Below are 71832 nucleotides of genomic sequence, written 5' to 3'. Positions count from 1 at the left end.
TCATTTTTTATTAATTGCAATTTTTTATTTATCTAAATGTCAGTGAATACTTATAATCGCCAAACCCCTCCCCGAAGCAGCAATTGTCCAATCATAGCTTAGGAACTGTAGCTAGGCAATGAAGGTCTATATAGTTTGACAAAGGTTGCGTTCCAAATCGCATACTCTTTCTATTCTACATACTACATCCGACGATAAAAATAATCTAGTTAGGATGCAGTAGGCATACCATTGTGACATACTTTACTCTCTTATTTCATCATAACATTGCGCCTTGATCTTGCCTCTTGCTTATATATCCGTCGCATCCCTGTTTGTTTTCGTATGGAGGCTTCGTCGATGTGACGTCACTTCACGTGCGCAATGGATTGTGGGTCAGTATCGCCCAAATAGGATGCAGTTTTCAACACTAACAATCTTGGCCGCATGAAGTAGGACATCCGGGTAGCCTACTTCTAACCATCCTAAATCTGGCCACAAGAATCGGGACATCCTAAATCTTTTTTCTACATACTATATAGTAGAAAGTATGCGATTTGGAACGCAACCAAAGTATCTCCAAATGTTGTTTGTATGCAGTACAAGCGATACGTCTATTTATTACTACCACTGCTAATAAGTGTTAAGACTGGATTGAACAGTGTAAAGGACCACAAGATAAAAGTAAATTATGTTTAAAATAAATGTTACATATATTTTTGAAAATTTAAAAAAATCAGCATACCAACAAAATATTCCTATTGTGAAAGATTGACATTACATGATGCCCATAGGACTGTAGAACAGAGACTTAAACAATATACTTTAAAGAAAAGTGCAGCATGTGAAAACTACTGAACAATAAACTGCTATGTAATCCATTGGCATCTGTATATGGAGACAGCGTTCAGTTTCCAAGAAACAGTCCAGCAAACACACACACACACACACAGCACTTTGTTAATCCTGATTCCATATATACTGAAAGGATTATAATCAGCTGCCATGAGCCAACATCCCGGATCGCAGTGTCGTAAATAAAATCAGCATCAGGGACTTCAAAGTCCTGACTCAGCAAAAGAAGGATCCTGCACATTTTAACAATCCAACCTACCCATAAAAAAAAATAAGAATTGGGCCCTATACATTTATAGACTCTGCAAATGTAATTATGTTACATAGGGAAAGATTGTCACAGCATTTCCTAAGGTAGTGTCCTATCCTTTGAACAATGCACTGAGATGTCCAAATGACATATCCAGCAGCCGATGTATTTTCATATACTAATTACTCCCATCACAGCTCCTCAGAGCCCAAGGTGACATCTTCAAATTGCTAGGTCAACAGGATAAAAGCATTTTAGAGAATGAATCCTTTATAGATTTGTTAAATGTATCAATTCTTAATCAATTTCAGTCAAACGACTAGTATCAGACTCAATTTGGGACTTGTGGTTCTGGAAAACTAGGCTTCAATATCATTTATATTCCTATGATTCAGGTTAAATTAGTGAAAGCACAAAGAGTTCACAGCTTTTTATTGTTTAAGTCATAAACTAGCAGTGTTGCTCTATAGACTGCAATTTGGGTTCTCTGCTTTGGTGACTTTGAGATCAAAGCTGTGGCGTCACTAATAAGTGTTACTATGCAAGTGACCGACCTTCACACCGGTCTGTGCCACTGCTGAACAAGATGAAGACAATTGAATGTCCAACACAAACACGGACCAGACAGGAGGGATTTTGTAGATTAAATTAAGGAGTCATTGTTGTTGAACTGTGAACCGAGCACTTAAGACACGTGTTCACAAACGGCAGAGGCATTTATCTATGTAAACATTTTTCCCTTAACACAAACCACAAATCATGCAAATGTGCAAACAGGGACCCAGTACCAAAGAGCGGCAGCATCACATGGTGCTGCAATTTGTCTATGTTTAGTCTGTAGGCCTTAGACTAATGTATGCTGGAAACTGCATTCCTGCCTTAAAACCACAGCTTAGCATTGTCTGCAGCTATTATCCTAATCAGACCAAGGGGGCCCTGCAGTCTTATGGGGGAAAATGCACATATCCAACATGACTCCCTCTCAGTAGCCAAGGAAAAGCTCAGCAAAATCATCTACGGTAACAAAACTAATTGTTTGGCAGTAGTTACTTGAAGTTTGTTTTAAGATGGGCATAACTTGGCGGAACTTTCCATAGAAGATCCCACTTAGAGTTTTGAATAGTTCACACATGTAAAGGGAAAAAAACTGAATGAATACTGCTAAAAAAAAGTGGATAATGATGATGTTCCTCCCCTGCTGGACATAAATGCTTACACATTATTATTTTAATAAAGAAGCAAAGAGCCCTGATCCATCAACACAACAACAGCATCACAGTCTGTGACCCTGACAGTGCCCTTTCAAATGGGTGTGTGTGTGTGTGTGTGTGTGTGTGTGTGTGTGTGTGTGTGTGTGTGTGTGTGTGTGTGTGTGTGTGTGTGTGTGTGTGTGTGTGTGTCTATTTAAGTCTACTTGTGATAGAGAGGGTTGGACAAAGGGGAGCAGGAGATAAATATTCTGCTGCGCTCTGCTCTCCATCACTTTGCGTCCATCTGCATCCACACAGCATCAACAGAAAGGTAAGGCCATGAATCTCTGCTACGCTAACTCAATTTAACTGACAGTTATTACTACTGGGTCATTTTTCTCTCCCCCCCGATCAGTGTTAAAGGTTGCAGTGGTCTGATTTGAAAACGGAATTTCACCTTTGGAGATGATAAATTAGTTTGGAGAATAATACAATTTTGGCATTTGGAATCATTCAAAGTATATATAATGAATTAAGCAAGAGTAATATGACATTAACAGCTGCAACGGACAACAATGCTTTCTATAATAGATTCATCTCCTGAGTATTTTCTCAATAATATGGTCAACATAATGTCAGAAAACTAAAATCACTGTGACAAATCCTGAAAGCCTGTCTTAAGATGTCTTATTTTGGTCCAAAACCCAAAGATCCTAATTTGTCTATTACAGAGGACGAATAAAAGCATATATTAAGTAATTTAACTGTAGAGCAATGAATGAGAACTATTATGGATACAATAGTCCATCAAAGATTTGGGGGAATTAAGTTAAAGTTAAAACAACCAGATACACTTGCGTTCTTCTCCAGCTCATTGATTTGCAACATTTTCCACAATGACTTAACATTTTCTGTTATGTGTTTTAGGGTATGCTGCTTATGTGGAAGCTCTAAATAATCTCAAATTATTTACATGTCTGTAGCCTTAAGGTATATGTTACCCACGTCTGTGTAGAACATGTAAAATATGTCTAAATGGGTCAGCTGCTTGGTTGAGTCACCTGTGCATTAGTAAGGAGTGAAGGGGTCAGTAACGTTCTTGGAATCGGGGCCCTGTCTATATCTGTGTCTTTATCCAGTGGAAACGATGGGGGGAAAAGCAGGAAATGTTATCTGCCTGGAATAGCTGCCATGTTGGGGACTCGGAGCAATGTTCTCCTCGACTGCCATCACTTTGTGTGCTATCAGCAGGGGGAGGTGATTAGACTGATTTAGTTCCAGCAGACCTTTTTAAGAGTAACACTTAACAATGCCTGATAAACAAAAGTTTAAAAAAAAAGAGAAGTTGGCCCTGAGAAACGTCACACATGTCACATCTCTAAAGATCGATACATCTATATACCCACACACACAGTATGTTTTCATCCTTGTAACACTATACAGTTGACTATGTAGTGGAAAGTATCTATAGTGGAGCTTAAAGGGAAACCATGGTGTGTAGGCCCATTGGGGAATTGGACCAAATTGGTCCCCACTGTTGAGCACTTCAGAGTTAAAACGGTTTTATTTTTGTCTTGCAGGGGAGAATCAAAATAGCCAAGATGCCTGAGAAAGTGTAAGTGTATTGTGTTTCTGTTATTGTTTCCATTTCCAAATCCGAGTATCAGTTTCACTCCGCAAACGAAAATCATCTATAAAAAACACAAGTTTATTATAATATGGCAACACAATCACAACAATTCATTGATGTTGTTTCCATCTGCAACCGAATGCTAATGCTACATTTCTGTGTCCATTGTGTGTCTGTTCTTTGTTTTACAGACCGGAGGTAAGATTTCACAACTCGCTGAGAAATCTAACAATTCAACATATAAAATAAATTTACGATGATCACAGTTCAACTAAAATATTCCACTAAACCTAAAAATGTGCATTATTCTTGCAGAGAAAATCTAAAATCTCAGCCTCTCGCAAGCTCATGCTGAAGGTGAGTCTTCTGTCTAATTTGCACCGACTTTGCATCTAGTAAGGGACGTCACTCAATCAAACAGTTACACATGCTTTGCGCTTGCTAAATCCAGAGCTTGTTGGTCGCCAAAGCCAAGGAGCAGCTGGAGCAGGAGATGGAAGAAAAGGAGGAGCAGAAGGAACAATACCTGGGAGAAAAATCTCCTCCTCTACAGACCAGTGGCATGTCCTACGCAGAGCTACAGGTCCAGATTTACATTAACTTGATATTTGCTAACTAAAATGAATGTATGCACTCTGAAATGATGGTAATTCAGATTGCATTAAGGTGAGAAAATCAACATCCAATTCCTCTTATTTTTCATCCAGACGTTATGTGCAGTGCTGCATGCCAAAGTAGCCACGGTGGACGAGGAGCGGTATGATATTGAATCCAAAGTTATGCACAACAGCAGAGAGGTAACTGAACATGTAGTTAAGAAACCTAACAATGAACGTCATCTAATACAAACGGACGCTCAATGTTACAGAAAACTAGCCGTCAAAGTACCTCCATTGACTTCCTGTCGCTACATCCATAGATCAAAGACCTAAACATCAAGGTGCTGGACCTGAGAGGGAAGTTTAAGAGACCCAGCCTGAGGAGGGTGAGGGTCTCTGCCGACGCCATCCTATGCTCCCTACTGGGCTCCAAACACAAAGTCTCTCTGGATCTGCGAGCTAATCTGAAATCAGTCAAGAAGGATGACACAGAAAAGGTAAAAAGAGGCTAAAAAGAGATGCTCTTGGCCAACAGATTTATTGTGTGGTGAAGATGTTCTCTCTATGGTGATAATTTATGTTCGCACTCAAAAGTCTCTTGCCAGGTCGTCCAGGCCAATGGTGGCATACACATTGTGAGACGGATTAATGAGCTTTGTTAGCTTGCCCAAAGGAAAAGGGAAAAGCACTGATATCAAATGATATTCAAGGAGCTTCTATTTCCCAAGAGCGCTTCTGTTTGAAACAGAGAGGCTCAAGCTGGAGACCAATGTAATTATTTTATGTCACGTCTAAATGTGCAGAACATCTTCAGTCCAATAGCAAACTGTACCTTCCTGTGATTGTCCCTGTGCAGGAGAAAACAGTGGAGGTGAGTGACTGGAGGAAGAATGTGGAAGCCATGTCGGGGATGGAGGGCCGCAAGAAGATGTTTGATGCAGCAAAGGGCCCCAACCAGTGAAAGGGTTTTATTAAAGAAACAGCTGGCTCTATGTCCCGTGTTTAATAACATACCATGTAAAACCAATGAGTGTGATGCATTAGCTACAGTATGTATTAGAATTTCATGTTTCATATTCAGTTCATATTTCTCATTATGAAATAAACACACAATTTAGTCCCGCTTTTGGTCTCTTTGTTGTGTGGTGGAAAGTAGAAAAGCCTTTAATTCACACACTTTCTTTTGTATGGATATACTCATTGACATAATGCATTCCCTACTAGTGCCCTGAAACCCTAACTATCAAAACTAAATGCCTAACCCCTACCGTGACACTAACCTTTAACCGATTCTAACCTGAACCTTTCAACCAAGTTTTAACCTTCAAACAGCCATTGAAGTAGTGAGGATCAGGCAAAAAGTCTTAATAGAAAATGTCCTCACTCGACTCAAATTGGTCCTCACAAAAATAGAAGTAGCCTAGTTCAACATAGACACACACTCACCATCTCACACGCTCGCGCACACACACACACACACAAAATGTGATCAAAGTCAGATAACAAAAAAAAAACATATCAAATCAGTAAATAACAAGGACCTGGGCCTATTCATAGTCAGAACGACAGCAACAATTGAGGCCAACATACACCATGTAGGCCTAGTATTGTATTGGTTGTTGGTAGTAATGAATCACAATCTCAACCAATATTAATAAACAGTCCATCAGGAGAGCCACTCAGAATATCAATAAACTGTTGTCCTACATACCTGCAGCAGCTGGGTGAAGCTCAGCGGTGATTCGTGTCATCTCGGCGGGGGAATAAATCTGCGAACAGTATAGAGTGACAGCAGGAGAGGAAACTCCAGCAGGATGCTTTCTTTGAGGCGTAGTCATTTTCTATATGGCAGTCAGATTTCTGTTTTTACCTCCACGAATCCAAATGTGTTCTGAAACAGCATGACTGGACGCCATTGAACGCTGAACAACCAGTGCGTGCGGCTTGAACAGTTTAAATAACCCGCCTCAATGTGGGTGCGTTTGACATGCTCCTTCAAGTATCCTAGTATCCTACCCTGTCTTGTGCCATTTAAAAGAGTTTTAAGCCCGAAATAATGAGATGCTTTTTTCTAGCTGCATCACCATTTATTAAACGATGAATAGCTTAAATTAACTTAAAAAAAAATTAAATGGAAAGGTAGGCTAAATTAAGACGGAAATACCCTTTATTGATTGTGTGTCACGTCAGAATGAAGCCGGGTGAGGAGGACAACAACAGTCCAATGATACCGGATCCTCACATTTGAAAAGCTGGAACCAGCAATTTAAAACAATTATTCAACTATTTTAAAAAATATAGATATAAATTATGTTCTGTTTATCTAGTTGTTTCCCAGATATGGCAGAGGCTGGCCTATAGAGAAGTAACAACAGATGCTTTGGGTTCATCCTTTGTAATTTATGTGTTTCTGCCACCAGGTGGCAGTATCAGCTAAGAGTCAGTTTACTGAGCAAGCGACAAAGATTTTCCAACCAGCAGGTTCCGGCCTTTACATTTAAGATTACAGCATGGATCAACATATATAAAGGGTATATTAATAAATCATTAATATAACAGTTAGAGCTTGGATCCCTGTCAGAACAAGTCCGTTGTCAGTAGGCTATTAGGCCTAAGTGCTTTCTGGTGTTTGCTCTAGCTGACTCTGGTGCCAGATGGGTGGGGTTTGCAACAATAGGGGTAAGTCTATTTAATCAGACGAAAGTACTTCAACTCAATACTGTGATTGAATGTCTTCGTAATGCTACCATACAGCGTCTGTTGAACCAGTGTCAACAGATGTTAGGAGAGTATCAAGAAGTGAAAACTTTCAAACACATTTTTTTTTAATTGAGGTGTTTTATTAAGTGATCGTCCAACGCATATCGATAATATAAACCTTCCTTTCTTATGTATGACTTGTCTGTGGAGTAATTTATATGTTCATGTCACTGTTCATGTCAGAGATAGTTTTTGTTTAATTTTTTTCTAAAAGAAAAGAAGTGTCAAAATGTTGATTGATTGGACTAAAAAAGAAACAAGTTAATCTGGATATCAGTGTGTAGCTTCATATTCACTTTATATGCATAACAAACCTATACACACACAGCAAATGGTTAATTTGACTGCTGATGTTCAAACCTTAAAAAACTTTCTTATGCAACCACAGGACAAAACACAGTTCAATAATTTGAAAGAAAATGTGTTTAAAAAGAGAAATTCCCCCCCAGAGGCAACGCAGCTTTAATATTTATAATTATGGTTCACATACAAAATAATGTTCTGACTTATACAAGAGAAAGAAGTGTAATCAATGTGTTAATTGTATATGATGCAAAACCCATGTATTGCTTCCTGTGTGTTCTCACATATCAGTGTAAAGTTTAGCTCAGACAATATTTATCTCAAAGACTGGATACTTCAGTCAGGTACAGATAAGAGAAACAAGATTTAGTTGGCATAGTATTAGTAGATATATGATCTGTATCCTGAAATAATTATTTGATTTTAGGCACATCATACAAGATATAAAACTAGCACATACCCAATGCCTGCAGGTACACTCTGTTGCATCACATATACGTGAAAACAAAAGCAAACGTCACATGGACTACAATGTATAGGGTAGTACCTAATAAACAAAACTAGGGTTTCACAGATCATAATGCGTGCACATGGGTAACACATCAACAACATATTTCAACGGGCTAAAAAACCTGATTCCCTCAAACGTTGACTTGATTGGAAAAAAAATTACAAATCTCGTTTGACGTGATTTAATATTCCAATATCAAAGAAAAAGTAAAATACACACTTTAAATAATTAATATCTATAATAGGATGGTTAAATGGATGTAATCTCAAATGTAAAAAAAAAATACATGTAACCTTTGCTTTGAATGGATAATGTTCAGATTGGTAGCCTTAACAGACCTGGAACACTTGCTACTCAATTGTGTTTCTGCAACAATGTGATGTGGCTTTGATCAACCCATAAACACTAACTTGTTTTGACAAGATTCAAGACTTGATAAGAACAGGTCTTCACTGACCTCAAATCTGAACATTCCCCAGGCTTCAAAACCACACAAACAATATGTAAACAAGGCCAGTGTTAGGGTAGAGGAGGGGGGGGGGGCTTTGGCTCACCAGATTCAATTGCAGAGTTATGATCTGGACTGTGGGGTTAGTTACACTATTAACAGCAAACACTGGGAGTATCAAAAGACTTGGCATGGGCACACAGGGTGTTGTTGAACATGTTATTGCATGTGTGGACCACAGGGAGACATTCAAGAATAAGGGTGAGGTGTGCCAGTGAAGGGAGTGATGCGTTACATTTTACTCATCACATTGGCAACCTGCTGTGGGAATAAAATTCCATGATCGGATTGCATAACACGTTCAGTTTAGGGAATAAATGATTGCTGTAATATAATGCTGAAAAGTAAAAGGCTGTGTGGCAAACGTGGTTTTGATCAGCAGAATCAGAATAAGTAGTGATGGTAAAATAATGTGAGCTTGAGCCGTCCCTTTGTGTGTGTTTTGTGTGCACACACAGGAGCAGGTTTACAAGGATTAGCTCTAACCTTCCTCACGTCTGCCAGACCTGAGATACTGAAACCTTTTGAGGGCAATAATCCTGTGCTGTTCAGGCTCAAGTTTTGCCTCGTAAAAATAGACAATGCATGTCCATGGAGAATGCATGTTTTCCCATTCTAGTTGATGCCATCTGTTTGCAGGTATGTGCCCACCCATTGACATCGGCAGCTTGCCGCCATGTGATCCACTACTGGGTTTAAAAGCTTATGGCCCAAAAGAGAAGGGCACAGTGTACAATTCCCCATCGAACCCAGTTTGTAGTAGGCATCGAACTCTCCGGGTAAGTCTCTCTGCTCTTCTCCTAGTATATGTGTTTAAACAGTAAATGCAGATTGTTGTATTGTATATCAGTTCCATCACCCCTCATTGCAAGCCTTCTTTGGGCATGTGGCTTCAATTTGGCATCATTATATCACCTCAGGCTGTTGTTGGCATGATATAATTCTCTTCACTCGTCTGTACTGGACTTACTTGTGCAGGTGCTGCATTCTAAACATGTCGGACACAGAGGAGGCCACATATGAGTAAGTTATTGAATCGTTTCTGTGAAACAGAGAGAGATGATAACAGAGTGATGCCATTGCAGAAGGATTTATTTGTAGAAAAATCTTTTTTTGTTGTGTTTTTTCTTCTTTTAGGGAACAACGTAAGTCTGTTTGGCAGTTGACCTAACCCTTGGGCAGTTGACCTAACATATGGGCTGTCACAGTGTGTATCTGAAGTGTAGTTACATGGCTGCAGATTCATGCATCACATCTGCTCGTTGTCAGTAAGAAATTCTGATGGCTGGATGGCTGCACAGCTGCTCCATGAGACCAAATGCATGACTATTGTGATTATGCTACATGTATGTAAATATATAAGAAATGCATTTTAGTCCAGGCCCATGTTTTTTATACTTGTGAAGTACATTGCCATAGTTGACCTCTGCTCTTTACCCCTCTCTGTACGTATACGCTGTGAAGAAGAGGAGGATATTGTTGGTATGTACTTTGATACAAACAATATCTCTGTAAAACCTTTTGCTTCTAAATGCATCAACCTTGACCGGCTGCCTGTACTTGGTCTGCCACTCTGTTACCTGCTTTACACACTTGAGCCTTGCATTTTAAAATTCCCAGTTACTTAACACTCTGCATCTGCTAAGCTGCTGGCTTCACCACACAGCATACTGTATTTTTGGCAAGCTGGTGCCACTCCACAGAGGCAGCTGCTTGTCTTTCATGCTGACCTTTGTCCTCTCAGTCGGTCCTGTCTGCTTGAGACTGGAGACGGTTCACCCTCTAAGACCATCCCAGTGGATCTGTCATTTCCATTCAAACGGTGCAATGGGTCGCCATCAAAGAGATAAAGGGTCCTACAGTACCTCTATTTCTGTCTCCTTTGTGAGGCTTTCCATGTGGGCCCACTTTATAGCCCTGCTCTGTCCCTGAAACATAGAGGCACCTGTCCCCCTCTATGTTGAGTAGAGAGCAATATAGGTCAGCTTATGTTCTCAATAGAGCACCTTAGGGACGATAGCCAACAAAACTACAATACCGACTTTGATTTGTACGCCTGTTAGTGGTCCTCTAAATGCAGTTTGGCCTACCTTCTTTTCAGTGGGAAGAGGTTAAGTTACACTCTGTGGGGTTTGGTGTCACCTTTTCCCACAGAGGCCCAGTGGATTAATACGTGAATGAGTACATGAATGAATGGGAACAAAAATCACACTATGGGAAGAAAGCACTTAGACTACTTTGCAAATGGCGCAAAACCTAAATGCAGATGTGGGAAATCTGGTGGCAAAATGGCCAATATCATTTCAAAATGAACAGTTTGGCAGCACAAGGAAAATATAAGTTAGTAAGTATCAGTAAGAATACAACAAAATACTTTGCATTAATGTTTTTTAATTAAATATTGGCCTGGTTTTGAAGGCATTGCCAAAAATAAACGTGCATAGCAGAAATAATATTGATCTAGATGCTGTTTGACATTGTCACGCTGTTTGCTTGCTAACTCTACATGCTGGCTTTGCACAGAAGAGGAGGAGGAAGAAGTAGAGGAGGAGGACGAGGAGGAGGAAGAGGAGGTGGTGGAGGAGGAGGTAGAAGGTAGTACTGCTTACGCTAATATCTGCTTGCATGCCACAATACATAGATTCAGCTTCATTCTAAACCCACATTCCGCAACCATAATGAAACAGTCAATGTGTTCATGTACAGAAGGAATATTTTTTCGCTGTTCTAGGAAAATCATGTTTTTCAAAATCTCAACTTTTCCTGAAGCAAGAACCACTGATTCACAATGCATTTCTTCTGATAAACCAGTAGGTTTTTTTAAATGGTATATTTAGCCTAATAATTAGTTAATCTAAAAAATTATCCAATCAACAGGAAATACATGGTTTTCACTGGACAGTGATGATGTCTTAAGTATGGAAATGTAGTGTGATACTATTTGTAATACCTTAACCTCCTGAAAATGCAGCTATTATTAGAAGTTCCATTTCAAGTCATAAAGTTGGGTTTTAATTTGGTACATTTTGCACCTAAATATGAATCTAATATTGTGTAGATATAGATATATAAAAGTGAAGTTTAGTCGCAGGAGCTGAAAAATAACGTTATCGTTCTTTCGTTTAATGGACTAAGAATAATTGAATTAATCATGAACACAACATTTTCTATTACGGGCTGCTGGAAAATGTTACTCCTCCCTGCGTCTCAGTCACTGGGCAGGGGCAGGAGTGGTGATCATCTGTGGTGATAATCTAAAGCACTCTACTCTAAACTCTGTGAGAGGAACATGACCTGTCAGGCTTAGTCCATCATCACTAGACGACAGGACGGTCAGCTATGTCGCCTCATTTGACGGCTATGTGTCAGAGGTCACTCCAACTCAACTGTTATTGACAGCTACTCCCTCCTTTAAAATGACAGAGAACAAAGACTCATTATGACAATGTGCAAAACCAGAAAGGCTTGCAAAAATGTGTCCATAGAAAGTGTTAAGAGTGAACGCTTTATCTTATTTTCAGAGAACCCCCAAACAACGTTAATAAATATGTTTTAAGTCCTAAAAGTATACAACTTATTTTCTTTTTAGATGAGATTCCGACTATAATGCCAATACGAGCCAACAATATTCACTCAAATCAAATTCAAACCCTATCTTTCTTACCATATGTACTTCTTAAGGGATCAATCTCTCTGAGAGTCACCTGTAAATGGTTATGTCAGTGTGAGCTCCCTGTTGCATCTGTTCTGCATCGCTCAATGTTGACTCTGTTTTGACTCTCTCATCTCTCTGCAGATGACGCAGAGGAAAATGAAGGAGGTATTGGCTATAGGCTGCGTGTATGACAGTAATACAATGTGATGCTCTGTGGGTTTTTTCCATGCATAAATTGATTTCTTTTTCACAAGCTGACACATAAACTAGGACATTTTACCTTTTCTTTTTCTTTTATGGATGCACAGAAGACGCAAAGCCCAGGTCAAAGTAAGAAGAACACAGTCGTTTAAAAATGTATGTCTATACTATAGATTACATTGAGTGATTCCGATATAAATAGTTCTTCCTCACTCCTCAGGCCTGGTTTTGTTCCCGGCTTGGCACCTCTCAAAATCCCAGATGGAGAAAAAGTGGACTTTGATGTGAGTTCATTTAGGAACTGATCAAACACTTTCAATCTGCCCCATTGGGCTAATACTGCTGGATATCAGTTTCATCGCAAATTTCAATTCCTTCCTGTAATTTTAGGACATACATAGGAAACGAATGGAGAAGGACCTGAATGAGCTCGGCACTCTGATAGAAGCTCACTTTGAGAAGCGTAAGAAGGAGGAAGAAGAGCTTATTTTCCTCACGGATCGCATCGTATGTTCACATCTCATTCTTCTACTCCAATGTCACATTTTTAGTCTCCAAAGATAGTTATATTAAAGGGCTGCCTCTTCTTTTCAGTTTTGGTCAGTAATACATACTTTTTTTCTTTCCTTTTTCAGGACAAACGCAGGTCTGAGCGTGCAGAGCAGATGAAGATCAGGGCAGAAAGAGAAAGAGAACGGCAGAACAAACTTAATGTAGGTACACATAGACAAATAACATTTACAGATCCTTACTGTGAGATAGACAAGCTTTGTAAACACTGCAAGGTGTCAAAGAAGCTGTCAACCAAAGAAACGATTCCGAAACTTGCTTTTTAAATGTTTCTAAGTGCAATCATACACCGGATCAATCTGTATGAATTAAGCTTTGCATGCAATTAAACCGAGTTCGGACAAAATACTTCATGAAGGTTTAAATCTGCCATATTGTTTTTTTTCCAAACCAGGAAGAGAAGGCGAGAAAAGAGGAGGAAGAGGCGAGGAAAAAATCCGATGATGACGCCAGGAAGAAGTTGATTCTGTCCAACTTGAGTTTCACTGGATACAAGGTGAAGATTTTTCTTTCTCTTTCAAATGTCACAGTTTAAAACAAAAAGACATAGGCTACATACTGTAGGCCTATTAAAACATTACCTCTTTCTTCTGGGCAGACACAACCTGGGCAGAAAAAGCAAACGGAAAGAGAGAAGAAGAAGAAGATCCTGAGCGATCGACACAAAGAGCTAAATGTTGATAACATGAAGGATGACAAACTCAGGTAAAATCAAATCACAAAGGACTATGTTCTGCTGTTGTGAAATTATTCATTCCAAGTTGTCAATACACAATAGCAATCTCCAGTAAAATAATCAATCCTACAGACATCATTTGAGATGCTTTCACTTTCTCATCCATGACTGTATACAGGGAAAAGGCAAACGAGCTGTGGGAGTGGGTGCGCCAGCTGGAGGCAGAGAAATTTGAACTCCAGTTCAAGCACACAAAGCAGAAGTATGAGGTAAAATATCACAAATACATTCCTTGCAGTGCCATTATACTCGTGTGCACATCACTCAACTTGTCAATCGACACTGGATGAAACAGACCATGACAGATAAAAACATTGCTTGCATTCACATAATATCTGAAAACAAATCTCTTAGTTATTGTGACTGGAACTAAGCCAAACATTACCTGCGTATCGGAAATAGATGAAATAGTAGAAGAAAAAAGAAACTCGATATTAATTTACCTTAGGCCTATACTGCTAAAAAAAATCAGAGAGAAGTAACTACAGAAACAGTCATGGGAAAAAAAGAGATGCATATATTGATTGTACTACCTTGATGATTCATCCCACATGAAAATTGTAATAGACTTTGTACCACTGCAAATGGCCTGGTTTCTGCACTGTTCATGAACTGGTGAAATTAATTCAAAATAAAAGGTCTAAGGAATCTTAATATGTGATTAAAATGTACAATTATTAGGCAAGTGCCATATCATAATTTGTATGCATATTTTCCAACTTCAAGCTGTATAAACTTGAGTGGATTCAAGCATACCAGGTGATGTGTATTTGCGTAATGAGTGAGGGTGTGGCCTAAGGAGATCAACACTCTATATCAAGGTGTGCATAATTATTAGGCAGCTTCTCTTCCTGAGGCAAAATGGGCAAAAAAAGAGATTTACCAGACTCTGAAAAGTCAAAAATTGTAAAAAGTCTTTCAGAGGGATGCAGCACTATTGAAATTGCTAAGATATTGGAGCGGGACCACAGAACCATCAAACGTTTTGTTGCAAATAGCCAACAGGGTCGCAAGAAACGTATTGAGATAAAAAGATGCAAATTAACTGCCAAAGATTTGAGAAGAATCAAACGTGAAGCTACCAGGAACCCATTATCCTCCAGTGCTACCATATTCCAGAACTGCAACCTACCTGGAGTGCTCAGAAGTACAAGGTGTTCAGTGCTTAGAGACATGGCCAAGGTTAGGAAGGCTGAAACCCGACCACTACTGAACAAAAAACACAAGTTGAAACGTCAAGACTGGGCCAAGAAATATCTGAAGACAGATTTTTCAAAGGTTTTATGGACTGATGAGATGAGAGTGACTCTTGATGGACCAGATGGATGGGCCCGTGGCTGGATCAGTAACGGGCACAGAGCTCCACTTCGACTCAGACGCCAGCAAGGTGGAGGTGGGGTACTGGTATGGGCTGGTATTATCAAAGATGAGCTAGTTGGACCTTTTCGGGTTGAAAATGGCCTCAAAATCAACTCCCAAACCTACTGCCAGTTTTTAGAAGATACTTTCTTCAAGCAGTGGTACAGGAAAAAGTCTGCATCTTTCAAGAAGACCATGATTTTTATGCAGGACAATGCTCCATCGCATGCATCGAAGTACTCAACTGCATGGCTAGCCAGTAAAGGCCTTAAGGATGAAAAAATAATGACATGGCCCCCTCCCTCACCTGACCTAAACCCGATTGAGAACCTGTGGGCCCTGCTTGAACGGGAGATTTACAGTGAAGGAAATCAGTACACCTCTAGGAACAGTGTCTGGGAGGCTGTGGTTGCTGCTGCACAAAAAGTTGATCGTCAACAGATCAAGAAACTGACAGACTCCATGAATGTAAGGCTTGTTACAGTTATTGAAAAGAAGGGTGGCCATATTGGTAACTGATTATTTTCTTTGACATTTCAGAAATGTTTATTTGTAAATTGAGTTGTTTTATTATTCTCACTTTAACAGATGAAAATAAACAAGTGAGATGGGATTTTTTTTTTTTTTTTTTTTTTAGTTGCATAATAATTCTGCATACTAATAGTTGCCTAATAATTGTGCACATATATATTCTCGTAAGAAAGACACAACCTCACTTTTACTTTCTTAAACATTAAGGTTTAGGTTCATAAACATTTTGGATTGACCGAGAGCACTGTAGTTGTTAAATAATAAAATTAATCCTCAAAAATACAACTTGCCTAATAATTGTGCACACAGTGTAGTACAACCAAATCAAAATACAGGATAACAGGTACCTTCCCTTTTTAGCATTAATTATTAGTGTTACCATTCTTTCTTTCTCCATCATGTTTGGCTGAAACCTTCTGTATGCGGGATGCCAAATTGAGTTCTTTAAATAAACAGAATAACATGTTCTATCTCAGGGGACAGAAGGTAGATGCGTGTAGCTATTGCTTCTAAACACATCTTTTCCCACAGGTCACCGTGCTGAGGAACCGGGTCAGTGATCATCAGAAAATGTAAGTTTAATGTTTTATGGCTGCTCAAATCACGGTGCACTTATTAGGATTGTATTATGTCCCTGATAACACAGCAAGAGCAACAACCTGTGCAGTAGGATCGTTTTTTCCCTTTAGTCTTGACATTATATCACTTCTGGGCTATACATTACCTTTTCTCATAACATAATCATCTGATATGATAAAAAGAAAAACTTTTGGACCTTCCATTAAGACAGGTAGAAGACTCTAAAAATCTTAAAGTAAATACAAGAAATCTGAGAGTAGCATTAAGTACGGAGTAATCAATACTATCCTGCTTTCACTCTTAATTCACCTTGTGACCTCCTCATGTTTCTACCTCCTCCAGTTTCAACTTCCCCTCAGCTTCTCCCACAACACTGATCTCTTTTTGTCTGCAGCGGCGTCGGTAACAGTTGTTTGTTCCAGCTGCCCTGACAACAAGGACTAAAGTGTCTAGAGTAGACCCAGCCAAAACGGCAACACAAAAAGAGCCAGAGTCAGGCACATGAGGGCATGCACACTGGAGTGTCTGAACGACATGTATTCAGTTTGGAGGGATAGAGGCTGCTATGAAGGAACAACAGCTGAGGGATCTCATAACTCCAGTGTGATATCATCTGTGTTAATGTAGCTCTCAATAAAAACAGTGACAAGCCCCCTGCTGCCATTCAGATCATGGTAATCCTTCACTTTGATTCCATGGGGGCTCAGACTCTAAACAAAAATAAGTGAGTGATATTGGTTTTCCTGCGGTGTATGGCATTGTCTTTGGAACATTGTAATACTGTAACCCCTTTGACATAGAGCCTTGATTTATCTCAAGTCTCACTTTTTTTCAGGTAAACAGCTATTCCCCAAATTAAGGGAATTGTAAGAGCTGATGGCACTATATCCTCAAACATAAAAACAATACAAGTACAACATATCACCAGACATCGATGCATTAACTGTATGTGTTCATTGGGAACCTGCAGGGATCCAGTAGCAATAAAGTATTTGGGGCGCAAATCCCTATCCAACAGCAGACAGCTATAAAAAGCTTTCGGTAGCAACACACCATTGTGTGAGGCCAACAGCAGCTTTCTGCAGAGCAGTGGTTCCTAACCTAGGGGTAGGGATCCCTGAACGGAGTCACCAGATGTTTATGTGGGTAGAATTTTAAGACCAAACTAAATTCTCAAACTCAAAACGAACAAATGCTTAATTTTGTGCAGTTTTGCCTCAAGTTGTTCATATATGCAATACAGAAGTGTAAGTTAACATCTTAGAAAGGTACATCACTGGCATTAAATTTGAAAGGTTTAGACTTACAATAGTCAGATGAAATGTCCTTTCCGTGAACGCAACTTCCCTAAAACAATGCAGCTACTTATTTGCATTAGCAGCATGAATGTTATAGTTCGAACATTGGAAGCAGCATAGAGGTAAAAGCATGAGCCAAGTCCCTCAGAATAAAGATGTTCAACAAACTAATGCATTTACCATAGCAGGGGAATAAAAAAGGTCATGTAGGTTGTTTGCTGGCTCATATGATGATTCTCTGTTGACTTTCACATCATTCTCAGTTCAAAGGGCACCAGAAGCAAACGTGGCCTGAGGAAGTAACGCCTGACGTCAACCTGCAGAAAACTGGCAAGATCCGACATCCATAAAATAACTTTGAGTAAAAATAAACTGCAAAATAATGTTTTCTAAAAACTTGAACATGTGAGATCTAAATACAACTCTGAAAATATATTATGCTCTTTAATGTGTTTTTTGTAGTGTAGCAGACTCAGACTGATCAGGTGACGTGTTGCAACGTGTTTGGTAAACAGGGATTTGACGGGTCTGAAACCAATTGACTTTAGTATCGGAAAGGATTAAAAATGTGACACGATTGTTAATGTAACACTACATTTCATGTCCTAGCATGACAATCGATGTCCTGAAAGTAAAGTTGCAACGTATTCCTTGTTTAACCTGTGTATGTTTTTTGTGGTTGCAATGGATTAAAAATCTATCTTTATTTAACAAATCAGAAATATTGTCCCTATTTATTTATTTGTCATTCATTTGAGGGACCTTTTAAGACCTGCAATAACCCAATGGTAGTTATAAAAAGCTGCACCTTATTTAACAAGTTCAAATTGTGTTTGCCAACACTATTCATGTGTAGAGTTACTTTGACAAACCGGTTTTTGTAATTGACAGCTTTCTGGCTTTTTATATAAGACAACGTTGGCTTGATATCCATAGTATTACCGGTTTTCTATAAATGACCGCACATGAACTCATAAATCTGTACACAAAAACGAATTATGCAATAGAAGACTAGCTGTGACAGATGCCATACATTTAAATATCACCCTTAAGAAGATCCTCACAGCTGTTTGGCTGATTATGCGGTTTGAACTGGAGGAGTTCAATTTAGGTCAGCAAATACATAATGCAACAACAGCTGCATTTCTGGCTTGAAGAACTTTAATATTAAGAAATTGGGGAGGAGTAGCAGCAAGCATTTTAAACACCGCAGCCAAAAACCTAGCGGGGTGTGACGGGACGGGATCGAGAACTCTTGCTGCACAAGCTAGCTACTACAGTATGACAAACAACAACTCAGATGTAGTGATTATTCATTCATCAATTGTCACTTTTACAGCTTTATTAACACTTTTTGGGACAATACAAATACACATTTCCAAGCTCACATATGTACACTTAAAAAAGATGGATACACCACTAACAGATACACCAAAAACAAAAGTTGTCTTTACAAAATATACTGCTGCAGACAATGCCACTGTTCTTAAAGCAAGGTTGTCAGCTCGACAACATAAAATGTCCGATCATCAATGTGTGTCTAACATAACCAAAATGCTAATTATTTTTTACAAATTTGTATTAAGATATTATATATTGTGACAAAACAACAATGTCAGTGCAACATCAAATCTTCACCCTTTTGTAATTATCCAAGAAAGAAAGCTCATGGTACGAAATTGCACATTCTGAAAGAATCCAGGTAAAACTAGAAAAGCAAATAAAAACCAGGTTACCTACGTGTTAAATCTGAACCTACTCATGTTTCCCCCCTCATAGAAAAAGTTACCTCACAGCATATACAGAGCCACTGTATGTGACCTTACAATTCACATGTATGAAAACATCTGCATATCTGTGATCTGAGATGGGGTGCTGCTCAGCCTTAGTGTGTTTGCGATCCCATGGATGACTTTCGGAGACCAGTTCCCAGCTGCTGTATTAATCTATAATTTGAACCGACTTGTACGCCGCCGTGGTGACGTCATTCACAAATGAAGCCTTGCTCATCCCTTGCTGCAGGACAAACAGTTGAACAGAAATCAGTGTTCCACCTCAGTAATTACACAGAACTAGCAGTCAGTGACACGCAACGACACATCCAAGCTGTGCTGCTTTTCTAGAGCTGGAGTACGAATGTGTGCGTTCTCCTACGAAGTGGTATTATCTTGCTGATGTGCAAACAAACTCCTGAGCTACTAGATTACTCAGACATATCAGTTCAGTGTCTTATTCCTTATTGGGTTTTTTCTGAGCCTAACCCCTTCAACCTCTCCTACCCGGTTTCTCACAAATACCTGAGAGAGGTGTGGACTTTTAAACTGAAAGGTAGGACAGACACACAAGGTGACACACCCAAACCCTGACAGATCTTGGCACTCGGGGTTAAATTTCAACTCACCTTTTTGAGGAAGCTTTGCAAATCTCTTTCTGACCAAAGGTTGTAGAGAAGCACTGCTGCAGATTTTTTGGATTTTGGGAAATATCTTAATGGAGGGAAAACAAGAAAATATATATATTTTTTAAATCCGTTGGGATTAACATGCTCAAAAACACAAATCTCAAGGAGAGTCATAGGTATTCCATAATCTTGCATGATCTTATCTAGTACATACATTCTCTCTCTGCACACAGTTAACCTTACTCGTTTTGGCTGAGATTAGTCAATGCGTTGATCAGGTTGTTGTTTATCAGGTGCTTGGCACTATCAGGCTCCTTCATAAGTAGGCAGTTGGCTGTCTGGCAGGCTATGGCCAGCGTGTCATCGGACTCATTCCCTTCCTTGGTGCCTGCACTGAGGATGCCCAGCAGCTCCGGGAGAGCATTACGAACTACAGTAACAAGGCAAACAAAACCCACTGGCTGTTTAACACAAGCAAACACTTGCTAACACTGCAAATAACTGTTTAAGATAATGGATTTCAAGGAAATTGCAAAACAATATTATGGATTGCAGAGACAATTCTAGGTGGATTTAAACATTTCGTAAGATGTTGTTCACATGAAGAGAAAACACACATGCTTCTCACCCATGATATGGTGCAGGTTTGGGTTCCTGCACAGGTTTCCTACCAAAGCCACTGAGTTCTTCTGCAGGGTGACTTTGTTTGAGTTCAAAAGGGGACAGAGAACTTTCAGACCATCCAGCTTATTCACAATCATCTGGCTCATTACACTGGAGACCTGTTAAAAGAATAATATAATAATAAAAAAAAACATTATCTACGCCAGATTGAGTGCATGCATATGTTAACACAAGCAACCCTTTCTGGTGGAAATAATACATGCAATAATTACTTAAAGTTGATCCAAACTAGTTTGCTTGATGAGCTGCACAGATGTAAATGGTCAGTGAGTAACAGCACAATACATTTTCTTTCTTACAATGCCTTCATGTGTGGTGAGGTTTTGCATCGCACCACAACTGGCTTCCTGTGTTTCTTCTATCTGGCTAGAGCCCAGCAGTGACAGGTAAGTCTGCAGAGTTGTGGAGTGAATCAGCCATCCTGCCCCCTGTGGATGTGGATCCTCAACCTCTGGGTAGTCAAAGGAGCGCTGGACAAGAAAGGGGACAGATCAGTTCGGCTGCATGAGACTTTGAAGTCTTGCGGGACCAAAGACCTTTGACACATTTCTCAGATTGGTTCGGCAAAAGTCTGAGATCACATCTCAAAATTCAATCAAGTGCCATTATAAAAAATGTATTATTATTATTCCACAATGACTTCCACTGGTCTGAACCCTTGTTATAAATTGTTTGGAAAGCAATTATTACAGGATTTAATTCTCCTCTATAGATTTGTTTTCAAGTGAACTCCAGCTTGAGTTATACTGTATCTGTATGAGGTTACATCATATATATTTAAATGCTGTTTGCACCATGTACGATTGCAAATGGTCTATATGTACTGTACATCCACGTTAGACATCATATAGCCTATAATAAAGTTCATAAGGGATTTGTATTTCATCCACTTCACCAATAACATTAAACTCTTACTTCTGAAATCACTCGTATTTTCTATTATAAATGATCTAACTATATCAGATTCATTGTAGCAAAGGGAGAAATACTTGTTTTTATTGTTTTAATTTATGCCCCTTGCTTTTGAAATGTTTGCTCTTCTTTGTTTAGTTTTGTTTTCTGTTTCTAATCGATTGTAGTATATGAAGCCCCTCTAAAAATATATATATGTTTCTAATAGACCTTTAAAATAATACTAGAAAAACAAACTTTTTATAGAACGGTCAGGCAGAGAACTGTTCAAAATACAGACAGTGTCATAAGAACCAGAGCATAGCCCGCCTCATCCAAACTACATTTCTGTAAAGTTTATTAAGAGGCTTAATTTCATGCAACTAACTCCCCAAATTTCAATATCAGAAAGATTTTGTGTATTTGACTTTACACGTGCACACTGAAAGTTACTGTCCAGCCAAACTGACAGATTGTCAACAAGAAATTCTGATGCGCGACATGTACTGTAATAAACAAAGTATCTATAGGGCATAAACATGGATGTTTGTCTCTGCTGTGCACCTTCTTTGCCAGCTCCAGTTCTGATGATTTGCCCCTTAGATCGAAGCAGGCGATGGGGCCCAGGCCGTTGTTTTTGCTCTTGTTGTCTGTCTTGATCAAGGCCTTGAACCTGTTGAACAGAGCCGGAACCTCTTCCTCCAGCTGGAAGGTCAGGTTGTGCAGGATGCACACACAGTTTTCTACCGGCTGTTTTTGACACGTAAAACAAAAGACAACATAAGGGCATATTTATTTTTTTTTTTTTTTAACCTTTATTTATACAGGTAAATCCCATTGAGTCCAAAGACTCTTTTGCAAGGGAGACCTGTTCCCATTTACACGTTACCATTTACACACACATTCATACACCGATAACTATCGACATTCATACGCCTGCCTGTTTTCTTACTGGAAATAGGTTCTGCTTTATTTTTATTTGTAAAACACATTTAAAAAAAGGTGCTATCCAAATAAATAAATATAAATGAAGAAACCAGAGCATGAGCCCATTATGAGTCAGCACTGCATTTTTTTTTTTGCAGCAGCAGCATCACTCTCCAGAGAGAAAGAGGAGACAGGTTAAACATACAGTATAACAGTATACATGTATAACATTAAAAATAGACATTACCTTATCATCGGGATTTCCTGCTTCCACGCAGCCTTGAACATAACTGACCAAAGAGTCGACCAAACCTCGATATTTTCTCATCGCATTTCTGTTGCTTGCATGCTTGCTACTTACATTTCTGTTGAAAAAAATATATAAGATGATAAACAATGCTTTGATACATTATCTAAAAATCTGATCTATAAATGATATATCTATAAATGATACCCTGATTAAGACTAAGGAGATTACTATTCTCATGTCAATATCGCCTGCAACCCTGTTGTGACTGAGGGTGCTGATTATACATTCACATTTACAATGACAAGCTTATGTACGAGTGCAGACAGGCTTGTTAGGATTTGGGAAGATAACTATTTACAGTGATTACAGGCAGATTACTCATGAGGAACAACTATCGGTATAATGTGATAGATAGTTCAATAGCAGCTCAAACTACAGTTTTTAAAATGAGCTTAACCTACTACTAAGTTCTCTACATTAGTTTTACTTGAGGGAAAGTAAAACATTACCTAAAAATATTATTTTGAGTTTATTAAATACAAATAAAGCCCGTTTGTAATATCGCTGTATTTTACAATCAATCCTATTCATTTGTTTTATGACGTACAATACAATGGTAGTCTGACATTTCTCCACACCTTTGAACATAATGTTCACACCAACACCACCGCCACACCCAAACCCAAACCCGACCTAGAAAGACATTCATCAACAGCAGTTGTAAAGTTGTAGAGTTGTAAAGTGAGTAAACATCAGCAGATTGAGGGTGTGTGACTGATAGTAGGAGCAGTTTTTGGTGTAGGTCAGTATTACAGTTTTTGGGACGCCGACCATTAACCCCTTTTCTACGGACATATATCAAATTTTTTCTCATGCACATCCTCGTATTCAAACAAAATAACATAAAACTGTTGTAATATATGGATGCTTTATATTAGTATATATGAATTAACCACACATGCAGGAACACTTACTTCATTAGAGCTAGAGCAAAGATGCTGGCATGCTATCGGGTGCTAAGATGAGCATTTCTGTCTTTCTTACCTTAGACATTCAGTGGTGTGAAGGAAGACCTCTGGGTCTTTGCTGCTGCTGGTCAGGGCAGAACCTGTTGTGTGAGGCAGGATGACACGCTCCATTAAGACAGGCAGAGCATGCACCAGGTCTGGCTTTAGGCTGTCTACAGAGGACAAATTCCACAGGAGACCTGGAAAGAAGAAATAAATATCAGCTGTTGTAAAAGCATTTCAATAAAAAATTCAAACTCCTGTGGGAGAAAAATTACAATAGCAAAGTCATTTCGGCATTATGCCCCAAACACCAGGTAGTATTACAGCACTAAAAATGGCTTACTGATTGACAGCATGATCAGAAAAGGATTATACTACACAGGAGTGGCTGTATGTCGTGTGTGTGTGTGTTTACACATATGTGTAGTGCTGCATGTTTCAGAGGTTACTTGTACCTGTCAGCTGTTGCTGTGTTTCTACAGAGTCTGTTTCTCTGAGCAGAGCCACAGCGTCTGCGATGCCTCCGCAGCGATGTATCTCCATCTTGTTAGTGTTGCTTTTAAAGGACAGGTTACGGAGGGCAGCCGAGGCTGTCTGGTTGACTTTTGCGCTGGGGCTGCGCAGCAGACTCACCAAGGGAGAGACCCCGTTGAGCTTGGATACCTGCGAGACAAGAGGATTTAAAAAAAATATATTATAACTTGAAGGTAAAGACGCCTGCAAATTCTGCTAGAAGTGTAGGAAACAATGCAGCAGAGAGGCAGGTGTTACCTCGAGGTCATGTAGCCTGTGACAGGCAGGGTCAGGGGGCAGGTGTTTTTGTGTTGTTGGTTTTACTTTGCATTGTTTTGTTTGACTCAACGTCATTGGACGTCATTTTTCTACAGTATACATCATGTAGCAGCTGCTAAACCAGCGGCTCCAAAGCACTCTTGCCTTTGGGCCGTCTAACAGGTTTATCCAGCCATGGTCAGCAAGACCTAATGTGAAGACTATTTGACTTCAAAATGTATATTCTAATTCAACACACACACACACACACACACACACACACACACACACACACACACACACATACTCACTCAGTCCATTCACAATATGACACCCTCTTAGACCCTAAATTGGACTGAGGAAAAATTCCAGCAAGAAACCCCTTTAATGAGGAAAACTTCTCACACTGAATCTCAGGTTACACTCAGCTGGAAATGATGAGCATTCAGACACCATGAGAAGATAACAAGACAAGACACCTCCTCTTTGGCCTCTTCATCAATGAAAGTGTTGTGCTGTATGTAGGAAGCACCCCAGTGCCTATAAGTCTCGTCATCTTTGGAAAGAAACTCCACAGCCTCCTTCATAGTCATTTCAGGACCTTTACTGTTCCCGTTTGACCTGTAATTAAACAATATGAAAGCCAAATGCTATTTAAAAACACTGAGAGCACGCAAGAATAATTTGTTCATTGAAAAACCAAACATTTTAGTAATTTCCTTTGAAATTGAGAAAATTAAATGCCAGTTAGAGAAACACTCACCCAGGATCTTCAGGGTTGATTTCGCTCCCATGGCTGCCAGCGTCGGGAGGGTTTATCGGTGGACCAACACTAACGCCTGGCTTTGCTCCAATAGTGATCGGAGGGTCAGTTCCCTTCCCTTCAGAGGACTAGTCCAAGAGAGCCCAAGAATACAAACAATGAAAGACGATCTTGTCTTTGAGAAGGCATATTTCACATCATCTAAGCGAGGAGACAGAGTGACTGACATTAAGCTAGCAGTGGCACTTTCTGATGTGCAGCCTTGTGGGTTGGTTATACGAATAGCTGCCAACTTAAATGGGAGAGCCTGCTAAACACGTCTTGGTGCGACGAAACAAAAAGACTGTCAACTAGGGACAACACATTTGTGAGACAAGTTTACCTTTTATTGGCATTAGGCTCCCACAATGTGGTTTATAAGATAAGCCTTTATTGATCCCCAGAGAGGAAATGCAGTGCTGCACTAAACTGAAGAAAAAAAACATGCCAAAATGGGAGTCCTTTTTTATTTTATGCAACAGTGAGGCATACAATAACACTTTCAATTTGATGCAAAGGGAGTTGAAAGTCAGACCACGGCTGTAGACAGGATTTAAAAAAATACTGAGGTCAGGAGACTAATCCCACCCAACTTTTGGACTGACCACCAAAACCTTTTTTCTTATTAAATGTCAAATTATTTGATTGTGTTTCCCCTTTTCATTTTAAACCAACAATAATTACTTGAATGATTAATGAGTAAATTAGTCAGTCGGAGAATTAAATAATATTTCCTTATATATATATAATATTCCAGCTTCAAATGTGAGGAGTTTATGTTTTTCATAATTAACAGTTACTAAAATATATTTTCAGACAGTAACTCGGACGAAACCAGCTAGATTTGAAGACGCCACATTGAAGAACTAGAATATTATAATGGGCCCTTTTTGCAATATTTCACTTTATGGACAAACCAATTAATCCATTTCTTGAAAAAATATGTTGCAGATCAATCAATGATTTAAATAGTTTTTCGTTGCAGCCCTTACCTAAATGCAGTTATAAACAAGTTATTTTTAAAAAAATGCAGATTTAAAGGTATTTAAGCTGGGGTGGTAGCCTGGAAATCCATACCCTGATATCTTGAACGATAGAGGAAGCACATTTTATTTGCCAGTGCCTAGTGGCAGGTCTGGGAATGCCAGGCTACTGGGGTGGAGGATTTGGGGAGAAAATGGCAGTTGGGATAGAGATTCGAATCCAAATACCTCAACCGCTCCACTTGTTCTCTTTGGTCCCTCCCCTATCGTCCCTCCCTGACACGCTCTACACCAACAAAGTCGTGCCAAAGTGAATGGACAGTCCCAACAGCAAATAAGAACAGAGAATCGGAGCCTCGCTCTGATTGGTCAAAGTGTCAGCTCATGTTAACTTTGACCAATCAGAAATCATATACCCCAGCTTTAAGTGCTAAACGTGGAATGAAAACTGATAAATCTCAGATACAATCCTCAATGGCGGCTACAGCCCTGCCTCAGACACACATTATTACAGTATTACCAGAATTGCCACTCTCACCAAATAAAAGTGTGATAAAAACATTGATAAGGGGGCGCCCTTAGCGCAGTAGGTAGGGCGTCCCCTCCCGGGCCGGGCCCAGCAGCAGACCCGGGCTCGATTACCGCATTGATAAGCTTGTTAACTTACTGTAATAGAGCTATTCCCTTTTCCATTGGGTGCACCCCACGTTGAAAACAGGGCATCAGCGAACGAAATGATTTGTACAGGGCCTGAGGACACAGGTGGTTATCAGCCGTTATCATACATACAGTCATATGAAAAAGTTTGGGAACCCCTCTCAGCCGGCATTATAATTGACTCTGCTTTCACAAAAAATATATAAAAGTGGTATGTCTTTAATTTACCAGGAACAGCTAAGTACTGGGATGTTTTCCAAACAAAGATTTTTTGAAAAGCAGTATTAGGTTGTATGAAATAAAATAAAATGTGAAAAACTGGCTGTGCAAAAATATAGGAACCCTTGTGGTTTTGTTGATTTTAATGCCTGTAACAGCATGTAAAACTGAGGACTTTAAACACAAAGTTGGTTGGATTATGTTGTTAAGCCTTGAACCTCATAGAAATGTCTGTTTAATCATGAGAAAATGTATTTTAGGTGCCTAAATGCAAGTTGCACTTCTCTTTGACTCTCTTCTGAAGTGAGACAGAATGGGATCATCAAAACAGCTCCCAAAAGATCTGAAAAACAAAGATTGTTCATTGTCATGGTTTAGGGGAAGGCTACAAGAAGCTTTCCCAAAGGTTTCAATTGTCAATTTCGACTGTAGGGAACGTTGTCAGGTAATGGAAGGACACAGGCACAGTGGCAGTTAAACCCAGGCATGGCAGACCAAGAAAAAAACAATTCAGCGCAATTTGCACCAAAACATCTGCTTTTCATAAAGACCAAATAACTTATTTTTTGTCTCATCAGTCCAAAGAATTTTCTTCCAATATGAATCTGGCTTGTCTAAATGAGCTTTTGCATACTCCATGCAACTGTATCTGTGGCGTGGGCGCAGAAAGGGCTTCCTTCTCATCACCTGGCCATACAGATGTTTTGGTGCAAATTGCACTGATTTGTTGAACCATGTACAGATACACAATCTGCAGCCAGATGTTCTTGCAGGTTTTTGGAGGTGATCTTTGGGTTGTGTGCAACCATTCTCACAATCCGCCGCATATGCCGCTCTTGTACTTTTCTTGGTCTGCTAGACCTGGGTTTAACTGCAACTGTGCCTGTGTCCTTCCATCCCCTGACAACGTTCCTTACAGTAGAAATTGACAATTGAAACCTTTGGGAAAGCTTCTTGTAGCCTTCCCCTAAACCATGATAATGAATAATCTTTGTTTTTAAGATCGTTTGGGAGCAGTTTTGATGATCCCATTCTGTCTCACTTCAGCAGAGAGTCAAAGAGAAGTGCAACTTGCATTTAGGCACCTAAAATACATTTTCTCATGATTAAACAGACATTTCTATGAGGTTCAAGGCTTAACAACATAATCCAACCAACTTTGTGTTTAAATTCATCAGTTTTACATGCTGTTACAGGCATTAAAATCAACAAAACCACAAGGGTACCCATATTTTTGCACAGCCAGTTTTTCACATTTTATTTTATTTCATACAACCAAATACTGCTTTTCAAAAAATCTTTGTTTGGAAAACATCCCAGTACTTAGCTGTTCCTGGTAAATTAAAGACATACCACTTTTATATATTTTTTGTGAAAGCAGAGTCAATTATAATGCCGGCTGAGAGGGGTTCCCAAACTTTTTCATATGACTGTATGTACAGCACATACATCACAATCTTTGTCTCATTGTCATTGATATAATGTCTTGGTTTAAGGCAAACGGGAAAACTGTTACCGGTTCAGTTCGACTAGTCTTATCTCGGGTAATAAAACAGGCAATAAACTCTGACAATAAAACCTGAAGGCCAGCCAACACTGTGAGAGTGGGAACAGGAATAAGTGAAAGTCTGTAAGGACTCCTTCCTGTAAATGTCACACATCTATGTCACTGCATCCTATATATAATGATTTTAAAATGTTTTATACAGATGTTTTTATAGAACAGACTCAGCTTTCAATAGCCTCCACTATCTTTTTTTAACAAAGTCTTTAATTGAGATACATTTGTTTGAGCACTTGAATGTTTTATTTTATATACTCAGTTAACTATTCTGTTAAACGTCCTGTAAATTAAGTTTCCCTAATTTAAAGGTTTAAAAAATGTTTCATTGCCATGTCCACACCACAGGAGGCGGAAAAAAATCTGGGGGGGAAGAAGTTTGAAGCCTTTATTTATTCATTATTTTAATTCACAAAGGTTCATTTAGTCTATCTTGATAGAGAAACTTGAAAGTTCATGTCAACAGACTAGTATTCATTTGTTTGTCACAGCAACAGCTGACGCTTCTGAAAAAGATTGCAGGAAGTAATCAAAGCATGTCAAGGCAGAAACAAATTAATAATAGTCTCTTAACATGAACTTTCAAGTTATTCAATATTGTGTTGGACTTTGTAGTCCCAATGAATCGTACTGTATCTAAGTATACTGGAAACTGCATCTTATAATGAAATGTAAACTTGCTCCAGGCCTCTAAATCATCCAGGGCTGTTGTAGCCACATATTTAAAAAAGAATGACTCATGAGACACAGTCTCGACAACCCTCCACTGAAAACTGTAAAAACATGTCAGGTCTTGCCACTTGTTTTTTTTATTTACTCAGACCATTGTAACGATTATTTTTCTTACATGTTCTGCAACTAAACATTTAAAGGTACACTAAGTTACTGTGGGTGTTTAGGCCTACAGCAGCGGGCCAACAGTTTTGTTTACAAAAATATTCTATTCTTCTAGTTTGGATCCAGGTGCCTCAAAATAATTTTGTTTTGAATAATGAGAGAACTTATCAACACTAAGAATTGCATATGCTTATTTAAACTAACTGCAGGCTGTGCACATGTAAACAAATCCCCCTCCCCTGACGCTTCATAGTGCACCTTTAAATTAAGCAAATATGTAAAAGACAATACCTTAAAAATCTACATCTGCTTTAAAACTTAACAGAACTAACTCAGAACTGTCTCTAAAAAAACAATTGTGGCCTTATTTCCTCCCAGTGAAATTATTGGGAAAGTATGGACTAATGCTGTCTGCCATGTTACTTGTCCATCATTTCCTACAGGATATTCCCATAGGAAATTCCTTAACCTCCCAAGTGTTTCCTATAGGCTATAGGCCCATTGTGCATCAGCTGCTCTTACTTGTCGGAGATAAAGACGTGGATCCGCTCGTTCTGCTGGAGGTTCTTCTCGACGTTGTCCTCTTGATAGTGTGCACTTGTTCCACGACGCGCTGTTCTCCTGAGCGGTGCAGAGTGGATGTGGACGGCATCGCCAGAGACGTGTCGTCCACATTCACGATGGACATAGCGGATTTCAGCGGACGCATACTCGACATTTTGACTAATAGTCCAGGTGGGCCCCAACAACGGCTTCCAAATGAGGCTCGTACGCGAAGCCAGTAAGTGGTGTTTGAAGTAATAAAGAAGGACTTTGCCCTGCCCTACACGGTTAAACCGCGCCCATCCTCGCACAATTAGCTGCAGGGTGGCATTTACTCACTATCACTCTCTCTGCCAAATAATAAATAGTAGCCTAATGACGCTGCAATATGCTAATGGTGGTTAATAATAACGTTTTTATTGGGAACGATTCACTCCAGTGCAGCGGTGTGTAATCAAATGCATTTAATTGTAGGAAGGCTTACACCGACACAACTTTATATTTATGATTGGGAAATGTTTTACCTAGTTTTTTCACTTCATAGCAAAAACCTGAAAAGCTATACTTTTTAGTTTGTGTTGCATTGCATACACAACTTAAAGGTGAACTACGAACTTTGGGTGTGTCAGAGAAGTGAAAATGTTCTAAGGTAGCCTATTCTCATAACTGAATAAACAAACTTTCCTCACAGGATAGTGTGATCCCTGGAACATTGTTTTAAGTTAGAAAGATTCCTGAAAAGTTACTGTTTCGCTGTTGTTGTTGTTGTTGTTGTTGTTGTTGTTAACAACAGCAGGGCCAACAATTTGATTTACAAACATATTCTAGTCTTGCAGTTGGTTCCAGGTTTTGATTTATGATTATGTAATAATTCCATACTAAGAATTTTATGTAGATAACATATGTTTTTGTAAACTTACTGCAGGCTCTGCACATGTAAACACATCCTTCTCTGAAACTACACAGTGCACCTTTAATGAAAAGCAAAGAAAATAGCATGTTTTGTTGGAAATTAAAATTCTTTGTAAGGTGTCACAAGCTAAAAACTCAACATTTTATTTCAATAATTATTCTTATTTTACACTGTAATTTACTATAGGTGTGTAATCGATGTAATGCATAAACAAGTTAAATGTGTCCTCCCTGTTGTGGAGAACAAGTCAAAAATAGCAGAACATGGAAATAAGCAAGCTAAGTACCTTTAAATTGGATCTCAGCTAGATATTTCTTATCATTATCTATTTTATGGTAACACTCGTATGGGACAATGTGTAAAATTAATACTTTCAATTATATTTGCTGATAATACTGTTATTTTACCTTTACTAAAATTTGAGTGCACTCCTTTTGTATTCATAATGTAGAAATGTTAATGTTGAATTGGTACTTTAACTAAAAGGATCTTAGTGCTTCATCCATCGCTGGTGCAGAGAGCCAATCAAAGGTCTGTGAACCAACAGGCTTCATTTCATCATGTTTTTGAGTCATGTCAAGTTAAATATAGGCTACAGTCATTTATTACAGCCACGTCATGATGAAGGACTTTGACTACAACTACTCAAACAAAAGACACAAAACAGACTGGATTAGGACATATAAGGAAGGACTAACACAAAAAGCCCTTAGAGCTGTAATAGTCATGTTGTGATTTAAGTGAATGAATAAGTAAAAGTGAGTTTACAGCTCGGCTCAGACATGTTAACACTGGTGATTGCACCTTACCTTCCACGACAGCAAGAATCGGAAAACTTAGGAATTAGCTCATGTATTTAGCAACAATGACAAAACAGAACAGAAAAAGGACAAGATGTAGGTAAAAAATAAATAAAAATGGGTCAACAATTTGGTTAACATCCATCCATTCATTGTGGATGTTCTCCTTAGACATACTGTAATGTGACTTAAATATCAAACTAGTAAAATAATTAGGATTTTTGCTGAGAATGCAAAATAAAAAAAATAAAAAGCAGTTTAGTTGGAACGTTGCAAAAAATTTTAAATACTTACAGAAAATTGGGACTGACAAAAGTCCCGGGCTTGCACAAGAGATTTGTGGCCTCGATCAAGTGTTTCAGCTGGACCTGCATAAAACCAGCTGTACTTTAAATGCTAATAATCTTTAGTAAAAATACAATGAAAAACTGTAGCGTGTAGTTGTGTAAAAGTGCAGTGTAGCCTAAACTTCATTCAATCTAATAAGTATTTAGTATTTTTAGGGATTGTGTCATGCATTTTGAAACGCTCTACAAACTTATTGTTTTTTAACTTTCAAAATAAGCCATGGTATTTTTTTTTTTGGTAATGTCACTTAATGCAATGTAATTATGTTTTAAATGCTGTGAATTAAAACATACTGATTGAAACTACTCTGGGAAACAAATAGAACCATTTAATGTACCACACCCAAGGGTGCTCTTGCCCTAAGGGCTTGCATGAGCGAGCAGGAATGTGCGATCTGGCAAATCTGGCGTCTCAAACGACATAGACCGTCGCCTTTGTGTTGGAGATGCTACTCTAGAGGTAGTTTGGTGTTTAGACTACTAGGAAGGGCTGTTTTCATTTGGAAAGGTTCACCTGTGTGATGTTCTTGCATTGCTCTCTAGTGGTGAATGAGGAGATTTGTTGGTAAAGTGAATTATTTCTTCAGCTGAAATGAGTATCAACCTATGACTTGTCACTTCACCATTATCCAAAGTAAAAATAGTCAAAAAGCATTGGAATAAAGTCTTTATTATTGCTTTCATAATCATGCTCATTAAAATTTTAAATTGGAATGAACATTATAAACATTAAGAACTACTAAGTACTTTTCCAACATGGTGGTCGAAGATAAGAATCAAGTTTAAAAATGAACAATCATTGTTACGTTATTGCTGATTCATAAAACTGTCTTACAGAGATATGGAACAACAAGTAATTTACCAGTTGACAAAAAAGAAGTGGATTATCTGGTTAGTCAAGAAAGTGCACTGCACAATAAAGACGTATTTAGCATTTCAAATTTTCCTACAATACATAATGTTTTGTAAAACATGTCAAAAATAAAGTCAAGAGTTAATGTGTATAAATGAAAAAATATCATCAGCAAGATTCTTTCTGTTTTACTTACAGGAGTGTGGATTGTCTGTGACATTAAGATGCTTTCCAGTGCAAGAGAGTGGACATGATAACTGAGACATGCAGATAAATGTGTCTCCTTAAGTATACAACACTGAGGAGTTTTATCTGGCCCGTGAGTCTACTACTGGCAGCTCTCTGCAATCTGTCTCGCAGGAGGAAAGAAACCGTCATCGACCAAAATGTAAACATACAACCTTCGGAGTGTCTGCGAGCGCAGGGCTACTTTTTGCTCAGTAAAATCAGCAAACAATCTGGACCCACTACGATTATGTGGTGAATGGACTCTGAATCACAAAAGAGATGCCTGGAATTAAAAAACTGAAACAAGTGGTCCCGCTGTATCTACTGGTGGGGAGGAATGCAAGCCGGACCTGAGGCTTCAAGAACACAACCGGTCACATTAATGACCTTTAAGAACAGCAGTATAACAGAAGTGTCAGACTATGTGATAGGGAGCGTGTCTGTTGAGGTGCATAGAAGGTAAAAAAGGACAGTAATAGAAAAAGTATAAAAATGTCAAAGTCAAGTCCTGTGCTACTTTCAGAAACGTCGTCCACGGACTCCTTCATCCTGCAGTACAAACCTATACCTCAAGGGCATATAACACATTCAGAGGGTGATAAGACTCCTTCAAACCTCCATCTTAAAGCTCACTTCAAAGCCTTTTTTTTTTTTTTTTTTTTTTTTTTTTCACTATATGACCAACTTGGCTCCTGCATTATTCCTCCGGCTTTAAGGCGCTGGGGCCCTGTCCCTCCTGGGGCCTCCTCTGGGGGTCGTGGGGCTGAGCCAGAGGAAAGCCCCTGAGCTTCTCTTGCAGACTACCTACAGCAAGCCTCATCTGGTCTTCAGCGCCCTGCAGTGACTTGAGCTCCATGGTGTAGAAGATGTAGAGCAGAGAGGTGGTGAGCAGGATGGTGAAGCACAGCGCAGCCAGCAGGTAGAAGGAGGTACGAGGGAACGGCTGCTCGGCCCCCAGGGCCAGCCAGGGCACGGCCGCTATGGCCAGCTCCAGAAGCAGCAGAGCTAGCCCCATCACCGCGGTGCGTGCGGCTGTGTAGCGCATCCTCTCAGCGCAGTGCAAGCCCACTTTGACCTCAGTACGGGCCTCTGTCACAATGTTGACCAACTCTGCAACCCCCCCTGAATATATGATATGAGAGAAGAGATAAAAAGCCAAAGCCAAGTCAAAAATCATCTCAGAGATAATGGTCAACTTGAACACAAGTGGCATTTAATTCAAGTCTCCAGGTGAACAATGAAGACGGAGAACGACTAAAGCCTGTTACACACTACGCGAGAAGAAAGAACAAAGTTTTCGCTGACACAGCTGAGAGAAGTTCTTTCTGGTCTGGACATTTCATACTTCACGAGAACTCAAGTTCGGCCCAGACGATGTGTCGATAAGCTGCGAGAACAGCTGAACAAGAGAACTTTGTTCTCTGTTCTTTGTTACTTAAGCCAATTGAAACACTACACAAAATATTTACTCTGCTCTTAGCAGAGTAAATATGATCATTCGACTAGTTTGCTCACAATGACAATGCTAACACACTGATGTTTAGCTTGTGTTATGTTACCATGTTCAACATCTTAGTTTAGTGTGTAAGCATGCCACCATGTAATTAGCACACAAGTCAGTAGTTTGCAGGTAATTTGTCATAAACCAGACTATTTGACAAATGAAAATTTTGTCCTGATGATGGAATGGAGGTAGAAAAATCAAAAAAAGTTCCAACAATTCAACCTGGGGAGACATGAATTTCCATACCAAATGTCATGACAATCATCCAATAATTATTGAGAAATTAGACATAAACCATAAATGTGAACCTCTTGACACAAGAGTCGGGGATTAATCCCTTTAGCCTGTCATGGCAATCAATCTCTAATCCATGAGATATTTTAGTCTGGACCAAATCGATGAAACGGCAGAGCGACCAACATTGGCACACCAAGAGCAAACCACTTGCATGGCTAGTAGGAATACCTGCTCCAGAGTCCTGATTCTTTGATTGGCTGTCACTTCTAGTCTGGGTCGGAGTGAGCGCCTCCAGTCTGAATTCAGCCGTCAGAGCCTCGTGGTCGGAGTATGGGAATGGACTGTCAGGGACAGAGCCTTTGGTGGTTGACATGAAATCACAATGGATGCCCACTTTGGAAGAACCCTGGGAATTGAATTTAAAATAAATAAATAAAAGTGAAATGCTCTATTAAAACTCATTACAAATTCACCTAATGAATCCGACATCCTGCTTAATTAAAGTTCAGCTTTAACTGACCTTGAACAGGATGTAATCGATACGGATTCCCTTCTCAAAGGGACCAAGCTCCTTTTTACTGATGAAAGGGTTGTCAGCTATTAGAGTGAACCCGTCCTCACATCCCTGCAACAGAGAATTACTTTCAACTTTTAGCACATATACTTTCGTAGCACTTTTCATACAAGAAATACAGCTCAAAATGCTTTACAATAAGGAAATAACATGCATTCATTACAAGGGTGCTTTACATTGAATGGAATGCAATGGAATGAACATAAAAACCCATATGGATTATCAACAACTGTGCTGTTGTTTTCATAGTGTTGTCCATTATTTCTGTCAGTCATGATGACCTTTTAATTACAAGCTTAATTCTTGCACTATGGGGCCGCAATGACACTACTGGATACAGTTTTAATTTTTTTTCAAAATATTTCACAACACATGTGTTCTAATTGAGTACAAGTGTACTAATTGAAGCTGTGTGTGAAGGAAGTGTCAAAGTGCAACAATTTCCTGTAAAAGATACAGTTTGTTATAAAGATGTATTTTGACGGCATCTAGCCCCCCATGCCATTGGAAACCTTCATGTTTGAAGAATTTACAGAAGCAATGGTGGAATTTGAGGACGAGAAGCTAGTTACTAAATATGGCATCATCCAACACTGCCTCAAGTTTTTCAACATTATCAAGTGACAAGACGAAAATGTATTTAGTCATCTCTTCCTCTTTCAACAGGTGCATATCCGGCGTACACCAACTGTACGTACAATTGCGCCATTAAGTGTGTCCGACTGTTCTGTGTTACTATAGAAACATGGCACTGCAACTTGGCGGTTCGCCCCGCTGTTATGTGTTGCTACCAAGTCTGTTCTGAAAAAAACACCAATTTTCTTTTACACACTGCGCCTTTAATGGCTGGATTTTAGAAGCATACAATTCAAATACCCATATTGTGTTGCATTGTTGTCACTACCTACGTCAAATTTAGCAGTCTCTAAATAGGAGTCTTGGAGTCCAGTGTAGGTCCTCAGTAGTCTGTTACCAACGTCCTGTGGGTGCATGTTAAGGTCGCCACCTAAAATCACCACATCGGCTGCAGCAGAGGTGTGGCTAAGAGGGTACGGAGGAACATATCATTACCAAGGATACAACTCACACTTTGACAAAACGTAATTACTGATGTTATGGCAACAGGTCTGGTTCACCAGTGGAAATATACACTACAATTAACAGGTAGAAACACTGTACCGGATGAACTGCTGCAGCTCCCAGGCCTGAACCACTCTGTGAGGTAGATAAGAGTCCCTCTCTCTGCAGTACTCAGCATGCAGCTAAAATAAATTAACAGGCACCACGGCACATTGAAGAATCATTTTATATTGTATATATTATAGAGGCATGGCTGAGAGCTGATATTAGGAAACCTTACATGAGTAAGATAGACGTTTGCAGTCAGGCTGCCGATGTTCAAAACAGCCATCCCGACGGCTTTACCTCCAAACCAGTCCCCATGGTGAGCCTAAATGTTGGTGAAAAATACAAGAAGTTAAAAGATACATAAAAGCATGCTTTTTTGCAAAGACAGGTTATAACTCTAGAGAATCATACTGTATGTCCACTTTGAGGTTGAACATTTTTGAATGTCTGTCAATCCATCTCTACACTGGCTGACTGTATGTTTGGTGTGCATTTCAAGAGTTAAGTAATAATTATTCAGGACTTTCTATTACTCCATGTGAGCCCAAGGACAGTGTGAGATGCTCTGGTAGGTCTCCATTAATAATTTCCCACATCAAGAAGTGATTTGGCATCTGAAGGCACTGCCTCTTGTGTCTGGAAGGACCTCCCGAGGAGATAAGGTGTCTGTACATCTTAGAGAATGCAATATCTTAAACTGTTTTCATGTTGCTCTTTTATTTGCTTTTGTTCTTTCTATTTCAACCAAGCAGTTCCTTTTTGTTTCAATCTTAAGTGTTAATATTTTCATCAGGCATCTGCTGGTTTGTGTTCTTGTTATTGGCAATTAATGAGATTATCTTTTTTTAGCAGTTTTGTTCACCATTGTTCATTGTTCCATCAAGTCATAATGTAATCGTACGGAGCAAAACACTACTTTCTCTGTTTAGGCCGTCAACACTTACCATGTACGGATAACCATTCAGCGAGTAGCGATACAGAAATGTGTCATGGATCCTGTGTTTGGAGAAAATGGCCAGGCCGCTGCCAATGACTCCACTGCAGAATGAGAGGAAAAAGCAAGACGTTAGAAGAAGTTTCACAAAACACCAGCTTATTGATTATTGTTAAATAAATACACTTCATGTATGCCATTATAAGTAGATGTGATTTGTAGTAGTTGTGAGAAAATATCTACTAAAGTTGACAGTTGCATTTTTACTGCAGAGGGGATTAGAAAAGGAAGGCCTTTGATTAATCTCAGTCTTATGCTTTGGTATGGAGGTCAAGACAGAATTAAACTGCAGGAATTAATCCCAATAGGTAAAGGCTTAAGCTTCAGGAAAATTCTGCAGATGGATCAATGCCATGAGAGTAAATTTTCCTGACGCTAAGGCACTTCAGGAGCCTTTTGAAGATTGAACAAAAAACTCTTAATTAAAATCAGATTACAAGACGTTCAAAAGGTAACATGTGGGGATAAGATAAACAAAAATATTACCTTTTGAAGTAATGAGAGTGAGGATGACTACTAGCAAGTGTCTTTTTCAAGGAGAGAAAGTCTTTCTCACTCCACACCTGCAAAAAAAACATGATCCCTTTTAAAAAAGAATAACAGGAATCTTTTCACAATAATACAAGTTTACAAGACGATTTATGAGAGCTAAAGTGCGTAACTTTTTCATATAAATAAATGTTGGTTACATTCAAGCCATCGCCAAATTAGTTGATACAAAATTGTTTAAGCGTAACGGCTCTATAAAACTCTCTCTGTACTTCTCAGTAGGACAGTGTTTACAAACTGGTGTTGCCTCCTGGCAGGAGCTCAGAAAAATTCCCAAGAAGTGCCCAAGGAATGTTTCACTTGTTGATTCTACTGCTAATAAAGAATCAGTCCATGCCCGATCACCGTGTTTTGGCGCTGATAGTGTTTACTCGGATTTCCGTATGGGGCCAACAAAGCTTACGCACTATAGCTTTAAGGTTTGCAGAATACACCAAATTTAAAATCAGCGCAGATAACATAAAGAAACTCTGCAACTTTGTCAGAGGTTTGCTTTGCTTCCACCAACCTCTTGCAGTAAGACAACATCATGCCCTTCCTTGCACAACATATGTCCAATCAGGGCATAGCGCTGAGGACAGTGTTTGCTTATGTGGCGGATCCCCCTGGAAAAACAAACAGAGAAAGAGTGTGAACATGGGGTTTCTGCAAACATGAATCAAGACAAAGAAACACACACATTGCATTAAGAATCACTGCAAACCACAGCCACTGACCAGCAGTTCAGAGAGAAGACCCGCACACTGACAAAGTCTGTGTTAGCCATGCGGGCAGATCAGTGGACCAATACAGTTGATGGAGTGTCTGATGAGGTGAGATGACTGGGACAGCTCCTAGTGTGCAAGGAAAAGGGATTTTTAGACTGAGTTTGATTATTGAGATCTAATCTTTACTAAAAACATTGGGAGGAACATCAGGGAGCACAAATACATCCAGCATTAACACCTGAGCACTGTGAAATAAATACATTAAAAAACTTGAGATATTCAGCTAGGAATTGCAATTAGACCGAGATGCACAAATTCAGATTATAACATACAACCGTTATGAACTGAAAAAGCACACAATCACGAGACCAAACATTAAAAACTGCACAGTAATCATCTTAAGTGCAAGCCAAGCAGATTGCAGCCCAACTTATGGTTCAAACTGGGCCCTAAATTGTTTTAAGTATTCATCTTCACAATTTTGAATAGTAAAAACTGTCAACAAATTTTGATTTTGTTAATTTGAAATACTATGAATAAATTGAACTCTGTATAATAAAATAAGGAATCGGCATCTGTAAAGGTCTGAAACTATGTTTTTCTTTTTTTTTGTGTTGATACCGAGCTGACCCTGGCAGGACTCACTATGTCATGCTGTGGGGGAAAATAAATAAATAAATAAAGTACAGAGGTGATTGCAGTCACTCCTTTTTCCTGGAAGTGCAACAATACACCGGCCCCACACAGAGTGCTGACCTAGCTTTGCTCTGTCTGGAGAGAGAAAAGGAGGAAGCCAAGCAATGCAGTGAACGTGATTCAGGACAGAGGTAAAACTGGTTAGTCATTGTGTGTCAATACAGAGAAAGCAAACAATAAGAAAAAACATATTTCTTAAAACTCTAATACTAACTGTGTGTGTGTGTGTGTGTGTGTGTGTGTGTGTGTGTGTGTGTGTGTGTGTGTGTGTGTGTGTGTGTGTGTGTGTGTGTGTGTGTGTGTGTGTGTGTGTGTGTGTGTGTCTTCATAACACTACATCATAGAGGAGTGTATACAGACAAAATAACTCAGGTTACAGTTATTGGCAGCAACAATGGACAAAGGGAAAACTCAATATCAAAAAGGTGGAGACTTTACAAATGCTGGAAGGAAATGAATTCACTACAAAATAGTACACGACAGGCACATTTGGACACCAACTAGACTACACAATAAGTGTGATACTGTGTTGTGTTTTGGTACATACATAAAACATTCTCGGGGAGTGTTTTTTTATCTATTTTTTTGTAATGTAGAATTTCTGAAACACTTGGGAATTTGTTGGCTTTCAAACTCCCCCTACATTCACAACTTTTAGACAAATTTGGTATTTCAAAAGTCATTCTTGGCACTGCTGTGAGACTTGCACTTCTAAAAAGTGGAAGAACTCCAAATGTTCCCTTGGAAATGAATGTCTTGATGAAATGATTCAATTTTCATTATGTTGGAAAAAGAGGAGGAAATAACTGTCTGAGACTTGGGAACACTTCTGGTTAAATGTTAAACTAAATCAACCATATAGGTGTGTTACATAAATAAATAGGCTATTCTTTTTCATTTCCATCCATGGCTGTCAAATATTATTTTTTAAAGTGTTGACATGTTGTTACAACACAAAGACTTCATATAAACTTAAGTTACATGTGGCCCAAAATGATGGTTTTCGTGCAATAAATACAAAAGGTAAAAAGGTAAAGTAACGTTAGCTTATTGACAAGGTGGTTGAAGTTAAAGCTAACGTGAACAGCCAGACTTGATCGCCTTCGGAATGCTATGTAAGTGGAGATGTTGTGGAAACCATCAGCTTCATTATGTGGCTTTAATAAACGAAGGTTAAGGCATTGTACCCGCGGTTAGATCACTTTAACAGCTGTTAAGAAGACAGGTGTAGCTCTATATGTAGCCATTTGGTTAGTCCCAGTAAAGAAAAGGCTGACACCGGTTTCTGTTGACTTGTCACTTGAAAAGTTTATCGACTAGCAAATTTAACTCACCTCGCAGACCTGTAGACTTCAGCTGTCGGTAACGGGACGGTGATGTGCTGCAACTGTGCTGAATATAAAATACCGTTTGGCATTGATTAGACCCCAACCACTTCCTGTTAGCTTGCTAGCTAAGAATTATGGTTAAAATAGTTACTTATTAACACGCGCTTACGTCACGGCAAGTCCGTCAGCCTCTTATGATAAAGAACATTACGTTCACGGTATTTCGACCCTTACGTTAACGACTCTATACACAATGTCGGCGAAATGTCAACAGAGATGTAAATATTTGTTATCAGCTTCGGAGTTTCCTTCAAAATAAAATAAGATGTTTCATCTGCGTTCGTATTTCAGTCACAACGTATTGAGCACACGTGTAGGACATACTTCAAAAAGGAAAAGTAAGAAACGGGAATACCCTTTTAAGAAATCGTATTCAAATAAGCAATCGTTTCTTTTTTTGCAAGATTTTAATTTTGAGGCTTCGACCGAAAAGCAGTTAGCTAACTTGATAGCTGTTTCCGGTGTTGCACCGAAAGCTGTGACCTGTCAGAATGTGTGACCATAGAAGGCGCTGTTTTTTATTGATTAACCCAGTCTCATAGTGAAATATAAGCTATGTGAAAACGTTGGTCCATTGCGCAAATCGAAATCGTAGAAGTTTCTCAAAATTGGCACTGAAATGGTCAGATTTTTTTTTTTTTAGGTGAATAACCCACCCATCACAGTGAAATGTGTAGGCTATACTTTTTCCATTGCACAATCATTTTAAATTGGAAGCAAATAATTTAATAATCTCAATTGCAGGGCTGTTTTTGTGAAACTGTTTTCAGCTGTGGACCAACATAATTATTAAAACATTTCACTGTGAGACTGGGTTGTTATATACCTACAGTCTATTGAAATCAGTTAAGAAATAATATGGTGCGTTCCTTTGAATAAGAACAGCGCCCTCTAGGGTCACACATTCTGACAGGTCACAGCTTTCGGTGCAACACCGGTTTGATTTGTCTCAGTTGCGAGCGAGGAATTCTGGGAGATTAAGTTATTTCAGGCAAGCGAATATTTCTATCTTCTACTTACACCTTTACTAATTAAAATTCCATGAAAAAAACATACAAACAATTTAAAAAATATAATTTTTGAAATAAATTAGACTAGACTTTCCGAAAGTGTAGCCTACAGCTGAACATATAATAATATTTGAATACTTCCTCCACCGTTGTCCTACCCTCATTTTACCGTGGACATATTTTACCAACCTAGCCTACATGAGTGGACTACCGACGGGGTCCGTAATGACCCCAGGCATAAAGTAGCTAGTGTGAGAAACAAACAACCATCATAGCAACATTTTTCTTCTAAACATCTTAATAGCTATGCAATTAATATAGCCTAATCTGACAATTAAAAAATACATAATAATAATTTTAGGAAACAATTTTAATTTGCACATTGTATTTGATGAGTATACACTTTAATGCAAATTGCAGTTTATATCCCTAGTACAATGATCCACTTTAGAACTGTTCTACCCTCGTTTTAATCTGGTTTAAGTAGGGTTACATTTATTTTAGTGCAAATTATTTGTATCATGACATATAGCCTATGTTGAGATCAAGTGTCCTTTTGATCCCAAATAACCCCCCTGATGGTGTGTGATACTTTAAATTAGGATCCATGGCCAACATGACCTCGATAAATAGTTCCATCTATTATCACTGCAAAGGCGGAATTGGGCGATTTTGACTGGGTTTAAATTGACCCCGGTACATATTTAATAAGCAATAATTAAAGAAAGAAATTGGAATGATAGAGTGAAGCAGCTGGGAGATATGACAAAAAGTTTAGGATGAGGGTTAATAAAAATAACTTAAGTATTAACAACTTGATGTAGGCATTGCTACTCATGCAGGAAAATGGTTAATGTTTATTATTATTTCTGAGATTGTCAATACTGATTAGCAGATAGTAGTTTTGCCCAGTTATCCATTATAAGTGGCATTACAGCTGAAATGTGTAATTGGGTACATCATTTGGTTTAACACCTGTCATAAATGCAAAGCTCTTCAAAAAGGGAAGTTCAATCCAGATCATATGACCAAGTTGTGAAAGGTAACACTAACAAAATATATGGTGTCATGCACCTCAGTGAAATCAGTGTGAAAAGAACCACAGAGGACAAAACAAATTTAAAAACATGTTTAATACGTTTTTTTCTGGGGGAAAATGGCCCCAAAGGCACCATGCTTCTTTTATTGTTAGATACATTTGTTTGATTACATAGTCCAACCTCTACTTTGAAGTATAAAATTGCAATGCACAATGGTAACAAAGACAACAGTAAACCACCATAAACCAAAATAAAACAATGAAACAAACAAAAAAATCTGCCCACACCATTCAGAATATGATACATTAGATATCTCATTATTAATTATCAATATCAGCACAAACACACATTATTTTCAGTGAAGCATATGGCAAACACTGAAAGTCAAATGACAACAGAATCAAAACAAAACATTAATCATGATAATGGCAACAACAACAAAAAAATCTGTATAAAAGACCATAAATTGAGAAACCTGTCAGAGGAGGAGCGTTATTGTATGTAGCTTGTGAACTATGACATTCAAAGCCAGGTGAAATTATTCCACCATACAACGTTGTATATTTGAACTTATATAGCACAATTGTCCAGTGAACCACACAGAGTAGACACTTGTCGAGCAGGAACCATGGGATGACAGTTCTCCTGTCTCTAATATGAGTCCTGCAATACTTTAAACATCTCCATCACAATGGAAAAAGATCAATACATCTCCAGTACCCCGCCCTGCCCTCTTCCAAACTTATAAATAACAATCAATGGTCATACTCCAAAGCACAGAGACAATAGTTCTCTTTCAAGACAATTATTTTGTATGATTTCATTTGTAATGTCAGTAAAGAATTGTCTTAAATAACTGAACCTTTATTAACTCGTGCAGCTTCTCCACACGTAACAAGGAGAAGGGTGAAGCAAAATAACCAACTTCACAGCATTCAATTTCTTTTTTAAACAAAAGAAACAGTGATTTACTTCTCTCCACTTAAAAACCATGGTCTGTGTGCTGAGTTACTTAATTACAAATATGAACATAAAGTCCCCCCACCCCCCCCAAAAAAAAGAATACTCCTATGTAACACATATTCCTTTAACATCCACTGACTCACAGTACAGAAATAATTAATTTGTTTTTCCAAATAGGCTACATAACTCAAGGCAGAAAATAAGCACTGCTGTTGCTTCACCCCCCACCCCCCTCCCCTTTTTGATCTTGTTAAGTGCAACCAAGCACACGTCTTCAAACAGAGAGGAATAACAGGGGATCTCATAAGGATGGCGAAGCCTTGGCTTTATTTCAGGCTAGCAATTGTACAAAACATCCCTAGTGTCAAAAGTTAGTTATAGATTGATGCTTGTAAGACCTGATGTTTAAACGGTGTATTAAAACATAAAAAAGAAGCAGAACAGAACCTAAATAGTAAAGTAACACAATACACCTTCTCTGTGTACACTAGGGCTGTAAAACTTGGGACAATGTTTTTGTATAACTACAAGCTACATGAAAATGAGTTATCCCATCCCATTCCTCTGTGTGCCGGAATAAAAATAATAAAAAAAAACTGCCTCAACAGATGTAGATCTGAGAGGTCTCTTTCCAATTTTCTTTTGAAAAATACACCTGTCTGACGATTTTCTGTTTGAAAAACAAGAGGTAGTAATAAAGGCAATCCGAAGTGGCAGGCAATGACATTATCTTTGGAGAAAAAGGCACTTAACAGACCTTCTGCAACAACACCTCTCGGCTCTGGTTTTCCCCTTCCATGGTACTGTTCTCTCTATCCCTTCAATCTTACACTTCTCTTATTGCTCAGAGTGTGTTCCCTTGAATTCTAGAAGAGTCTCTTCAACCCTAAACACGTTCTCGTTCCCTCAGTTAAAACATTTCAAGCTCCATCGATTACCTTGGTAAGAGTTACCCACTTCATCTCAAGCATGTTGAAACACATGGAAACTAATTAGTTGTTCGAACAATCCGTAATTCTTCAACATTTCTTTGAGGCACGTTGAGCGATTAATTCTTGTTTTTTCCTTGTGAGCAAGATTTTCTTTAGTTAAAGTGTATAATATGTCCATGTTAGTTCGGTCTAGGATTGTTTGAATGTTTTTGAGTTTGTAATTTTTTTTTCTTCCTGGATGGTTGAGCTGGTCGAAGAGAGATTGTGTCACGCTTCCGTCTGGCTTTTTCCAAACATCCCTGAAGAGCTGTTAGTCCTTAACAAGTCTGTAGACGTGATACTGTGCTCCATGTTCACTCGTGGAAACCTCAAAAACAAAGGCTATACAGAGCAAGGTCTCCTGGGTGTCGCGGTTCGTCACCACCTGAGGGCCACAGGGAAAATGTCAAGTCACAAGTATGAAGGGGCACAGTCTGTTTAGAGTCAATTTATTTCCCTAAATTGTTAAAGGAGTAATTTGACAGTTTGGGTTATAATATTCTTGTCAAGAGTTATATGAGAATCACACAACACTAGGGTCTGTACGCTAAATGTGAAGATACCACCAGCAGCCGGTTAGCTTAGCTTAGCTTAGCATAGCATAAAGACTGGTAACGGGAAAACAGCTAGCCTGGCCCTGTTTGAAGGTAACAAAAGCCTCCAACCATCACCTCTAAATCTCATCAATGAACACACTGTACACAAACTAGTGTAAAAACAACAAACTGTGGTTGTAAGGTGGTTAATGTGGAACCATAGTTGTCCAGTCTTTGTGCTAAATTAAGCTTAGACCATACAGACACGAGAGTGGTATTGATCGTCTCATCCATCCAGCTCTCGGTGAAGAAAATGAAATTCATACATATATTTCCCAAAATTTCACACCATTCTTGTCAAAATATGATAACTTCTATAAGGATATGTTACCTGTAGGATAGTGAAGTTTTCAAGAACACTGTTCATCATGTATTTTTCAGGCAAGTGTTTGAGTTTGTGGATAAAGTTGATCATGTACTCGCACATAGGAGAGCGGTGAATCCTGTAAACACACCTTCCTCCCTCCATTCGGGCGTACTCCGTCTACAACACACACACACACACACACACACACGCACACACACACACATACACACACACACACACACAGAGTCGCAAACAGACAGGTGAGGTTAAAACCAGAGACTGAATATTAATTGTTAGAAAAGTGGACACAGAATCTAAGAAGCAAGTCTGTACCTCTACTTTCTCGACGACCTGCTTGCCGAACGAGCAAACTTTGGTTGAAACAGTGATCGTCATGTTCTCAAGGCTGCTGTATTGGCTGCTGACACCGTAAAAAGAACCAGGGCCATCCTGCATGCCACTGCTGTTCAGGTCCGCCTGCAGGGGGGGAGGGCGGGGGTTTGCATTCAATCAGGTTAGAGATGATCATGACAAATGAACAAGTTGAATTTAATTTCTTGTAGATGATAAAATGTAATAACAACCCACCCAGAATTTAACTAGGAAGAAAGCATTCTGAGGGCCCTTCTCGTAAAGCTCTTTGAGCCCGCCCTTCTTCTCAGGGAACTTGTCGTAGATCTGCCGGATGTCCACAGCCTCAAGGAGCGGGTCGCTGTACGAGGGGTTGGTCTGTCCAATGTGGACAAACAGGTGTTTGCTGTACTGCAAGGGACACAGACAGGGGAGGACGTGGTTAACCTCTGAGTATTATTAGTGTCACTTTCGGTCAACAGTTTTCAAATGTCCTGTTTTTAGTACATTAGGTACCAAAAAGTTCTCCAAATCAGGACAAACCTGACGGGTCAGAGATGATATCCATCACCACAATCACTTTTGTTGCTGCATGCATGGACTGATTATGGGGCAACAGTGCCTGGGTCTTTTTCCTTGTTGTTTTGTCTCTCTTTCAGTGACAGGGGAACCAGTATTCTCAGGGTTTACTTTCATTTTTTTTTAAATGCACCTAAATTTCAGTATTTAGTTCATGCAAGAGATAAACATAGGTTGTCTGACTTCTGTCCAAAGCTTACACTGGCAGATATAGTAAATACAACACTGCACCAGACAAAATATCATAGGATACAGTAAGAGAAACCCTGACATGCAGAGCTATTCTGCTGTTAAACACATTTCTAACAGCAGGAGTTGTCACCAGCCGTCCACCGAGTACCATCTGCCTGATTTCAAGTGAATGCAGCCTAAGTAATCCATCCATGCAGGACGTCTTATTGTAAATGTTCACTCACGTTGTCTGGGTCTCTCTGGACCTCCATGAAGGCTGAGTATTCCAGCATTCGCAGCTTAGAGGAGGCGATGGTCCGGTCCTGCCACACTGGCACTGCAGTAGCACTTGGTGGAGGAGGAGGTGCCAAGGGTTCATAACCTGCTGGCACACACACACACAAACATTTATGAAACAGTCACATTTCGCTTAATTTTTTAAAGATGCTGACACATCTTAACATTCATACTCACTTGGTATGGAGGATTGTGGCCCAGGACCTGATAAGCCTGGGTACGGGGAAGGTGCAAAAGGTTTGATACTGAAAGAAAAACGATTGGTTCGGTGAGACAGTGACCTTTACTATACAGGGTCTGCGTCAGATGTTTGTGGCACATGGTTCCTGCTATATTTGTATTTCTGATGAAAACTTTTTATTGTAAAAATTGTTATTGTTATGTTATTGTTAGTTTGAAAGTTGAAGTGAAAGCATGTGTTGTTGCACCAGCTAGGCGTAAGTCCACCTGCTTCATTGCTTCTTAATTATGCAAAATGGCGTTGATTTATTTTGCTTTTAGTGACAAATCAAAGAAAATGTATTTAAACATTTTAGTCGTTTTCTCAGTAAACACAAATCATCGAACACTGTGGGGATTCGTATTCCCCGTTTCTTTTGTTTTTTTCGATCGAATTTGAAGCAGTTAATTTGCCTGGTGGTGTTTTACATCAGTACAGGAGTCATACAGTACAAAACAGTGTAGAAGAAGAGTTAGTGCTGCTTTGTGATCACGGTTGGACCTCGGCTAGGGGAAACTTACGAATGGCTGGTGCGGCCAAACCCAGGATTCCTTCCCGGGTTGAAATCTAGAACCAGCCTGGTGTGCAAAAATGTGATCCGTTAAACATGCCCTGACATCATTGCTAAGCCCCTCGCTGACTCAGCCTCTAAATTCATATTTTTATTCATCTATGGCCCCATTTCAGAAAATAAACACGCCCTGATGTCACACCAGTAACACCTGGTGGCTTCAGTAGAGGGGTCTACTTACTCCTGAGAGGGTCCTGGCTGTCCTGGGATCGGCCAGAACTGGAGAGCAAGAAAACATTGTTAGTTGCTTTTGTAGAATGACCCACAATTTTCACAATTGAAAACTGTATGTGTTTTATTGCACAGAATATGAATGGTTCACACGTGGCTCACTCTGTTTTGTGGGTAGGGAGCAGGAGGGAGTGGTGGAAGATGATTTTTGATCATACTCGGGGAGACGATCTGTGCAGACGACAGTGCTGCCATGTTCTGCAAGGCTTTGTCTTTAGATGCCTGATCCTGTAGATTGATACAGAGGAATTACGTGAGTCAACCACAAGGTGGCACCCTAACCTAAACCTTTTACACTGATGTAATTCAAATGTAATTAGGGGTGTAGATGTTTGCATTTATTTGTAGCTGATTGATAGAATATTAAAGCAACACCTGCATTCTAAAATTAGTTACCCTGGGGAGAGCTTCGAAGAGTTATGCTAAACTTGAGATTTGCTTTACTTAATAGTCCATAAAAACCCCTATTGCATGGTAATTGTTGCATTTAATCTCACAATTTAACAAACTATTGGAAGAACAGCTACACAGAATGAAGCAAAGAAAAGAACAGAAGATATATAAGATGTCGTCATAAGACAAATTTAAATTCATGGGGTTATTGGGTTCACCACAGGAAAAAGAGAATAAAGAGAGTGCATTGGTTTGGAATGCAGACCTGCATTCATGTCAAAAAGTTTATGTCAAGAAATTTGAGTTTTACTATGCAGATGAAAGTGGTACGAGTGAAACAGTTGGCACAAGAAATACAAATTTTATGACTTGCAAACACAATCAACCAAACTCATTTTAAAATGCATCCTCTTGCTCTTTATTCATGTTTTTACCGAAGAATGCACTTAAGCTAATTAAACTATGACTTTGCAATTAAAGGATAGATGCCTCAGAAGCGAGATACCAAATCAAAGAGTGCCACCTCTAAACAAAGCAAGCAAGACTCTGCCTTTTGGCAGAGGTTGGGGGATCACACTAATCAGGCAGGATGTGCGGCAGTATTGTGTGTTCAAAGCGTAGCTGTTTCCTAAGCATTGCTTCATTGTAGCATAGCAATGGGTGCTGGGACGCCATGCCAGCAGAAGGCCATAGCAAGGGGACAGTGCACTGGTGCTGCAAAACCAAAAAGGTGGGGAGGGAAGCATATTGCACAAGTCAGATTCACTTACCAAATTCATCGCCTGAATCAAAGAAGAGAGAAACCATTAGTACTGTGCAGTTCTAAACAATGTGTTAAGACTAATTGAGAGAATTTTGATTGACATAGCATTTGTCAATTCAATCTTTGTTTGCTACTACATGCTTTTGCACTGTAGACACAGTGTGCAATATTGTTTATACAAAAATAATAAGACTTATTCCCTGGTTTAGAAATTACAAAGTTCAGTAGGAAGCATGGTATTAGAAGAATGCCTCAATACATAATTATCACAATATTTTAACTAATCGCAGGTATCGCAATTTTGCCAAACATTTTGCATTGCATTTGGTAATGGAGAAATCAAAATGCAATTCAATTATTAGTCTTACTCTAATAATTATTTAAAATCTAAAATAATTAAGATGTTTCCCACTAATACACAGAGGAAGAACATGATGCAAATAGCAGACAGTTCAATTCTTGGAGGTTTACTGATGCACAGGTCTTCAGTGAATTACATCACATGTACAGCTAGTACTGCAGTGTGCAGCCATTTCAGCAGTCACACTTTAACTTCATGTTTGTTCAGCTGATGCTCCAATTTGACTTTATTCCCTTGAGGGAGGAGTCACCCTGTCTGTAATCTGAATTTAAAAGAGTGACTTGGAAACTAGTTTATTGTGGTGTTTTCTTTGACAAAGAGACTACTTTGGCCTTACTTCATAAAGGCCCAGACAAACACTTGAACAAGACACGGCTATGGCTACAACTGCATGCACAGTTCATTAGCTGATATTTAACATCTTAAGGCTAAAGCGTATAAGGAAGAACGCCATTGCAAATGTCTTTCTGCCAATATCTGAAAAATTTGAACAAAACAAACAACCTAAATGACCAGATAGTATTTTTCATATTCATTTTGCTTCAAGAATGTGTCAACTCCAAAATGCCATGATGTGAGAAGGAGACAAAATACACAGGGTTGTACTGTAGGTATAAAAGTATTGAGAGAAAGAGTAGAAGAAAACATCATTAACCCCTTCAAGCAGAGAGGGGGAAAAGGCACCACACATAATAAAAGTCCTGCTATCCGTTGGTTTTTAGAGCAGACTTTTCCCAAGGTATGCAAGGCGAAGAATGCCAATTAATGGCTTAGTTATGCTGACCCCCCACACACACTCCCAACAAAACCTTTAAAAAATGTGTTTGGAAAATGACAATTATTTTACAATTTGCATGCCATGATGTCATTGTGAAAAGAGCAAGGCCGATAATATGGCGACCTTGCTTTGCAAGTCCTGAAACATCACATTATACAATCACTTCAAATGTCGGAAGAAAGGAGTTTGATCCATTTCTTTATAAGTCGTCAAACCAGCCACTGATGAATGAACTGAACTACACATGACACCACTGAAAAGTTAAGGCTAAGTTATCTTTTACAGTTTCATTTAAAACAAAACATATCACTTATGGATGCTGCTTTCCAATCTGAGGATTAGTCTGCATGAAGGGGTTAATTTAAATTGAAGTTAGCACTACAGAATGCCACAATGTCTTCAGTGTTTACACGTGTCTGCACTATGTGCGATTATGGAAAAACAATAAAAAGCATTAAGAGGGACAAAAGTGACTGGAAAAATTATAAGAAAAGTCAAAAGGGGTCAAAGATTAATAGTTTTTGATTGTCCACTTTTACAAAACACGTCACAGACACATTCAGGGGAACTAAAAGTGTCAAAGTAGAGAGAGCATTAGGGAATGAAGAAGTCTGAGAGAAGTATACAGTATACAGTATGCTGCAGAGGTATGGCCAGCACAGAAGACAGATACAGAGCTGGAGCTACATGCAGCTAAATGACGAATGAATGATGAAGCTTTATAGTTAGCTAGCCTAATATACTTTTACCTCTGAATGATAGTTTAATTTAATCATGCACCTCTGACCTACACAATAAGTGTGTCTGTTTGTGCTCTGCATGCATGGTAGAGTAGCAGGACTTTGGACTGCTGGATGTATCAGAGAATAAACTCCTTGATAAAATCAGATTTATAGTTAAACAGTGTATTATATTTGCCAAGCGCTACCATCCATTTATTTAGCATAGAGTGGCCCCGCATTGAGGACTGATAATAATGTGCACAAATGAGCAGGTTATTGCAAAGCCAAGCCTATTTCCAGCCCCGCCGAGCCCGCCGTGAAGCGCATACCTTTAGCTTTGACTGGATCTCGCGAGATTTTCTCCGGGCGAGAACCTGCAAGTGGCTAGAAACCTGCACAGAAGAATAGCCAAGAGGAGGGAAGAGCAAAAGGAGACAGGGAGAGAGAAGACAGGGGAAGAGAGAGAGAGAGAAGCCGTAACCACAGAGGAAAGAGACGCCCAGTCAGTGTTGCCTTGAGGCAGCTTTGCAGCACCTACCTTTATACCCGCCTGGTATTCACGAACTTTCTTCCGTGCTAACACCTGTATGTGACTAGACACCTAAAGGGGTGTGAGACAATTTTTTTGAGCAGAAAAAACAACATGCGCTCAGATTAATGCATACACACATGCATGCACACACACATACTTACAAAGATATAACATTTACAGTGAGAGTTCTAAATAGTTCATGCAAACTAAAAACAATTATTTAAAGGATAAGGCTGGCGATATTCTACATTTTCAGTAACAAATGACATAAAAAGGCTATAACAACCAATAAACCGATGCTAACATGTAGTGCCTGTGTAACCCAAGCTACATTAGACTTCTGTTGTCTAAAACCAATAAAACTACATCAGTAAGCCACAGTTTTGCATTATGATGAATATAAACATCGCAATCCCACATACAGTCAGCGGTTTCCCTGAATACTCATTAGAGCCACAAATGAATATGAATGTGCCGCTGAAAATAGTCCCATTTAAATGTAGAATAAGAGCGACAGACATGGTAGTTGAGTTGGACTTTGAAAGACCCATTTTTGATTTTGGTCCTTTATGAATACAAAATATACTGAACATGTATATCCTTCCGAGAACCAGACTTATACTTTAAAAAACATTTAATCTACTTTTTTGTCATCAGAAACTATTAATGCTTTTATAAAACGGCTTTTGCAGTACTAAATATTTTTCATCCTTCTGGTAAAGTATTTGTTACGTCTTGTACCATATCAGTAACTAAAACCAAACTCATGCCTGATTATTTTTCATCCAATCTTCAAAGTTACTAAAATTGTTTACCTGTTTTCTTGTGCGGGTTTTTCCTGTTCTCAGTTTGATGTACCTTGCTATCAATTCATTGCGACCTGTAAGTAAACACAGAAAGCAAGGTCAGGAATAGAAACAAGGATACAAGACATGGTTAGAGGAAGTGACATTTGTCCATTTGACTGGTATAATACCCTGTATTGGACAGAAGATGGCACTGTTGTTATACCTTGAGTACAGGTCGGTCATATATGTCAGAAGAACAACAGTTTGACCTTTCCCAGAGCTCCTCAGACCCAGGGCAAACACACTTTTGTCACAGGTCACAGGCAACAATAACGCCTCTGTTTCCCAAAGTATATTTTATAACCAAAGTATATATTATTATTTTAAAAAGACAGGTAGCAAAAGGAGGACTTTCTTGTTTTCTTCAGCTTGTTTCACACCTCCTTATTTATTCTCTGCTCACATAGCCCTGAAGCTTAATTACTGATTGCTTAGAAAACAGAACCATGTTTTTCATGACATAGCATCTACTCTCGACATTCTGCACAAACAGGTTGTGCAGAGAACAGGCTTCTATTCTGGGCTTCCATGGTCCTCTTTACATCAGTGACTTGCGATGAGATTTAACAGGCAGCCTTTAAGCCCAGTGCAGCTGGGATCAAGCAAAAATCATTGTTGGTTTATAATAAGCGCAAAAAATCATTATTATGTTGTCTCAAAGGGAAATCAGTGCAGTATATTTCATTTCTTGTCCTTGCCAAGTCACGTTTTCTGGGTTTCTGTGGCTGAAAATTGGGCCGAAGAGAGAGGTTGAACCGCTGTATCATTATGAATAATGACCTTCTAAATATGCTGACAGAATTTGAGACCAACAAAAAGCAGTCAAGATGTGCCTTTTTCAGCACACACAATAGACCGTGTGTCTAAGAAGTCTACGGTTTAACAGCCTTTTAGAGTAACCAGACACATAATGACAGGAGAAACAAGTCCTGTTTTTTCACACACTCTTTAGCACTTGGCCTCCAGAAGGCCCTGGTTAGTGCAATTACCATAAAAGTACTGCAGGCCATCTCCAGCTTGCAGCACTCACCGTGCTCTCCAGCCAGTCAGCCCGGCGGTCGGCCAGTAGAGCAGAGCTGAACTGTGCCGATACTGAGCTAGCCCGGCCCCTTCTCCCCCCAGGCCAAGGATGGACACGCCCGCTCCAGCGCCTCCGCATTCCTAGCATTCCTCTAAGCCTGTCACATCTGTGCTAGCCAGTCTGATTGGCCTGGGCCTGCGAACACAGCCAGAGCTTGGGCTAACACACACACACATGCTCGTATGCGATTCCAGTTCTGAAAGAAGCAGGGGTTAGAGCCGGGGTGAGGGCCATTAGGTTGGGGTAAAGGGGTCGTCGGTTAAAGGGGCAGCTGATGCTGTAACTCTTGTTGGAAGAAACACAAAGCCAAACTGTCTCTGCCAACAACTGCCACCTGGCAGCAAAGCAGCCCCTTCTCTCAAAACAACACCACAGTGTGACCCTGCAGGCAACGGACAGCAGCACCTGCTGCCGACCATCCCAGCTAAGGATGGCAGAGAAAGAACAATGCCAGTTCGACCCCCGCGCAACTGTCACTCTCAATCTCTTCAGCTGAAGAGCAGAGGGGGGGGGGGGGACGACTTTACATGGGCCCAACTATATAGTTCTGCTATGCATTTCACAGATATCTGATTGCAAAGTACCATGCACAGTATGAACTAGGTGCTACAGGCTTTACTAAGAAAGATAAAAACTTATCTGAGGCAATGAGGTGAACTCACCTTTTGTACAGAGCTTGACAAACTATAAAGACAGCAGACTTTCAGGACTTTCCACGCTGAGGTTCAGTAAAACAAAAGTCTAAATATGTTATTCACATTATGTTAATCATTAAAAATAGAAAACCATATAGATAGTGTTGAACACAGTCGTTGGGAGGTTGTGTGGTAAATCAAAAATGTGTTTTGTTCATCTGTTGAACAGTGCAGTTCTGTGGTTGTGATCTGAGATGATTTCTCCGGGGGTTTTTACTCCACCATATGGTGGGTTTTGTGATATTCTAAATTACTGCTTTTGTTTTATGTGATATGCAGTTTGCTGCAGAGACGCAACTTTGAAGCGGGTCCGTGAAATAAATCCAGCTTCAAATGAAATTTTATAAAGTTGACTGTTGAAATGACTTTGAACTTGAACTATAAGACACATTTACAGGCACAGCCTTTTCTTCTTAATGGAAAAATACAAGCTGGATCACGATCATACTGGTGCATAGAGTTGGTTTGTGTCAACAGTTGCATCCCTACACGATATACAATTGTACTTGATGACAAAAAAGATTTGTTTACAGAATGATGGCAAAGGATTTCCGAAACACTGAGATAATCAGAACTTTATCAGACCTAATCTTCCACTTCACGCCCTTGCATCACATTTTGTAAACCATAGCAGACAACACATTTGGAGGGGTAACATAAACACTCAGCGGACCTGCGCTCAACCCCAATCCTAAGGCACGACAACCAACTGAACAGAGTTTATTCAACAGGCTCTGGGTCACTAAGATCAGGCTGTTGAGTTGATGCCTACAAAAACAAAACGTGTAGCTGTATGACCTATACCTAAAATAATATCACAACCTGGCATTGAATTTTTCCTAGGACTTCCTGCTATGCACATGCAACTTTTATGAATAATAAGTAGTTCTGCCTGTTTTTTTAAACAGTGACCCAGTACGACCGGTTATTTCAGATATTTAGTGCTTTCTACACATTGCTCTGTCAAACCCCGGCAGAGGAAATATAGAGGACGAGATCTCTCAGTTGTTAATGGCTGCTGCAGCTGTGGCAGCCGAGATCTGCTCAGACTTGACGTGGTGGGGGTCGGAGAGACGGTGAAAAAGGCTGGTGGGTCCTCACAGCAGGAGAAGATGACAGGTGCACGAAAACAGAGACAGACGCACAATTGCGTGCAGAGCCTTCGCTTGTCCTTCACCTCTAATTCCCCCCCCTGTACTCTGCCTTTCCTTTGCCTCTCTCTCTCTCTCTGTGAGCTGAGCTGCTCATGATTTTCTTGCTGAACACCGGCTCACATCGCTGCAGGCGGCCATTCTTAACCTCTTCCCTGACAGGACACGCCTATCCCCTTTCTTTTACTACATGACCGCTGGAATTTTCCACTTCCACGCTAAGATAGTGAGCAAAAAGGTAATCTTCCCCCTCTCTCTCTCTCTCTCTCTCTCTCTCTCCTGAGCCCGTTGCCTCCTCCCTTCTCATAACATTGAGGTAATCCTAAATTGCTAACATACTGCTCAGCCATGACTGAAAACATTCCAAACATCTCAGCAAGGGGGCTGACAGGGAAGGCCTGCACAGTCATCATTACAGAGTGCACAGCCCCCCCTCCCATACCTTTACATACCTCTTTTCTCACAACTTTGCACATGCACTGAACCTGCTGCTAATTCATAATGTGGCCTTCAAAGGTCAAAAGAGACATAAGCCTCCCCCTAGCAATGAAGCCTTTCTCATTTTCTGGTACCCAGAGTGCTTTGCAAGTAGTGACAGCTGCAGGGCTGATAGAAAAGGAGCTGTGTGTGTGTGTGTGTGTGTGTGTGTGTGTGTGTGTGTGTGTGTGTGTGTGTGTGTGTGTGTGTGTTTGTGTGCTTGGGGTTTGACATACCTGTCTAGGCCAGAAACGCAGGGGAACAACATGTCGGAACAGCCCCGAAGCAAAACAAGAAAGGCAACATTTTTTTGTCACAAACATTCATCTTCTGAAGATACTTCCTCTGAACTTAGGCTGTAAAATGTGCCAACTATTTCATCCTAGAAAGAACAAATGTCTCTGAGCCACAGTTTCCTTTAAATCTTTTTGCTCTTAGTTTAATTTTTTCTCAAATGACACTGCAGATAATCACCTAGCAGCGAACTCAGACAGTGTGCATTCATTAAATTGTAAAGTTATGCAAACAAACATCTTGCAGAGAGTTAGAGGAGAGGATACCAACGTTGGAAAGCGGTAGGCCTACCCTGCCTAGCAAAATCCATCTAGAAGCAGCTCCAAATCAAAAGAAAATTATTTGTAATATCTTCTTTATATATAAATAAACTAAAGATATTTTAAAGCTGCTGGAAAGTGGATTTTGTTACCTTTGGACAGAGCCAATCTAGCTTTCACTCTTTTTCAAGTCTTTATGCTAAGCTAAGTTTACCTGCTGCTGGTTGCAGCCTAACTGTACAGACATGAGAGTGGTATCAAAAAGTGTGTGGGAAAGGTAAAGTGCTATTATCAAAGATGTCTCCTGAGTTGTGGTAGATGTGACACAGGTGTTATAACATAATCCACTTTTTTTTTTTTTTAAATGAGTTCGAAAGTAACAGTTACCACTATGGCCTGGTTACATCACAAAGTAGAGTTAAGCTTCTTTAAGTGCTGTTCATGTCCTGAAACTACTGAAGTGATTATTAACATATGTGACTTATTAAAATAAGTGTTATGTTGCTTTAAACTCTTTGTCACCCCTGGGCTGCGTAAATGACTGGCAATGCTTCTGGGAAGTCTAGACACGTTTGCAGAGGAAAAAAATAAACATGTATATAGCAGTCTTCTTGCTAATGCAATGGAAATTTGAAAAGGTTTCCCATCGAATAAAAAAAAACTCTGGCAGAAAAAGTGGAATTCCCAATGGGAGGGATGACTTGCCTGCTTTTGGAGGCCACTGGGAGTCTGAGACTGCAAGGTAGACAGTATTACATACAGTGCAATCGTTAACATTCCCCTAACCTCACGTCAGGGCAGTTTTTAGATGTCTGAGGTAATCACCTTGTGAGAGGGCTTCTCTTCTGTAGCATGCCTTGGCTCTGCCAGCTGAGCCTCAAATTACTTATTGTAAATGGAGAGGGTGTTTGGTGCCCTCAAAAAAAAGCAGGCCTCTAAAAGGGGTCCTGACAGTTTGTTGTTAAAGGGGGCAGGTTTGTGCACGGCCGGCCTCTTTGTTGACATTCTCATGACAAATGTATAGAGCCTGGGACACAACACTGCCCTGCTAAACAGGACAGGGGAGTTAGTTAGGCAACTTTAGAGATGCATGCAGCAGGGGTTTGGGCTTAAGGTATGTGCAAAAATTAAAAACATGTTTGTCTTTCTGAGTAAGCTTACAAATGCTGTTATTTCTTGAGCATATGTGCAATAATGTCTTAAAATTGTAATTTGATAGATTTGATTAGATATATTAAATAAAAATGAAATTACTGAAAAATGATCAGAAAGGCTTACTTTACTCAGACTGAACATGGTATCAACAGTTTAGTCTGCATCCAGTTTCTTCTGTTCTGGAGCTCATTTAAAAAAATCCTTAAATCTGTCAGTTCATTTTAAGCTTATTGCTGCCACACCAGAAAATAAGAACATATCAGTATTATGTTAACTCGTGAAAAGTTTGGTGGAACTCAATGTTTATCACATTATAAAAATAAACTTTTCTTAATATATACTGTATATATAGTGTTATATATTATTACAATGCTAAACATTTTATTTAACAACAACATCTGGTTAAAGTTAATAGTTCATTGTAATACTGAGATATTTTTTACGCAATGTTTTTTGCATTTTCGACATACAAACGTGTTATCATGTTATATCATGAAACATTTCAAATATAGTCTATAGTTTTATTATACTATATATTCCATAGTATATTATTATAACATGATCATTCAAGTGATGTTAACTTTGGATGTTATAACTTGACACTGATCCATTTTTCTTTTTAAGGCGTGACAGCAAGACACCTACATTGAAATGAATCAATTTTTCTTTTTTTGACAAATAGTTTAAACACTACTAAGATCCTTCAGACAGGAGTAACAACAGAGGCTGCAACAGTGGCTGAGTTATTTCAGCTATGTGCTTCTCCTTGAATATCCAAATCTGCCTGACGAATGATAGGAAGAGATTCCATCTAAGCTGAATCACGCCACAAGAATCCGATCTGACGTCAAGCGCAGAAAAGCCACCCAAAAAACAGTGCTTTAAAAACATAATGTTTCTAAAATACACAGTCAGTCCATGACTTTGGTGGTGATGATTGATGGTTTTTATGGTTGCCTTGAAGCAGGAATCAATTTCAAGTTTTTGAGAAATAATGGACAATAATGAAAGGGCAGGGACGCCTTACAGAACTTAGCTCGAGGGAGTTGAATCACTATGGGGAAAATAACATCATTTCACAAAACCAAAAAGGGGTTTGTTGAGGACAGCGGCAAGTCAAACAGTAAATTTAATGCAGCTCAATTCCTGCTGATCAACATTTATTGCTGCTTCTCAGCAAAATGTCCAACTGCAAAAGCTACATCTAATTAGAGAGCAGGCTCTGTCTCAACAACAGGAATGGGGGAGTGGGTTCAAAAATAATGGAAAGCAAATGCGATCAATTTCCTACACCTGGATGTCAGTAATTCCACCAAACAACTTACCAACTAATAAATCTGGAGTTTTCCATTGGACATTAAGAGGCTCAACACCTGCATTTTAATGAACACGCTGCAGGAAAGAGCAAAACCAGTTCTGAAACCAAATTGATGTCTCAAATCATCAACATGCCAGTGTGCTGTTTTCCTTTCCGCAGTTTCGATTCACGCTGTGCTAATTATTGCTAATTGAACCGTGCCATCCAGCATCAAACGCAAAACTTTTCCACAAACCAGCTCTAACCAGTCGTCAACCTACTAGCAAAAATCTCCCAGCAATACCGCTGTGGGGATAAAACAGGCAGATGACGTTAAGCGATAATAAAAAAAAACAAAGAAAAAAACAAAACAAAGCAGGTTTTTGCGACTGAAAGCGCGGTGTGGAAGAGGAGAGGCTATAAAACAGTGGGCATAAAAATAGGTTGTAAAGAAAAAGAAAAAAAAAAACTCAGAACAGGTGTAGATAAAGGGGAGCGGAGCTGAGATGCTCTCAGGACAGCAATAACCAGCTCTGGAGCGCTGGTGCGACTGGAAGAACCTGCCCCTGGGTCACACAGCACGACAGGTACAGACTTGTTTAAGAGGGCTGTGTGGAAAGAAAACATTCATCTCTGTGTCAAAGTCGTGACAGCAGCCCAAGAGGAAAGAAAGTATTTTTCCTCTTTTTTGTTCAAGGGTAATATGGTGGATGTTTGTTCTGCTTAAACCACAACTCTCTGTGGGATAGATGCTTTTTTTTTTTTTTTTTTTTTTCATTGTTGTGGATTCATTTTGGGACTGATTTCCATGTAATTGTTGTTCTTGTTTGTTGCTCTGGCTGTTATCCAGTGTACTGCTTAGTGCTTACCATACATCTTTCCCTCGTCTGACAGGATAATTTTCCTCCTGCCACAGGGCGGGTAGATAGCGAGGGCCTCCTGGAAGCTCTGCTCGATATCCGGGCTCCACACGCCCTCCGCGTCCCCTTCCAGGCCCTTGTCCTCGTTGTCCCCGTCCAGCCCATCTTCTGGGCTACCGTTGGCGCTCCACTCGTTGGACGCAATGGTGGCGGCTCCCCCTGGGCCCGACCCCGAGCCCCAATATCAAAAGGATCTGCGAGGGATCTGTGGAATAAAGAAAAAAAGTTGCTTAGCGGCTTGTATTGAATATTAACTATAGTGAGTGACAATGATTGGAAAAGTACTGTCTGTGTGCACCCAAAAGCCCAATATAGCCTATTCATCCTCTGTGTCTCCACTGTTGTCAAAAAGTATTTCAAACACACCAGTGTGCCACACTGTAATTAGTGACATGTTTTTATAATTATATGCATGGGTGCTGTAGATTTTTTTTTTCTTTGGTCACTCCAACACCCACTATATTCTGGTGGTATCCTGGTAAATAATCACTAGTGCATCAAATTTGGATTGATCCGCAGCTGCAAATAGTATCCAACAAATGTAGTATTTTAATCCAGTTTGAAAAAATATACATTTTATTTGGGCACTGTATGCTAAGAACTGCATTGCCCATCTGTTCAAGCAAGGATGTTACTAAGTCTTGATTAAGAATGAAACTATATTTGTGCCGGATTTATTTCTATGGTTGGATTTAATGGGCTTCGGACGGAGTGCCAAAGACAAAGGGGGAACGTCAGAACAGAATTGAGAGATACACTAATACATTTTTGGATTTTATATTCATTAGATATGTTGACATTAACAAAAATATAGAAAATCCCCAGCTTTTCCTGAAATGCATACACGGTTTAACTAATGTAAAAATCAAACACTTCCAAGTAACAAGTGTGCTCTAATTAGAAATACTGTACATCCACATTCTCTAAAAAAATACACTTCTCCGCTCAAACCATAATACGTGCATAGCTGCAATTCAGGAACGTGAGTCGATATAAGTTTATTTTTAACAAAAGAAAAATAGCCAAAAATACAAACACAGGTCTGGTGGCCACAGTCTGAATTGCAGGTCATGTGACGCCTTCCTGCTGACAAGCCCTTACCAAATAACTGTAAAACTATGAATTTCCTGTATCATCACATGGAACAATTACTCTTTCATTAAATCTGTCATACTATATAATTACGAGGCACCATTTGTCTCATTCAAATTCTATTTTTGTGACGTTTATATGCGGAGGTAATCAGCCAGGTATGCGGAAGCCTGAAAAACCCCCTTTGAAGTTTGTGCTGGATGAGCAAGTTTCATGAATCTTGGAAGAGTATTCTCAGAATAGATCTGCTGCTGTTCTGCCTACGTCTTAACACACTGAAGTGTGGTAACCACTGAGCAAACAGGTCAGGACAGTGAATTACTTTCTTCCTTTGTTTCCTTATTTTGAATATACGTAGCAACACGGCTATTAACACATTAAGCATTTTTTTATTGGATAAACTAAACACGACAGAGAATTGGTCCATTCAATTCTGTCTACAAGCTAAGTAAAAGCTTCCAGACTATGCAAACTTAATTCCTCCCAAGTTTGTTGACGGGTTTTCTTTAAAAACACACATAAATGGAATAATTAAAGAGTTCATGTAAAGTATAATGAGAGAGACTTTAGCATAACAAATGTAAAGTAACTCATCTGGTCACTACTTAGGATTTGTTTGACATTTTCTTTATTGCAGTCATTACATTTGTACGAATAACCAATTTTAACCGTAAGCATTAATATAATTTCCTATATTTTATTTCTCTTAAATGGCCAAATGAATTCAAGATATTCCATAAAACGAAGTTTAAAGACCTCACTAATCAGCACTGGCCTCAAAGAATTCTTGTGGTCTGGGAACTGTGTCCCAATGTGGTTGGCTTATGGCTGACTGCAAGCAAAGATCCTAAGTATTTTTCAAGCTGCCTTTTCAGCATTGTATTGTTTCAGAAATGGAAGAACATGAGGTAACTGTTATCCTCCCAGGATGCTTGTCTTTCTGCTTTAGCATTTCTGCAGATGCGGACAAAAAGAAGCATAAATGGATAAATGCAGAAAGTGCCAAAATGAGTGATCCAGTGGGGAATCTTTGGGTGATTAAATTATGTTAACATTTTAAGTTCAATTTGATTCAATGTTAAAGGAGTATGACATAAGATCAGTTTTCAGTTGTGTTGTTTGCCTTTATACGCCACATGCGACTTATACAGGATGATCCCTGTAACAGAACAATTCAGTTTAACTAATGACTTGCTTTTTAAGCAACATTAACAATCACTGAAACTCTTGTACTCCACACAAGTTTGTATGATTGTTAATAGTATAATTACACCAAAACAGTGCCACCAAAAGTGTGTTTATTTTAAGATGCATTTATATCTCATGCTAAAATCTCCCGTCTCTATTTATCTCTCAAAAGGATTCACAATTCATAATCACTGCAGTTAAATCGAATAATCCAAGATCCACAAACTGGTGAAAAAGCATAGGAGGATTAGTGAGGCTTCTGTTCCTCTCCCATCATCATTTAAGAGGAATTAGAAGAGATCAAAGGCAGGAAGACCATTTCCACGATTCCTGCAGTGATACTCAACCACACTCAACATAAAGCACCTGAAATGTATGGACGTCACATCACGGAACCCAAACGAGAGTTTGCCAAATATCCACAAGTCAAGCTGCTAATTTTAGCTGAAAGGGTATTGGTTAACTTATGGAGGACCCTTTGCAACAGGGTCATGGTGTTAAAACTCAACACTGAAACTGAGCACTTATCAGCAGCTCAAGTGATGTGTCTCAGTCCTCACAGACGGATCACACGGCTGGATCAAAACCGTCAGTGTAATATCATGCATGACAAAATTAAGGATATTAGAGAGGCTGGAACCAGCGAATATCTGTCCTTCTTGCAGTGAAATTACTAAAACTATAATGACATTTTTAAAGTAGATGCCAATAAACTTTCAATTTTTGCAATAAATTGACTAATGATTATAGTTCATGTTTAGATGTCAAATTATAACATAAGGCGCAAATTACATCTTCTTGCTGTCCGTAACCTGGGTGTTGGTATAAATTTAAAAACTAAAACATCTACATGCACAAACAGCCATTGACATCAACACTAGTGTGACTTTTAAGTGCGCATTTGTGCTTTGGCCACCAGTACAGCAGATGTTGTTTGTGTGGTCTGGTGTGAAAATGTCTTTCAGGCAGCTCAAAGTATTTCATTAGTGAATGCACAGGTGCTAGTGTGGGGCAACAGCTTCAGTGCAGCCGGGGTAATAATCAAAAAAGACTGGTGGTGGCCCAGTGAGGGAGGGAGAAAGGGAGGGGCCATCGCTCTATTGTTTATCTCCAATTATAGCAGAGAAAACACCGCAAACCTCCTCCGCAATGCGAGCTGTGAAGAGCAGTAGACAGTGCTCAGAGTAACGCGCAGCTCCGACGACCTCCAAGGAGCCCTGAGTGCTCATGAGAGAGTTTGTTCAAGTGAGGTGCTGCGAAAAAAGAGAGGCTCTTCACCGACAGAGAGGGGCCTGAATTCCAGACATGTCCTTATTAAGAAAGGGCTCGCGAGTGCTCACTGTTTCTCCTCCTGCCTCCCTTGTGTCAACCCCGACGCTCCCTCCTCTGCCCTCCACCCCACCCCACCCCTCCGCGCTCAGAACGTCTCTACCCAAATAAGGACAGGAGACCAGGGGATGCGTGTATGGGAGGAGTGGGTGGTGGGCTGGTTGGTTGGTTGGTTGAAGAGGGGGAAAAGGGGGTGTGTGTATGTGGGTTGGGGTTAGGGAAAGGAGTGGGGGGAATTGGGGGGGTGGGAGGGTAGGGGGCTGGGGGGGGTGTTGTCCAATTTAGGCGTCCACTTTGGGGTCTGGAAAACAGTGGGATTGTTCCAGCTGGAATGCAACATCAGCAGTGAACACGCTCCCGCTTTGTATCGCTCAGAGCTCAGACTAGAGGCAGGGCCATTGTCAGTGGAGCCGTTTTTTCAATACATCCTCTATTGGAGTCACAGGATTTGAACGAAAAGCAGGACAATAGTCATCATGACTTCATGATACGATTATCAAGTTAGTGGTATAAGAACGGTTTAACAGACTCAAATTCAACGGCTGGTTGGAGAGTCCCAATGAAAAGACTCAAGATGAGGAAAATCACCAGGATTCGATTATCCAACATGATTTACTGTCTGCATTGTTATTTGAAAAGGAGAAACTGCTGCTGTAAACAATATTGATTATATTTGAACAGTTGTTAAAAAGTGCAGTGTAAGTTTTAGTGAGAAACACGACATAGTAATGGCTCACAATGACACTGATACTTGGAGCTGCACACATAAGATACGACATAAAGACAGATGATTAATCCATCAACAAAAAAACAAATATGCATCTGATAAGTAGTTTTTCAAGCAAAAAGGCCCCGGTTCCAGCTTTGTATTGTACGGACTTTCAGCTTCTCTATTTTAATGTGACTTTGAACCGGATATCCTTACAGTTTTGGAGCTCAGCCTTTCTGTTATTGTATAGACCCTAACGAGAAATTGATTAGCCGAGAAAATTATCTCCAGATTCATGGACAATGGAAGTAATTGTAAGCTGCATTGTAAGACTCCTTTTAAGTGTTTGGCAAATGTGAGGGAATTGAAGGATCTTAATTGAATGACACGCTGGTCTGATATTTAAGACAAAACTCAGGGACACACCTCCCCTCACGCTCAATGTGCAGCAGGAATAACATTGCAAAGCTATGTGCCTGCCTCTCACGTTCATTCAAATGGCACCATTCATGCACCAGAATCCCTCTTCCCCCAGTTTCCCAGCCCCGATCACATTGCCGTCTGTTTTCAGCAAACGGCTTATCTCTGCTCCGACTCCATCTATGAACCAACTAGAGTTTATCTGGCACCAAACCTGCTTCTCCCTTTTTTTTTCCTAGACGGGATTGTGTGCGGTTCTAGTGAATTCCAGTAATTCTACTGAGTCACTCTCAGAATGCTGGGTCACATGGAGGAAAGCTGTCGGTGTAGCCTAAACCAGGAAAGGGACTCCATCGGAGGCATTTGTTTTAAGTGTGCTTTCAGTGTGTAGGAAATCCCTCACAAACACCTACAGGCAGGAAAACAAACAGAGCCTGTGTGTCTCAGTAATAACAAAGGGAAGGCATGGCATTCGGGAGTTGATACAATAGCACGTATTCACTCAGAGAAAGCAGAGCTAACCCATTTCTACTCTTTTTTTCACATTGCCAGTTTTTATTCCTCAATTGTATCTTCCACTGAACATGACATCATCCTGGTGCTCTCAGATGGACCAACCAGATGGGTTTCTACTTAAGACAGTGGAATTCAAAGACTAACGTTCGGCAAGACTTTGAGTCAAAATTTCTGTGTCATGTCTCAGATTTTTATGGTGAGAAAGGAACATTGGTGCAACCTCCCGGCGTCTAAGACCAAACAGGATGGATCATAGAAATGTACTCAGAGACTAAACATCCCACCATGAGAGCCATGCGAGCCCATTGAGCTCCAACAGTAGTACTGTTTTGAAAGTTAGGCAGAGTACTTTATGTGTACAGTAAGTGACTTCATAGTTCATAGTTTATGTTTTTGAAGTTCAGTTCACACATTTATTTAATTCTGAAGGCTTGCTTAAGTATTTCCAAACTCCAAATGTGGTAACACTCTGAATTTCGACATAAAAAGCTCCTCTTCGTAAGCAACACAACAGTCAGAATTTTTTTAATTTGCATATTGTGAAGACAGCCTGAACTCGAGCATCAAAAAAACGTTTTGATGGGGGGTCAGATGCATCAAAACATGACCTTTTTTGACATTAGTCTTTAAATTTTAAAATTAAACCGAAGCATAAAATGACAACAACTAAAGAGGCCACCATCTTTAAGCCTTTGGTCTATTGGATTGAAGACGCAAGAGTCACATTGGGAGCGGATACAAACGTTAAGAGTTACTCACCAACCAACCACATAAAATGCATAGGTAAAACTTTGTAACTTAAAGGTGCTGTGAGCGAAATGGTTCTTTTAGCTAACTTCCTGTCAGTGACTGCAGTTAGCAGTCCCCTCCCTCGTACCTACGTCATCACATTAATGCACTGCGGTCTTCAAGCAGCGAGGTATCTAGCATCATCTCAGATCAGTAAGTGCGATAAAACATGATAAAAACCATCAAAACAGACATTGGGAAGGATTGTTACCTGCTCAGCCATTGTAGGCACATAAACATTCACCCCACTGTCGCTCTCTGCGTGTGCACCGGCAGGTGATATTCGCAACAATCGAATAATATCTGCACCTTCTTATGGGGGAAATATCAAGCTCTTTAGATGCTAAATCTTGCACTATTTCAACCTTCTAGTTGCTTACTTTGTCTGGTTTCCATTTGATGCTGAGCAGGTGGCGTTAAGAGTGTTCATCAGAGGTTTTTGCTAAATGAACAACAACAACACTGATACGATCATTTAGATTTAACCAAAACAGTGAAGTTACTGCTCTTAAAAAAACAACAATGACCTGAAAGATGCTAAAATAGACACAGGCGATAATTGTCCCATGATTCATCTCTATAAAAAAGTCCTTTTACATTACACATTGTAAAAAAAATATAAAAATGCCGAACAAAGCAGCTTAAAGGTAAAACATAAATGTATTAAATGATGTTATATTGGTAAACCATCCCCACGTGAAAATCTGCTTTCCCCTCTGATGTGTAACAACCCCATTACCATGACTCAATTCTACTGACTCATGTCGCAAAGCAGATTGTAAACAGATTGACTTCAAATGTGTCTCTTCCACTGGAGATCCATCGAGCCTGGCGTGTTTGCATACCTTTCCCTCATTGCCCACTGGCATGATGTACTGTATATACCACCCATCTGTATGTTAGCCAATACACCACAGGAATGGTTAATGTCTTTAAAAATGCAGCCTTTGTTAAGTTGGGACACTTGTTGGCAGAGAACAGACCCCTGCTGGCAGCCGAAAGCCCCCCTGCTTAGCTGAGAGTTAAACACACCTCCACTGAACTTAACATTTACACACAGTAACAAATCCCAAGCCTAAAAGTCCCTCACACGAAAAACCACACATCTTGTTAAGGTTGAGGGGCGCTCACAGATGTATAGTGAGACCCCCTCTCTCTCACACACAAACACACACACACACACCAGCAGTCACACAAGCACACACACACTTGTCAGGAGAAACAACAGGACTCAGTGGCAGAAGGAGCAGCTGCTCACTAAGGTCAGATTACAGATAAAGAAAACATTTTAGGTTCCAGGCCAGGAAAGCTGTAGCAGCTCTCTGACAAGAACTGAAAAAGCCAGCTTTATTCCCCCTGACACTCGGAAACGCACACAGATGCATTCAGAGCAAATACACATGTGTAACCGTATTCACTAACTGCTTTATTTAAGGAGATAAATTGAAGGTGATGAGTTGGCCTGTCTGCTCACAGTCTGCCGCCGTCACCGTAGCCTTCCTCAGACCGATGAAAGCACAAGCCCCCATCTCCGAATAAACCAGAGTCACCACCACCACCACCACCCTCCCCTCCCCTCTCCCTCCCGTGTCTGTGTTTGGCCCTAATAAATTCTCCCCAGCTCCTCCAATAACTTCCTCCTACTTCCTATCTGGCACGGCGCTCAGGAAACAATCAGAGCTGAGAGTGAGAGGAGGGCCGCACAGCCAACAGCTCACACAGGCAGGAGAGACAGAAAGAGCAGAGGTACAGGGAAAAGTTGAGACACACACACACACACACACACACACACACACACACACACACACACACACGCACGCACCCCTTGTCAAACATTTGCAGTTTGATACCGGCAGCTGCATGCCCAAGAAAAACAATGATGTTCAGAGTTACGTTTTGCACGCAAGAATGCAAACGTGTGAAAAAGATCTGAGTTCCATTTTTTTACACCCTAAAACTCAACCACAACAAAACTTTTTTGTAAAAAAATCACACAGCGTGGAAATAGGCTAACTTCCATCTGAGGTAAGTCGAGGTTGCCTCTTTCCCTAAAATGAGTCACTGAGACACTCCGAGTATCACACGTCCTGGATGCAGAGCTTGAACATAAGGCCTGATTCAGTCATTTATTGTTCAACACCGACGCTAGACGCAGCTGCTTATGTGGTCTACCTTGAATTGTAACACTATAAGAGGATAATTAAGCCTCATTTTAGGCTGAAGAGGGAAAGACTGACACAAAACAGGGCAGAGTGTGCACTAGTGCCTTTTTTTTTTTTTACAGCCTGAATCAGCATTTTAATCGGAAATTTTCCAGGGAATGTAGCGGAGCAGCCATTCTAGCCTGAATTGGTCATTTTGTGGCGAGGGGAGCGGTTTGAAGCCATAATCTGTGAAACCTTTAAGACATGCATAACTGCAGCAGAATGCGCCAGCCAATAACTCATCCAGCCATATAAATCCTGGAACAAGGCATTAAAAACAGCCTTGGCTTTGATCAAGGCCTTATAGAGGGGATTTTCACTGGGGGGAATCTATGATTAGACACAAAGAACACTGCACCAGGGCCTAAATTTGTTGCGATTAAATGTATGCACACATCCTCCTAAAGGCCTGATCACCCTCTAAATCACTCTGACACCAGTGTTGTTTTATACTTTAGCAGCAACCTAAATGAATAACCGTGTTGTAGAAAGGTGATCATCCCCCCAACCTATAACACTCTGAGCATAGGGATTAAAGGGGTTTCACATGAGTGCCCTTGGGTCACTGGAGTTCCAGTGCGACACACAGGTCTCACACACACTCTCTGACAAACTCTCTGTCACACACACACACACACACACACACACACATACACACACGTTCCTGAAACACCAGACGGGCCCAGTGCGAGAGTGAGCCTCCTGTTATCTATAATGGAGGCTGGAGGAGCCACAGGCGCTGGCACACATACCCTCGCACACATTTTTTTTCCTGCACTCTTCCTTGTTGGAGTACATTTATGTGGAGCATCGCTTCCAACAGTCGGTCGCCAGGGAAAGAACAACTAAAACGTTTAGCAACTTGAGGACAGCTGACACAAAGACTATACTGTTCTAGGCCACTCCCCGGCTCCTCCCCTGAGTGGTCCGGATAGGAGGCCAGGAAGCTTATCTGCTAAAACCTCATGGTTTGGAGGATATGTAAACATGTGCAGTGCATTAAACGTGAATACAATGTTGATAAATTGTTAGTGTTTAAAGATGTATTTGATTACTTTTGGTTGGTGCCAGAGGATGCAACACTTATTTATTTTCTCGTATCGGTGTAAGAAATAGCTCAAAGCACAACATGCTCTTCATCAACTGCTCTCTTCAAGCCAACCGCTGCTAGTTAGTGTCAAACTGCACATTGTATTCCAGACTGTCATTAATGCCCTTCTGCTGAGAGCCGCCAGCTTCTCTCTGAGGCCCTCTGTGTGCTCACCGCGCAGACATAAGTGGTATTTGTTCAGATCTGGGTTGACAGAGGGGCAAGTGTCCACCATTTGGACGAGTACTTCAGGGGATGGTGCTAAAAAGCAACCAACGTCTGCACAAATGGGCAAAAGCTCATTAGCCGCTCTTGTGTGGGTTTAGCACAAACGGGTGAAGCGGCTGCTGACAAACGGTCAACAGACCTGCACCCCAGGAATAACCCTCCACAGAGTCAAAAGTAAGGATGGACTGCAGCACTTGCATCAGCCGAAATCACCACAAATGACTTGAGACTCCTACAGTGTCTCTGCAGTTTCTGATTACACGTACGCTTAAAAAAAAAAAAACATCTTAGCAGTACAGATTCTTTTAACCCTCATGAAGCAAACACATGTTCATTAACTCTTCCAGGCCCGAAGGAACACAGCTGGGGAGTAAAACTAGAGAAAACGGCCACTTTAAAGGGATATTACCCCGGGTAATCTAATTGACCTCCATGACACGGGTGAAGTTGTAAAACTTTCCCCTCGTATTTAACTCCCACACAAGTAACACGGCATAAATGAAATGCTCAATCCACAACGGCTGAGAAACATAAAGTAGTTGAAGTACGCTCAACGAAAAAAGGAAAGAAAAAAAGACCACGTTGTACATCGGGAGGCCTAAAGTGTTCATGCTGTATAAAAACAATGAAGGGGGAATCTGTCGGAGCAGCAGAATGCTTAATCCTTTCCAGATTTACCCATCAGAACCAAAATCTATTATTAGGCATCTTCTTGGCGTCTCTCATTTACCAAGGACACATTGTTTGGCTGTACTGATTTTTTTTTTCTTCAGAACATCATTTCCACATGTTAAAAGAAAGTAGTTCTTAAAAACTGTCAACTTTGGCTATCAACCATGACCTAACAAGACCAGCAAGAGAAGAGAACTTGCCCCACGGTATCTGATCGTCCTCTCTATCAGTGTTGCATCAAAAGATTGTGGCTTAAACTGACCCTGCCTGACTTCAAAGCCAGCACCAAGAGCCGAGCCTATTTTAAATTCAAGCCATGTGGATTAAACACAGAGCCAGTAAAAACTGTTACCCCTACGAGCTTTGTTTCCCACAAACTTGGCGAGAGTATTAAAAAATAAATAATCATATGACACATATTTGAATATACATTTTATAATCTGAAGGAATGTTGCTGCTGTAAAAGCAGACAGAAACAGACACATGGCAGACAAACAGAAACGTTAACAGGTTATTCTGCTTACTGTGCCTAACCCGACAGACTGCATTCTGTCTTTCAGACAAACCTGTTGACTGGCTGTGATTTAACTCAGCAGCTCATATGACTGTACGAATGTGTATGAAGGAGGTGCTAACGTGTCGTTTTTACATTTTCTGATCAGCTAAAAACGTTTGGCTTTGTCCAAAACAGACAACAAAAAAGTACATAATCTTAAACCTGAACCTGAACCAACAACGCCGACTGAGAGCAGGTGTAGCCTGAGGTAGCGCTCATATAATTATACAATTAGCTCGCATACATAGCCACGCATCTCAAATCCTCACCTATGAATTATGTTCTTAGTAGGACTTTGCAGAGTATCATCACATGCCATGTTCATTGGCACGGCAGAGAGAAAGAAAGAAAATAGAGAGAGAGGGAAGAATGTTTTTAGATAGATAGATAGATAGATAGATAGATAGATAGATAGATAGATAGATAGATAGATAGATAGATAGATAGATAGATAGATAGATAGATAGATAGATAGATAGATTAAATATGTATCTGTTTTAAATTATATACTAGAGATTATGTTAAGTAATTACATACCAAACAAGCATTATTACAAAGTTAAAAATCTAAATCCTCTATAACGATATATAATCTTCATGTTTTGTGCTGTTTTGTGGCTAAGCACCCACAAAAGCCCAGTTCTTTCGATTTTTTTTTTTAGTGACAAAAATAGGATGCTTTTTTTGTGACCAGCAAATTAACTATTATTATCGTTAAAAATACAGGAATACATGTTTGGCATTTCTGAATATAACTTATTTACATGATAGCAATGATGTAAAATAAATAATTTTTGGTGTGGCAGTGGTTTAACGTAAAACCATGACAAGCCTACAACCTGACTTTAGCCTACTTTATATTTGGCAATTATTTGTAGAGGCTATGTATAGGCCTTTATGTACAGTATATTAACTTAATTCTATATATTATGTACATGCTCTGTGTTGATAAATAAATGTTTAATGTTTAAAAAACATGTTTTCTAATCTTTAACTTCACACAAACAAAAGATGAGAATATTACTTTGTTAATGAGTG

General features: G+C 39.7%; 5 protein-coding genes across 8 annotated transcripts; 2 read left to right on the top strand and 3 right to left on the bottom strand.

The window, feature by feature from the left end:
* Positions 1 to 3875: 3875 nt before the first annotated feature.
* LOC307249280 (troponin I, slow skeletal muscle-like) lies at positions 3876 to 5464 on the top strand (the record flags this gene model as incomplete). Its single annotated transcript, XM_080025929.1, has 7 exons — positions 3876 to 3889; positions 4096 to 4102; positions 4211 to 4261; positions 4356 to 4487; positions 4612 to 4701; positions 4824 to 5000; positions 5360 to 5464. 7 exons carry the CDS (start codon positions 3876 to 3878, stop codon positions 5462 to 5464), a joined length of 576 nt encoding a protein of 191 aa, XP_079882055.1.
* Positions 5465 to 12834: 7370 nt separating this feature from the next.
* tnnt2b (troponin T type 2b (cardiac)) lies at positions 12835 to 17817 on the top strand (the record flags this gene model as incomplete). The annotated part of the gene is made up of 7 exons (XM_080026003.1): positions 12835 to 12948; positions 13077 to 13154; positions 13406 to 13507; positions 13610 to 13716; positions 13866 to 13956; positions 16169 to 16209; positions 17778 to 17817. The coding sequence occupies exons 1-7, from the start codon at positions 12850 to 12852 to the stop codon at positions 17815 to 17817; spliced, it is 558 nt and encodes a 185-aa protein (XP_079882129.1). The 5' UTR covers positions 12835 to 12849.
* A 1017-nt stretch (positions 17818 to 18834) lies between these two features.
* pkp1b (plakophilin 1b) lies at positions 18835 to 30310 on the bottom strand. Its single transcript, XM_080026682.1, has 13 exons — positions 30030 to 30310; positions 26901 to 26983; positions 25212 to 25339; positions 24928 to 25069; positions 24133 to 24340; positions 23712 to 23874; positions 22665 to 22782; positions 22055 to 22240; positions 20899 to 21069; positions 20544 to 20697; positions 20159 to 20345; positions 19916 to 20000; positions 18835 to 19530 (listed from the first exon to the last, which is right to left on the bottom strand). The coding sequence occupies exons 1-13, from the start codon at positions 30223 to 30225 to the stop codon at positions 19456 to 19458; spliced, it is 1896 nt and encodes a 631-aa protein (XP_079882808.1). The 5' UTR covers positions 30226 to 30310; the 3' UTR covers positions 18835 to 19455.
* A 2452-nt stretch (positions 30311 to 32762) lies between these two features.
* smpd2b (sphingomyelin phosphodiesterase 2b) lies at positions 32763 to 41126 on the bottom strand. Its single transcript, XM_080025542.1, has 12 exons — positions 41078 to 41126; positions 40915 to 40972; positions 38894 to 39010; positions 38686 to 38782; positions 38115 to 38191; positions 37579 to 37672; positions 36867 to 36956; positions 36686 to 36768; positions 36415 to 36547; positions 35453 to 35557; positions 35161 to 35338; positions 32763 to 34313 (listed from the first exon to the last, which is right to left on the bottom strand). Exons 3-12 carry the CDS (start codon positions 38941 to 38943, stop codon positions 33889 to 33891), a joined length of 1332 nt encoding a protein of 443 aa, XP_079881668.1. The 5' UTR covers positions 38944 to 39010; positions 40915 to 40972; positions 41078 to 41126; the 3' UTR covers positions 32763 to 33888.
* A 1966-nt stretch (positions 41127 to 43092) lies between these two features.
* On the bottom strand, positions 43093 to 60082 carry tead3b (TEA domain family member 3 b). Of its 4 annotated transcripts, none has more exons than XM_080026808.1 (13): positions 59952 to 60082; positions 52640 to 52704; positions 51831 to 51893; positions 49439 to 49450; positions 48378 to 48503; positions 48226 to 48263; positions 47995 to 48051; positions 47431 to 47498; positions 47202 to 47341; positions 46444 to 46617; positions 46189 to 46332; positions 45880 to 46032; positions 43093 to 45337 (listed from the first exon to the last, which is right to left on the bottom strand). In XM_080026808.1, exons 1-13 carry the CDS (start codon positions 59956 to 59958, stop codon positions 45224 to 45226), a joined length of 1161 nt encoding a protein of 386 aa, XP_079882934.1. In that variant the 5' UTR covers positions 59959 to 60082; the 3' UTR covers positions 43093 to 45223. The 4 variants fall into 4 exon arrangements, with proteins under 4 accessions (XP_079882934.1, XP_079882935.1, XP_079882936.1 ...); XM_080026809.1 differs by having other exon boundaries at positions 47202 to 47338; XM_080026810.1 differs by lacking the exon at positions 47995 to 48051.
* Positions 60083 to 71832: the final 11750 nt, after the last annotated feature.

This window comes from Ammodytes marinus (genome assembly GCF_949987685.1).
Source record: "Ammodytes marinus genome assembly, chromosome: 4".
NCBI classification, from domain to species: domain Eukaryota; kingdom Metazoa; phylum Chordata; class Actinopteri; order Uranoscopiformes; family Ammodytidae; genus Ammodytes; species Ammodytes marinus.
The sequence above is the reverse complement of the archived record's forward strand: the minus strand, read 5'-3'. Positions and strand labels throughout refer to the sequence as shown.

Excerpts from the sequence above, each read along its gene's own strand:
- pkp1b (XM_080026682.1), bottom strand. The coding sequence starts at position 30,225 with ATGTCGAGTATGCGTCCGCTGAAATCCGCTATGTCCATCGTGAATGTG. Across the intron at positions 26,984-30,029 it reads CACGTCTTTATCTCCGACAA|GCCCTGTACAAATCATTTCG; the intron begins GTAAGAGCAGCT and ends CTGTGTCCTCAG. Across the intron at positions 25,070-25,211 it reads ATCAACCCTGAAGATCCTGG|GTCAAACGGGAACAGTAAAG; the intron begins GTGAGTGTTTCT and ends GTTTAATTACAG.
- smpd2b (XM_080025542.1), bottom strand. The coding sequence starts at position 38,943 with ATGGCTAACACAGACTTTGTCAGTGTGCGGGTCTTCTCTCTGAACTGC. Across the intron at positions 35,558-36,414 it reads TAGAGACTGCTAAATTTGAC|GGATGTGAGGACGGGTTCAC; the intron begins GTAGGTAGTGAC and ends TCTCTGTTGCAG. Across the intron at positions 35,339-35,452 it reads TCGATTACATCCTGTTCAAG|GGTTCTTCCAAAGTGGGCAT; the intron begins GTCAGTTAAAGC and ends TTCAATTCCCAG.
- tead3b (XM_080026808.1), bottom strand. Across the intron at positions 48,264-48,377 it reads CTCCCTACCCACAAAACAGA|TTCTGGCCGATCCCAGGACA; the intron begins GTGAGCCACGTG and ends CTTGCTCTCCAG. Across the intron at positions 48,052-48,225 it reads CAGCCAGGACCCTCTCAGGA|GCTGGTTCTAGATTTCAACC; the intron begins GTAAGTAGACCC and ends TTTGCACACCAG.